This window comes from Garra rufa, chromosome 1 (genome assembly GCF_049309525.1).
Source record: "Garra rufa chromosome 1, GarRuf1.0, whole genome shotgun sequence".
Classification (NCBI taxonomy): Eukaryota; Metazoa; Chordata; class Actinopteri; order Cypriniformes; family Cyprinidae; genus Garra; species Garra rufa.
The window spans coordinates 13,539,177-13,611,265 of NC_133361.1; the positions used below are offsets into that span (position 1 = coordinate 13,539,177).

At 43.1% G+C, this 72,089-nt stretch overlaps 2 protein-coding genes across 11 annotated transcripts; both read right to left on the reverse strand.

The window, feature by feature from the left end:
• Positions 1–15,261: 15,261 nt before the first annotated feature.
• Positions 15,262–16,277, reverse strand: LOC141285602 (E3 ubiquitin-protein ligase TRIM35-like). Its single transcript, XM_073818505.1, has 4 exons — positions 16,173–16,277; positions 16,072–16,094; positions 15,872–15,990; positions 15,262–15,749 (listed from the first exon to the last, which is right to left on the reverse strand). Exons 1-4 carry the CDS (start codon positions 16,275–16,277, stop codon positions 15,262–15,264), a joined length of 735 nt encoding a protein of 244 aa, XP_073674606.1.
• Positions 16,278–21,380: 5,103 nt separating this feature from the next.
• Positions 21,381–27,180, reverse strand: LOC141330926 (E3 ubiquitin-protein ligase TRIM35-like). 10 transcript variants are annotated; one of them, XM_073835798.1, is made up of 8 exons: positions 26,068–27,180; positions 24,273–24,368; positions 23,965–24,195; positions 23,873–23,895; positions 23,673–23,791; positions 23,270–23,546; positions 22,181–22,189; positions 21,381–21,579 (listed from the first exon to the last, which is right to left on the reverse strand). In XM_073835798.1, the coding sequence occupies exons 1-8, from the start codon at positions 26,467–26,469 to the stop codon at positions 21,381–21,383; spliced, it is 1,356 nt and encodes a 451-aa protein (XP_073691899.1). In that variant the 5' UTR covers positions 26,470–27,180. The 10 variants fall into 10 exon arrangements, with proteins under 10 accessions (XP_073691899.1, XP_073691883.1, XP_073691864.1 ...); XM_073835782.1 differs by lacking the exon at positions 22,181–22,189 and adding an exon at positions 22,550–22,559 and having other exon boundaries at positions 23,265–23,546; XM_073835763.1 differs by lacking the exon at positions 22,181–22,189 and adding an exon at positions 23,066–23,078 and having other exon boundaries at positions 23,259–23,546.
• Between the last annotated feature and the right edge of the window lie 44,909 nt (positions 27,181–72,089).

Sequence of the window (72,089 nt, forward strand, 5' to 3'; positions counted from 1 at the left end):
CCATGTGGTTACATATACATGCACATAATAAAAAAAAATGCTTTCTTGTGATATTTTACATCATATTAAGTTCTGTATCCCACTCTGTAATTGTTTTAGCAGGTTGAAACTGGGTCTTTGAATGTGAAAACCTTTATGTGAAACTATGTACTGGAACAAGATCAGCTAAAAAAAAAAAAAATGGTTTACTGACTTTTACCGTACTACATCCCAAATCACCTTCAACACCAAGAAGAATAACAATATTGGTAGCATTTCACAAACACTGAGAAATTTAGTTGAATGCATAATCTCATATTTGAAACACATCAATCGCCTGCATGTTCTCAAAAATGAACACACATTTACATTGTTTCTTCTTGTCCTCTGACATAAAGGGCCCTATCATACAACCTTGCTTTAATTTTGAGCAGATCTGTTTCTAGCAAAAGTGGATTCAGACACGCCCTAAGTGCACCTGCACCAGATGCTTCAGATCATGTTAAAATTAAGGCCAAAGTATTTTAAATAATACACTGTTATACAACACTAATCTTACTAATCTTATATATATAGGCCTATGTGCTAATAACTTGCATTATTGTTATAAGTTCTTGAAGTACACTGGACAAGATCTATTAATTGTAACAGGTTCAAAGTAGAAGAGACAATGATTTAATAAGAAATATGTAATCTTGCTCATCTGGTTCATTATTGTTGTTGTTATTGTTTTATAACTATAAATGTGTTTAATTAAGACCTAACAACAGTTGTATCATAAAATATTTAATAAATGATATATTTGTAACCATCATCTGTTTTGGAAATGTGTGTCTCTACTGTTTCTTTTATCATTGAGTGCTGTTTTGGCAGAACAACATGGAATAGAGACTATATATATATGCCTATGTCATCTCAAAAGAGATAACATTTTAAATGTACAGCACTATATGTAGTTATGTCTGGAAAAGTTGACAAATGTACATCAAAAATATGGAAAAAAAAAAAAAAAAAAAAAAAAAAAAATACCTGGTTCAAGGTCCGGCAGGAACAAGAGGCCTTTCAATATGGAGTGTGCATGTTCTCTCTGTGACAGCATTGGTTTACTGTACTCAGGTTTCCTCCCACAGCTCAAAGACATGCTGGTTAAGTGAACTGAATATTCTAAATTGTCCCCATAACTTGTGTGTATGGATTAACTGGTTTTCCCCATGAATAATGCCATAGATGCTGGAATGGTGTTAAGAAGAAAATAAACAAACAACAATCTTTTGGCTCCCTCTAATTAATAAAATTTAATAATATCACAGCCTTTATCTTCCAGTTGAAATGGCTGAAGATTTTGTCAGTGATGCATAAACAAAAATAAAAAAAATTAAGAAACTAATGCGTTACCATAGGCATTGCAGTAATGATGCGCGTCAGAGGGAATATATAAGTGGGTATACACAAAGCAGACTGATAAAGAAACTATAGTTAGTAGTTAGTATAGTGTACTACACCACTAACTAATAAACTAATAAAAATATTATCAAACCGTTTTACCATATGACACACACACACACACACACACACACACACACACACACACACACACACACACACACACACACACACACACACAAAACCTACAGTAAGAAATGATTATGGTTAGCTTTAAAAGTAGTGGGATTAGCAACCCAAAATATCTATTTAATGCTACATTGTTACTAAATTGGTAATTTCCATGCGTATTTCGGTCTATTGCATTTTATATCTTTTCATACTAGCTATAGTATAGCTATGTTTAGGTTTTAGGGGTAGATTAAATGTTTATAAATTGCTTATCAATAAAATAATTTTAAAAATCATTGATACAAAAAGTGATGTACAAATGAATGATATACACACTTAAATATACAGGTTATTTTATGGCAAGAACCTTGAACATCCATGGAACCTTCAAATGCAAGAAGGTTCTTTATATTTGAAAAAAGAACTGTTCACTGAAAGGTTCTTTGGGGAACCAAAAATTGTTCTTGTATGACATTACCATTGTTTCTTTCTTTTTTTTTGAAAAGATGCATTTTCTTTTTGTAACTGTTTTGTATTTTCTTTGATTAGCAATGAACACTAATTCTGTACCACAATGAATGCTATGTTTTCATACTATTCCCTTTTCTGTGCTTTCCTTCCTTGTACTCTGCCCTACCCTGTCATAATGTCATCTCAGAAAGTAGGCTTGTCTTCCAAAAGGTTTTTCAAAATTACTGCTGACAGGCCAGAAAAAGGGATCAATTTCACATTATAAAGTGATAAGTTTATATGTTTATGTCATTAGTAGTGATGTGAAGTTTGACACCGAAGCTTTGAAGCTTGTATCAAAAAAACGAAACATCTCACAGTGAAGCACTGTACCGGAGCTTGATTCGTTTTGCCATAACCACGTGACCTGTGATGTCCGAAGCTTTGTTTTCGCACACAACCACGTGACTGCTTCATATTCTGATTCAAATACCGCGAATTCCTTGAGCAGGTTTCAAGTGTCATTCGCTTTTTGTTAAGAATGAATTATAATACGAATAAATCGTCACCTTAGAATTATAAGGTTCTATCTGCGTTCCGAGTGGTTTTGAGATATTGAGCTTCAAAGTTTTTGCATTAGCAAAAATGATATGGGGAACACGTCTCTTTCCTACATGAGAATGACAGAGACCCTAAATGTATTCTAAATGTACAATATCAAAATCCTCTCAGATTTTTAAATGGGGATTTTGGGAACAGGTCAAATGCAGATAGAACCTTCTAATTCTAAAAAGTCGTTTTCTGCTTGGAATTATAAGGTTCTATCTTTCAAAACATTAATTAAAGCAACAATTTTCAAGAAATAAATGTAGTTTACTTATAATTTGTTTTAAAACATAAATTACTGTTGTAACAATGTGTCAACATGTATGAGAATTTAATGTTGTAATGCTTTCTTTATCACATTTATTTAATATTTTAGGACAAATATTTTTTTCTTGTTTAAGTTAGGCATAAAAGGCAGTGCTGAATATTTTGTCCACAGCAGATGTTAATTTTATAATTATAGTGGGTAATTAAAGACATTATTGCAGAAACAGTTAAAAAATATCAGCTTCTCTAAACCATCTGACCAGGACTTTATTCCACAAAAAGCCATATTCAACCATATTCGCAAAACTATCGTTTTCAACATCTTTAATAACAACAGTTTGATCGCTATTGACCACATTCAACATCAAAATATGTGAATAACTCAATTTTGACAAAAATGTCAGATAGAACCTTATAATTCTAAGGCGACGAAATATGTACATGTGTAGTTTTGTGCATGTAAATTTTTTAGTTATCCTTGCTCCCCAAGCACTTCTAATTAATAATAATATTAGTCAACTTAACAGTTAATTTACTTTGAACATATATGCCTTCATAATCCATGCTTATGTAACCCCTCACACCCGGGTCCCACCACCGCACCCGCTCCGAACGGCCTCGGACGCACTAACAAGGAGGCTAAAGGCTGCAACCCCTAGCATCAGTTGCTAGTGCGTCTCTTGAGATTGAGGAGTGAGGTTTACCTGCACAGCACCTACTTGCTGGCCTTCGTTACACTTTCTAATTGTTTTTTTTTTTTAATTGAATTTTTTTTTTCAGCCAACAAAGTTGCAATCGGTGCATCTCTAGTAACAACCAAGCGGCAATTAGTTGAGCATGTTTCATCAATTTAGCATTACATAAAATAAAATCTATAGAAATAAACACTTAATGCATTTCACAATAGTAATTTAGAGGTCTTTGTAATGCTGTTTAAGTGCTTTACTTGTAGGTGCAGGACGCCTGGTGAGGTCTGACATCTAATTGACCCTATATTTCCTCTGGTTTTTGCCACATTAACTTTGCAAGAGACATTGGACTATGTAGTGTTGCTTGTCCAACCACAGTATTTTACAAATCTAGTTTCAAAATGCACATTAGAGAGTCTGGTGACCTCTGGTGTAGGTCTTTTACCTGTGCTTTTAAGTTCACTTAATTTGTTAGGACTGAGTTTAAATTTTATTGCAGAAAAAAAAATCTGTTTTAAATCTTTTTCATAAGTGACTGCTGTGAAATTAAGACCATTTCCCCAAGACATTTAAAATGACACCAAACATAAAAGGGGAAAACAATAGATTCACAAGATACATGTGGCGGTATATCGACATTCTTAGTGAACATTATATATTAATGTGATTCAGAGAGGCCATAATAATGTCGTCCACACGAGGTCACCACAGGATAGATCTTAGTTTAAAGACCGTTAAAGTCGATTTGTAGTAAAAGACTGCATATCAATTCATTTTCATAAAGTTTAATAAAGCCCAACAAGTTTATTAATTTTTTAATACCTAATTATGGGATTGACTATATATTTGTCAAGTTGTCAGATATAACTGAATGTATGTCCAATTAAAGAAGTGACTGTTAAACTGCATTGTTTCAGTTACTTTCTGTGTAGTTGGCCCCACAACGCTTAGGTGACAGGACTTTGAAACAACAAACAGTGAAAGCGATAAAAGGCATGACTTACATTGCATCTAGTAGGCAAACTCCATCCAAGTTCAATGATCCGTATTTTAATTTTATTTTTCTTCATTTGAACGGCTGAAAAAAGGTTTCTTTACAAAGATAAAAACGAATTTACTCGAATCTGTGAAAAGATATTGCAGTCAGATATTACATTCGAGAACAGTCACATGAGGCTAAGATATATAAAAACAATATAGACCTTTTTCACAGAAACCGGAAATACGCAATCGTAGGGTATGCATGACTTCCTGTGTAATGTCAACACAGCAGAAAGCCGGGTAATTAAAATGGAGAGCATCTAACTTCCCTCACTTGGTTTGCCAAAGATAACTTTTGCCGACCTGATACGAGTCGTGTAGGAAAACTCCGTCACAAAGAGGAACAAATTGGATAAAGGATATACATTTTTCCACTAAGAGTTTATCCGCGTTCATACACGCTTAACGTGGCTTAACGTACGTAAAAAACGACCAGGAAACCCCAAATTTCTGTCAAACCTTACTTGGAACAAACACTAACTAATATCAAAAGAACGAGCCCTTATTCCACAGATAAAGTGCATAATATCACGTTAAGCGTTTTCTCCCCCATAGAAGCCCATCATAAGGAAACAGCTTGGTTTAACTTACCTTAACAGCGACCAGGGAAGACCAAACTTCTGTTAAATTTCACTTATAATAAACACTTTCTGTTCTCAAAAGAACGAGCTCTCATTCAGCATATAAAGTGATCGCCCCCCATAAGTCCATTATACAAAAAAAATAAATAAAAAAAAGCTTAACGTAGCTTAAAATTTTACTTATAATATACACTTTCTGCTGTCAAAAGAATGAGCTCTTATTGAGCATATAAAGTGAATAATATCACGCTTTTCTCCCTATAGAACTCCATTAAGGAAAAAGCTTAACATGGTTTGTTATAATAATGGACTTCTTTGGGGGGCGATCACTTTATATGCTGAATAAGAGCTCGTTCTTTTGACAGCAGCAAGTATTTATTATAAGTAAAATTTCACATAAGTTTGGTTTTCCCTGGTCGCTGTTGAGGTACGTAAACCACGTTAAGCTGTTTGCTTATAATGGGCTTCTATGGGGGAGAAAACGCTTAACGTGATATTATTCACTTTATCCGTGGAATAAGGGCTCGTTCTTTTGATAGTAGTTAATGTTTGTTCCACGTAAGGTTTGACAGAAACTTGGGGTTTCCTGGTCGTTTTTTACATACATTAAGCCACGTTAAGCGTTTTTCACGTTGTTTAACTGGTTACCGGCATACCGGGGCGGAAATAGGTTTACACAGCAATTACGTTTTTCCGGCGCAAAATACGGAAGTTGTGATCTTGGTGGGAGCATAGACATATAGGGCGAATTCCAAACAGCTATTTTGCGCCCTTCAAGGGCACTTCTAGAAGGGGACGCCATTTGTAGGGACGTTCCAAACGAAAGTGAGCAACTTAATCCCTTCACGAAGGGCCCTTCCAGAAGGCCGTTAGAGAAGGGAACATTCCATGGTCACTTCACGGAAGTGATTTCCGTTAGTGATCACATGATCTTCAGTTAGGAGCTCTTGCAATGCATTTTAAAGCAAAGTTGGGGTTGATTTCGACTTCACATACATACTTAGGTAGAATAGGCTGATTAAATTTGACTTTATTTTAATGTAATACAAAATATTTTTCGTCAGTGATAAAAATGTAATTTAAGACGGTAGTGTAAGCAAGTTTAAGCATGTTTAGTTTAAGAAAAGTGTATTAGTAAATAAAATAAATATTTAAATAAAATAATAATGAAAAGAAGTATTTATTTACAACAACTGATAAGAGTGCTGAATGCTGCACGCACACGCAGCGTTGTCAAGGTAACATTTCGTCAGTCGTTCCCTTTGCAAAGGGAGTTCCAAACGCTTAAAAGAGACAGAAATGCCCTACTCCCTTAAAAGAACTCACTTCAAAGGGCTCTGCCCTTCGGAGGGAGTAGGGCATAGGGATCCGCCCTTCCGTTTGGAATTCCCATCGACCGATACTCCCTACTGGCGCTGATGAGACGTGGGGCCGCCATCTTGGACCGGTCACTCGCTCCACTCAGTGTAATATGTTTGGCAGGTGTAATGAGCTGTCAACGCATTTAATTAATCATACCTCGCGGAATACCGAACTGATTTTCACGTGGGTTTTTTTGCTGTAAAGGTCATAAATATAGCAGTGATACATGACACATGGTTTGGCATATTTTAATATTGATAGTGAGCTTAACAGTAATATAATGAATATCACCATTCCTGTGATAGTATTGGGTCTTTTAAGAGGGTCTAAAGACTTACAACATAGTTTATTCTATTTTCATTTGGCTGTTTATTAATTTGACATTGTTGTTCATTACTGATATTCTCCTTAATGTAGTCTTACCATGCTGTTATTATATTTTGTTGTGATGGGAAAACGTCTCGGGTTACGTATGTAACCTTAGTTCCCTGAGGGAACGAGACGCCGCGTCTAGAACGCTATGGGGAACGCCATTGGCGGGCCGCACTCTGAACTATGTCTAACAACCAATGAAATGACGGGGGTGACGTCACAGGCGCGGTGACGTCACCGACCAGGAAGTATAAAGCACGTGCGTTTGAAGCCGGCGGCAGCTCTAAGGAATGAAGCGAGCGCCGCAGGGTGCGGGAATTATGGTCCGAGACGCGGCGTCTCGTTCCCTCAGGGAACTAAGGTTACATACGTAACCCGAGACGTTCCCTTCCGGGAACTCGAGCCGCGTCTAGAACGCTATGGGGAACGAGACTACCAACGCCCCCATAATTTCCGAACCCTGCGAGTGTCTGCTCAACCAGGGTGGAAAAAGAGAGAACCCTTGTCTAGCATTACGCGGACAAGAAGGTCCCTGTAGTCCTCGGCCCTCGGGCACACGAGGAATGGTAGTCTTCCTCTGTCTGGTCGCCAGCCAGAGCGAGAGGTACTCCACGGCCCTCAGGCACACGCAGAGTCTTAGTCCTTTGTCTGGGAGTTAGCCAGAACAAGAGGGACCGAATGACCACTGTCTAGCACTTGGCGGACAGATGGTGTGGGAAGTCCTCGGTCCGCAGACCCACGAGGACGGTGAGCTCGACCTCAAGGCTCCTCGGCCCTCGGGCACACGAGGAGAGGGTGATCCTTTGTCTGGGGGTTCAGCCAGAACAAGAGGGATCCAAGGCTCGGCCTGGAGCTCCGCCAGGACGCGAGGGAATAAGCCATTGTCTAGCATTACGCGGACAAGAGGGCACTGCAATCCCCGGCCCTCGGGCTCACGGGGAAGACAGTAGGTGCCTCTGCCTGGTAGCCAGCCAGTGCATGAGGCACTCCTCGGCCTTCTGTGAAGGCAGACGAGGAGTCTTAGTCCTTGGTCTGGGGAAAGCCAGAAACCAGAGGGACCGGAGTACACTCGGTCTGATAGCATCCGCGTCAGAACACGAGGAGAATTAAGCCATTGTCTAGCATTCCGCGGACAAGAGGGCTGTACAGTTCTCGGCCCTCGGGCACACGAGAACCGTGACCTCTGCCTGGTTCGCCAGCCAGTGCGAGAGGCACCCCTCGGCCCTCGGGCTCACGAGGGGTCTTAGTCCTTTGTCTGGGGGTTCTGCCAGGACAAGAGGGACCGAAAGGGCTTTTGTCTAGCTTTCACGGACAAAAGGGGTAAAGTTTTGCAGATCTCTTTTGAGTGGCGAAACGACTTCTCTTCTTTCCGCAGAAAGAATGCGCCTTGAGAAGTCTCCTCCTGGCTAGGGAGGTGACTGACCCTCTAGGCCTAGCGCACTAGGCCGAGAGTACAGCCGAGCCTGGAGCGGCTCTGAGGTCGAGCTCGTAGTACCTAACGAATGTTAGGGGCGTGGACCAACCCGCAGCATTACAGATGTCCTGAATTGGGACACCTGCCGTCAGAGCTCTCGAGGCACTCATGCCCCGAGTAGAGTGAGCCTTGAGTCCCATCGGTGAGGGGAGATCAGAGGACTCGTAAGCAGTAGTTATGGCATCAATGATCCATCTACTAATAGTGGGCTTTGAAGCTGGGCTCCCCCTCTTAGGGGGGCCGTAACAGACAAACAGTTGCTCTGTTTTACGCCACGTGGCAGCTCTGTGGACGTAAGCGTCTAAAGCTCTGACTGGGCACATGCAGTTTAGCTTCCTGTGACCTGGCTCCACGTATGGAGGAGGATAGAACGCCTGCAGCGTTACTGGCTGCGGTGCTAGGGAGGGGACCTTCGGGACGTACCCGACCCTGGGATAAAGAAAGGCCTTGGCCATCCCTGGGGCAAACTCTAAGTGAGATGGGGCCACTGAAAAGGGCCTGCAGGTCGCCTACTCTCTTGAGGGAGGTGAGTGCTAACAGGAGCGCCGTCTTAACTGTGAGGGCGCGATCCGTAGACTCCTCTATGGGCTCGAATTGGAGGCTTGCAGAGAGCTTCTAGCACCACAGCGAGGTCCCACGTGGGGACCCTGGGTGTCACTCGAATCCTCAGCCTGAGCGCACCGCGGAGGAACCGTATGACCAAGGGCTCTCTACCTACTGAGAGGCCACCCAAAGGGGCGTGGTAGGCACTTATGGCCGCCACGTATACCCTTAGAGTGGAGTGAGCTAGCCCTGCGGATAGGCGAGACTGTAGGAACTCCAGAACTGTACCAACCGGGCAGTTGACTGGGTCCAGGTGGCGCTCACGGCACCATCTCGCGAATAAGTTCCACTTAAGGCCATACAGTTTCCTCGTAGAGGGAGCTCTGGATTGGAGAAGGGTCTCAACAACCTCGGTTGAGAGACCCGCTCCTATGAGTTGTGCCCCCTCAGGGGCCACACCCATAACCTCCACCTCTCTGGGTGGGGGTGGCATATTGCGCCCCCAGCCTGAGACAGGAGGTCCCTCCTGACGGGAATCTCCCATGGAGAGCCGTCTAGGAGAGATACCAGGTCCGAGAACCATACTCGTGCCGGCCAGTACGGGGCTACTAGTAGCAGCCGCACTTGAAGCCGACGGACCCGTTCCAGAACTCCCGGGAGCAGAGCGATCGGGGGAAAGGCGTACAGACGCAGCCTCGGCCACGTCTGTGCCATGGCATCCAGCCCCAGTGGAGCTGGATGAACTAGAGAGTACCAGAGGGGACAGTGCGATGTCTCTCGAGTCGCAAACAGGTCCACCTGAGCCTGGCCAAACACTCTCCAGATCTGCTTCACCACCTCTGGGTGAAGCATCCATTCCCCGGGCCTCGGCCCCTGCCTCGACAGGACGTCTGCTCCCACATTCAGATGTCCAGGAATATGGACTGCTCTCAGGGAGAGGAATTTCTCTTGAGACCAAAGGAGTATCCGGTACGCCAGCTTGTACAAGGGGCGTGAGCGGAGTCCTCCCTGGTGGTTTATGTAGTAAACCACTGCAGTGCTGTCTGTACGGACCAGCACATGTTTGTTTCTTAAGTCTGGGAGAAACCTCTTTAGGGCCAGGAATACTGCCAGCATCTCGAAGCGGTTTATGTGCCACGAGAGATGGTGGGGACTCCATAGGCCTTGGGCTGAGCGGCCACGCATGACCGCTCCCCAGCCGGTAAGGGAAGCGTCGGTCGCTAGCGTGATGCGGCGACCAGGCGCTCCCAGAACCGGTCCCTGAGAGAGGAACCAGGGTTTCCTCCACATGGCCAAGGCACGTAGGCAACGCCGCGTGACCTTGATCTTGCGGAGTGGGTTTCCCCTCGGGGAGAACCCCCTGGTCCTGAGCCACCACTGTAGTGGCCTCATGTGCAGCAGTCCAAAAGGTATCACGTTGGAAGCGGCTGCCATAAGACCTAACAGTACTTGAAACTGTTTGACAGTGAGTGACTGGCCTAGCTTTACCGCATTTGCTGCAGTCAGTATGGAATCGACTCGTGCAGGGGACATGCGTGCCTGCATGGAGACCGAGTCCCACACTACGCCTAAGTAAGTGGTCTTCTGTAGTGGAGAGAGCACACTCTTCTTGGCGTTGAGTCTCAACCCCAATTCTTTCATGTGAGCGAGAACAGCACCTCGATGCTGAACCGCTAACTGCTCTGAGCTGGCTAGGATGAGCCAGTCGTCTATGTAGTTGAGTATGCGGATGCCCTGGAGTCGCAGCGGAGCCAGAGCAGCATCCACACACTTCGTGAAAGTGCGGGGTGAGAGAGCTAGGCCGAAAGGAAGTACCCTGTATTGGTAAGCTTTGCCCCTGAAAGCGAACCTGAGATACTTCCTGTGCTGAGGAAGGATGGAGACGTGAAAATAAGCGTCTTTTAGATCTATCGTGACAAACCAGTCCTCGGACCTGATTTGAGACACGACCTGCCTGACAGTAAGCATCTTGAATTTCAGCTTCCTGACTGAATGATTTAGCAGCCTGAGATCTAAAATGGGCCGGAGCCCCCCATCCTTCTTCGGAACAATGAAGTACCGGCTGTAGAACCCGGATTCCCTGTCTTGAGGAGGGACCACCTCGATGGCCTCCTTCCTCAGAAGAGTTTCTACCTCTTGTTCCATCACCAGACCCTGCTCGGGGCTTACTAAAGTTGGAAAAACCCCACTGAAAGGTGGCGGCGTGGCGCCGAACTGGATAGCATAACCTTTCTCTACAGTCCGCAGGACCCAATCTGAGACTTTTGGCAGTAGCTTCCACGCTGCCAGAAAGTTCACTAAGGGTACCAGCCTCTCGAGACTGGTGTCTGGATTTGCTCGAGGAGCTAACTCGGAGACCTGTAACAGCGAACTGGCAGGAAGCTCCTGAACTAGCTCTTCGAGAGACCCCCGCGGGGGTTGCGAACTCTCCAGGGCCGCTACGTTTCCGGGCGGAACAGCTAGAGGATGTTCGCGGGAGATAGCCGCGCCCTGTAACACTGGCAGGGTTAGCTGACTCATCTCCTGAGGGCCACGAAAGGGTCTGGAACCCGCACCTGGAGGTACGGTGCAGACCCCCTCGAGAGGGGCTGCCCTCAACGGCCCTGAACCACAACCGTCAGGACCGCTTAGCCGAGGACTTCTTTGACTGGAGGATGACCCTCAGGTCAGGCCTCTTAGTCTTAGAAGCCCCCGGCTTAGAGCGTTGCTTTCCGGGTCCCCTAGGCTGGGCCGGGGGAGCACGGGCGGCAACGCTCTGTTTCTGTGCCTCACGATGGGAGCTCGTACACGGCTGAGGCCGCTTCTTTGATGGAGCAGCAGCCTCAGAGGAGAACACGCGGCGAGGAAGAAACGTTCTGAACGCCGCCGCCTGCTTGCGGGCCTCCTGGTGCCTGGACACAACGGTATCAACCGCGGCACCGAAGAGGCCAGATGGTTGCAGGGGGGCGTCCAGAAGTGTGACCCTGTCCTTTTCTTTTACATCAGACAGGGTCAGCCAGAGATGCCTCTCCGCGGCCACCAGGGCTGCCATAGACCGCCCAATGGAACGGGCGGCCTCCCTGGTGGCGCGGAGAGCGAGATCTGCTGTTTTTTGCATCTCTGTGACACTAACTTCCTCGCCGCTGCTGAACTCCTTCAGCAGGTCAGCCTGGTAGGCTTGCAGGATGCCCATGGTGTGAAGGCAAGACCCTGCTTGACCTGCTGCCGTGTATGCCTTGCCCATCAAGCCAGATGTAACTTTAAGAGGCTTGGTGGGCAAGGACGGAGCCTTCAAGGACGATGCCGAACCGGGGGACAGATAGCCCGCAAGCGTCTGTTCAACCCGTGGCATCGCCCTATAGCCATACTCCTCTGCTCCCCCCACATTTCCATAATTTTCGGTAGGGGAGAAGAGACGGGAAGAGTATGGCTTTTCCCACGATCTCGCTAGTTCTTGGTGGAGATCGGGGAAGAAGGGAAGGCTCCGTTTTGGAGGTGCTGACTTTGTCCGCAGGAAGCGGTCATCTAACCGGCTTCGCTGCGGCTCATGAGGGGGATTTTGTTCTGCGGGCCATGAGATGTGAAGTTTGGCTACCGCACTAGTCAGCACCTCGACGAGCTCCTCATAGTGAGGCGAGCGTGATGGCGGTTGTGGTTCCTCTGTAATGCTTTCAACGTCAACCTCCTCGGAGGAAGACAAGAGGAACTCGGGGATCTCCCGGGGGGAAGAAACCGCAGCGCGGGCTTCCGCATCCAGGAGGAGATCGCTCGATCCGCTGAGTGAGGGCGGAGATAGGGGGTCACCCGTCTCCATACCCTCCAGCAGATCGAGCTGCGAGCCCCACGAGTGCAGCCGCCGCTCCGCCTCGGCGGAAGCGGGGCCAGACCCACGGGGCACGCTAGTGAAAGCCCCCTCCTCAAAGAGGGCTTTCCGGGAACGAAGCACACGCACCGGCATTCGATCACAGTGCGTACAGCCAGCCTTTTCGAGGGCTGACTGTGCGTGCTCCGCTCCCAAGCAAACCACACATAGGCTGTGTGTATCCCCACCAACAATGAAGCGTTGGCAAGGAGGGACACACTGCCTATGCGGGCGCTTAACCGCCATCAAACTCTCTTTTTTAGGTTGTTGAGAAGTCATACTGCTCAAATAAAATTGTGTCAAACTGGACACGAAAAACAGCAGTAAGATTCAGACAGACACAGACACAGAGCGCTCTCGCTGAATGACAAAAGCTGCCGCCGGCTTCAAACGCACGTGCTTTATACTTCCTGGTCGGTGACGTCACCGCGCCTGTGACGTCACCCCCGTCATTTCATTGGTTGTTAGACATAGTTCAGAGTGCGGCCCGCCAATGGCGTTCCCCATAGCGTTCTAGACGCGGCTCGAGTTCCCGGAAGGGAATGAAGCTTTTCGAAGCACTGAGGCTTTCCCCTCAACTGCTTTTCAACACGTTGCACACTAATGACATCTTGTGGTCAAAGGTGGAAAAAGTTGCCTTTGCGTCCCAGATCTCAAAGCAATTTTGGACAGTTTCATCAAATTCATCAATTTGTGCTACGAAAACTGTCAGAAATAAAAAAATAAATGTCATTTTACTTGAATTAATCTGTAAATAAACTTTTTTATAAAATTCTAAAAGTATAAGCATGGTTTATGTAGTTAAGTTGACTAATATTATTATTTATTAGAAGTGCTTGTGACATGTACATATTTATTCGTATTATGATTTATTCTTAACAAAAAGCGAATGACACTTGAAACGCGTTATTTGTATCAGAATATGAAGCAGTCACGTGGTTTTGGCTTAAACTCCGGTACAGTGCTTCACTGTGAGATGTTTCGTTTTTTTTGATACAAGCTTCGAAGTTTTGGTGTTAAACGTCACAAAACTAATATTTTGCTTGAATTGACATTGTTTATTATTGCTGTTTTCCCTCGTTTTCATTATGCTATTGACTGAATTGACGTTGTTCATTTTTGCTATTCTCCTTATTAGCTATAATCTGACATCTCAATCTGTTCCCTGTTAAATTTAAGCATTATATTGTTTTATATTTGTCACTTTGTACAAAAGCGCAACCATAACCATATGAGGTGTAGGCTATGATAGGAATTTTGAAGAGACACTATATTACATTAGAGTCTACTTGGAGTATTTCATTCTCTCTCGCTCACACACACACACACACACACACGCACGCACGCACGCACGCACGCACGCACACACACACACACACACACACACACACACACACACACACACACACACACACACACACACACACACACACACACACACACCTATCCTACACAGTGTTCAGGCATGTTCTCTCACTTCTGCTGCTGCTACGCAATGTAATGAATTCCAGAGTATGCCCGGTCCAAGATGGCGGCCGCATTTCTCGTTTCCAGCAGCCAATGTGGCGTCTATCTCTATTATGTCTATGGGTGGGAGGGTCTGGAACGCTGTGCTCAGCGCCGAGGAAAATGTGAAACAAGCCAATTAGAGCTCAGCCTCAAGTCACAAGAGTTTCACACACAAACAAAAAATGTTTTTTATTTTTTTAATAGGTGCTAATATGACTACCAGTCAAATAGCATGACTAAATAATGCAATTGATTCTTGATTAGTTTGCAATATATATTAAAGCCTCACTAAGTAACTTTTTTACCTTAAAATAATGTTTCCGAACTCATGTTAGTGGTTCATCAACTTATAACAGGGTGAAACGGCACTTTCGTATTCGCTTTGCGACCCTCTATCAGCCATAACAGCACTATGTAAGTTTTTGAATCATTGTTATTTCTAAAGCCGGTCCTGGATAGCCTCCAAACAAATTACGTGCATGTGACGCGACGGTAGGCTAAATTATTTACGACAGAGGTAATGGACAATTCCGCTTCTAACCTGTAGAGGGAGCATTGAGGGAAAAGTGACTTAGTGTTGCTTTAAACTTATTTTTAACATGTTGTAGTAGTCCTCTTCCTTGGCTAAATCGATGGTGTTGCGCCCCCTTTTGACCAGCCGACATGACAGACAAAGCAGTGTCCTTTGCTCTTTCCTCCAGATTAGTCAGTATAATTCCAGAAAGTTTAATTTTATGTTATGTTTTAGCAGGAAAAGAATCCTTGCAAAATGATCACTACTAAAATTCAACTACAATGAACAATTATTAATTTACAAATAAACAAAAAGTATGTGTGTGTAATGTCTTTAGTGCTGGATATCAGTCATGTCATGTGATAAACTGTGGCCCAATCACAGTCCTACTGATATTCAAATCACTCTTACTCATGTGATGTAAGGTAAATATTAAAACATGATGAAAGCAGGAAGATCCAGACCTATAGCTGTAACCATTACTGACTATTGAACGGTAAGATCCTCAGAAGAGAAACACTATTAAAGAAAGGAAAGACAGTGTCAGTGAAGGTGGTTGTGAATGTGTGTAGATGTGTGTTAGTTACAGGATCAGAGAATGACACCGTTCCTCTGTCATAGTCCAGATCAACTTTCACACGCTTAAGATCCTGTTTAACACGAAAACCAGCCCATTGAGACCATCCGTATGTTACGCTCCAGACATCAGTGCTAAAGAAATCAGGTCCCTTTCTCTGGTTTGATGCTGTAGTTACTCCAAGAGTCCAGTTTTGACTTCCTTTAACCTCCACATCCCAGCTGTGTGTTCCTGAGTTAAAACCCTCTGAACCCAGAACACAGTTAAAAATGTCAAATCTCTCTGGATTATCAGGAAGCAGATCATTGTTTTCACTGTTTCTCACACTGGTCAGATCACCAGACAGGGCGAGACATGGATGAGCTGTGTTTGGATCCAGAATGACAGGAGCTGATGAGACACAATCAACGATCAAGAGTGAACCAAACACAGATTATGCATTATTGAATATCTAAATCTGTAAATATTCCCACTGTTAAATAACTGAAAACACAGATCTTCTCATAGCTCACTATTTTGGACAATGTAATGCATCTTCTTCCAGACTCTGAAGGACAGGTTGCCCAAGTAACGTGGCACATGAATCAAAGCTCCAGAAGGCGTCTGTGGATCCGGCTGTGAGATCTGGACTCTGGAAGAACATTCAGGAGTCAGAACTGCAGTGGCTTTGAATCAGAAGCAGAGAGACCAGAGACACCAGCAGATCACTCACCTTTCCTTTGAGACTGGAAACTTCTGCAGAACAAACACACCATTGATCATCAACTGCTCAATCAAATAATCAATAAATCAATCAATGATCTGAAATCAGACCTTCAGAAAGCAAACGTCATTGTCTTTCATCATCTCCTCCGTGTCTTTGATTGTGTGTGAAAGAGCTGATATGTGTCTGTTGATCTCCTCCAGCTTCTCCTTCATCGTCTGCTTCTTCTGCTCCTCTTCCTTCCTCAGTGCATGATTGTAGCTTCTTCTTCATCTCTGAGAAACTGATGAAGCATCTCAAACTGCTGTTTAATCTGATGCTCTGTGTGCTCAGCTTGAGACTGAAATCAAGACACATTCACTTAGACAAAAAAAAAAAAAAAAAAAAAACTTCCCACAGTTAGATGCATAATGTCAGCTGGTTTCTGAGCTTATGAATATTCATCAGATTGTCTGTGTTTTGTCCACTGCTGCACTCAATCGGTTATACATGAACACTTGTGTATTTTCCAGTAAAAAAAAGGAACATGCGACTCTCTCAGACAACCCAGTACAGCATTAAATTTAAAATAAAACTTGAGAATACATTTAAACAAATCAGTCCTCACCTTGATGTGTCGAACTGTTTTTTCAAACTGTCTTTTAAAATTTTCTTTGTGTTTAAGTTTCTTTTGTAAGGACTTCAGTGCTGTATTAAGCTCCACCTACAATTTAAAGTGAAAATCTATAAGACACCACAGATTTAAGCTAAATTTTTTTGTATGTAATACATAGTACGAGTAAAATGAATAAATTTATCTTAATCACTCCTCCGGGGATCGCCACCTTACCGTGGTGGAGGAGTTTGAGTGTCTGCATGATCCTAGGAGCTATGTTGTCAGGGGCTATAATGCCCCTGGTAGGGTCTCCCAAGGCAAACAGGTCCTAGGTGACAGGCCAGACAAAGAGCGGTCCAAAAACCCCCATATGGCTGAAAATCATCATAGGTCCGTGACGTCGCCCGGTATGGCGCAGCCGGGGCCCCACCCTGGAGCCAGGTCTGGGGTTGGGGCTCGTATGCGAGCGCCTGGTGGCCGGGCCTTACCCCACGGGGCCCGGCCGGGCTTAGCCCGAAAAAGCAACGTGGGGCCGCCCTCCCGTGGGCCCACCACCTGCGGGAGGGGCCATAGGGGACCGGTGCATTGTGGGATGGGTGGCAGTCGAAGGCGGGGGCCTCGGCGACCCAATCCTCGTACGCAGAATCTGGCTATAGGAACATGGAATGTTACCTCACTGGGGGGGAAGGAGCCTGAGCTGGTGCGGGAGGTTGAGAAATACCGATTAGAGATAGTCGGGCTCGCCTCCACGCACATCTCAGGCTCTGGAACCCAACTCCTCGAAAGGGGATGGACTCTTCACTACTCTGGAGTCGCCTGCGGTGAGAGGAGGCGGGCTGGTGTGGGCTTGCTTATAGCCCCCCAGCTTAGCCGCCAGGTGTTGGAGTTTACCCCAGTAGACGAGAGGGTCGTTTCCCTGCGCCTTCGGGTGGGGCACAGGTCTCTCACTGTCGTTTGTGCCTATGGGCCGAATGGCAGTGTAGAGTACCCGGCCTTTCTGGAGTCACTGGGAGGGGTGCTGGAAAGCTCTCCGACCGGGGACTCCGTTGTTCTGCTGGGGGACTTCAACGCCCACGTGGGCAATTCTAGTGATACCTGGAGGGGCGTGATTGGGAGGAACGGTCCCCCTGACCTGAACCCGAGTGGTGTTCAGTTGTTGGACTTCTGTGCTAGTCACAGTTTGTCCATAACGAACACCATGTTTGAGCATAAGGGTGTCCATCAGTACACGTGGTACCAGGACACCCTGGGGCGGAGGTCGATGATTGACTTTGTGGTTGTCTCATCTGACCTCCGGCCATATGTCTTGGACACTCGAGTGAAGAGAGGGGCGGAGCTGTCAACTGATCACCACCTGGTGGTGAGTTGGATCCGTTGGCCGGGGAGGAAGCTGGACAGACTCGGCAGGCCCAAACGTACTGTGAGGGTCTGTTGGGAAAGCTTGGCAGAGCCCCCTGTCAGAGAGGTCTTCAACTCCCATCTCCGGCAGAGCTTTAACCAGATTCCGAGGGAGGCTGGAGACATTGAGTCTGAGTGGACTATGTTCTCCGCCTCCATTGTCAATGCGGCTGTTCGGAGCTGTGGCCGTAGGGTCTCTGGTGCCTCTCGTGGTGGCAACCCCCGAACCCGGTGGTGGACATCGGAAGTAAGGGATGCCGTCAGGCTGAAGAAGGAGTCCTATCGAGCCTGGTTGGCTCGTGGGACTCCTGAAGCAGCTGAGGGGTACCGGTGGGCCAAGCGGACGGCAGCCCGGATGGTTGTGGAGGCAAAAACTCGGGTCTGGGAGGAGTTCGGTGAGGCCATGGAGAAGGACTATCGGTCGGCCTCGAAGAGATTCTGGCAAACCATCCGGCGCCTCAGGAGGGGGAAGCAGTGCCCTGCCAACACTGTGTACAGTGGGGGTGGGAATCTGCTGACTTCAACTGGGGATATTGTCGGGCGGTGGAAGGAATACTTCGAGGATCTCCTCAATCCCACCAACACGTCTTCCATTGAGGAAGCAGAGGCCGGGGGTTCAGAGGCGGACTCGACCATTTCCCAGGCTGAAGTCGCCGAGGTAGTTGAGAAGCTGCCCGGTGGCAAGGCCCCGGGGGTGGATGAGATCCGCCCTGAATACCTAAAGTCTCTGGATGTTGTAGGGCTGTCTTGGTTGACACGCCTTTGCAACATCGCTTGGAGGCTGGGGACAGTGCCTCTGGACTGGCAGACCGGGGTGGTGGTCCCTCTTTTTAAGAAGGGGGACCGGAGAGTGTGTTCCAACTATAGGGGGATCACACTTCTCAGCCTCCCCGGGAAGGTCTACGCCAGGGTACTGGAGAGGAGAATTCGTCCGATTGTCGAACCTCGGATCCAAGAGGAACAATGCGGTTTTCGTCCTGGTCGTGGAACAATGGACCAGCTCTATACCCTGTTCAGGGTGCTGGAGGGTTCATGGGAGTTTGCTCAACCAGTCCACATGTGTTTTGTGGATCTGGAGAAGGCATTCGACCGTGTCCCTCGCGGTGTCCTGTGGGGGGTGCTCTGGGAGTATGGGGTCCGGGGTCCTTTGCTAAGGGCTGTCCGGTCCCTGTATGACCGGAGCAGGAGTTTGGTTCGTATTGCTGGCAGTAAGTCGGACCTGTTCCCGGTGCGTGTTGGACTCCGGCAGGGCTGCCCTTTGTCACCGGTCCTGTTCATTATTTTTATGGACAGGATTTCTAGGCGCAGCCAGGGGCTGGAGGGGGTCTGGTTTGGGGACCACAGGATCTCATCTTTGCTTTTTGCGGATGATGTTGTCCTGTTGGCTTCCTCAAGCCAGGACCTACTGCAGGCACTGGGGCGGTTTGCAGCCCAGTGTGAAGCGGCTGGGATGAGAATCAGCACCTCTAAGTCCGAGGCCATGGTTCTCAGTCGGAAAAGGGTGGCTTGTCCTCTTCAGGTTGGTGGGGAGTCTCTGCCCCAGGTGGAGGAGTTTAAGTATCTGGGGGTCTTGTTCACGAGTGAGGGAAGGATGGAGCGGGAGATTGACAGACGGATCGGTGCAGCTTCTGCAGTAATGCGGTCGATGTACCGGTCTGTCGTGGTGAAGAAAGAGCTGAGCTGTAAGGCGAAGCTCTCGATTTACCGGTCGATCTACGTTCCTACTCTCACCTATGGTCATGAGCTTTGGATCATGACCGAAAGGATAAGATCCCGGATACAGGCGGTCGAAATGAGTTTCCTCCGTAGGGTGGCTGGACGCTCCCTTAGAGATAGGGTGAGGAGCTCAGTCACTCGGGGGGAGCTCGGAGTAGACCCGCTGCTCCTTCACATCGAGAGAGGCCAGCTGAGGTGGCTCGGGCATCTGTTCCGGATGCCTCCTGGACGCCTCCCTGGGGAGGTGTTCCGGGCATGTCCCACCGGGAGGAGGCCCCGGGGAAGACCCAGGACACGCTGGAGGGACTATGTCTCTCGGCTGGCCTGGGAACGCCTCGGCGTTCCACCGGAAGAGCTGGAGGAAGTGTCTGGGGAGAGGGAAGTCTGGGTGTCTCTGCTTAGACTGCTGCCCCCGCGACCCGGTTCCGGATAAGCGGAGGAAAATGGATGGAATAATCACAACCCTAATTCTTTGTTACAGTACCTTACATGATGAAACAGCTTCACTGATGGGTCTGAATTTGTGATTTTCATGTTGTTGTGAATCTCTGCATACTAAACACACCGGCTGTTTGTCCTCCAGACAGAAGAGTTTGAGTTTCTCTCTGTGTAACCTGCAGGTCTCCTCAGATACTGATAAACGCCTCTCATTTCTCTCCTTCAGTAACGAATCACACAAATTTTTTAACACTAAATTGCATGGAGGCTTTTCTTTTGAGCATTTTCTCCCGCAGACAGGACACTCCCGAGTTTTCTTGGTTCTCCAAATGTGGTGAATACACTTTTTACAGAAACTGTGACTACAAGATAAAACAACAGGTGTCTTGAAGATATCAGAGCACAAGAAACAAATATAATCACATTCAGCTGAAGCCATTTTCACGTTTGAACTCCAACAATCTTAACTTTAATTTCACTTTCAGAATGATACTTTCAAAAAAAAAAAAAAAAAAAAAAACATTGGAAACACAAAAATCTGCCGTCTTCTTGAAAGTTCCTCCTTTCATTCCTCCTTGACTGTTGAATCCGGTTTTATTTTTGTATAGAAATGGAAAAACTGTGTCCGTATGAGAGAAATGAAGTGAAATAATGAGTCTGCCTCTTCTGAATATAGTTTTTAAAGGGTGAATCACTTTCTGTACCTGTTTTGGTATGTTAAACAGCTGGTCAGACAGGAACATCAGGGAATACATTTACAATGAGCACATTACAGAACAAACTAATCAAAAAAAGATAAATAGACTCTTTGCGTTTGTTGTTCTTTATTTGTTGGTGAGTGTGTTTGAAACTCACAGGGTCTGTCATGATCAATTCTTTGTCAAAATGATTTCTTCACATGTTGAATTCACAGTGATAAACACAATTCTGCTTATCGTGCTCATTATCACAGTTTGGAGACGTGAGCAGCACGTACAGAGATGTCGAACCAGTTTTTGTCTCGCTATCTGTTCTGCATCGTCCTGCATGTCAACAGAAATAAATGCATGACATTCTGCAGTGAGCGCATGCCTACATTAATCACCTGAAACCTAGAATCAGCACTTCAGTTTAGCACTTGAATAAAACTTTTAATTTCTGACTGAAAAAGATGAAAACAGGAGGACGATTACTAGCTATTGTATGGTAAGATCCTCAGAGATGGAAAACAACAGAAGAATGGAAAGACAGTGTCAGTGAAGGTGGTTGTGAATGTGTGTAGATGTGTGTTAATTACAGGATCAGAGAATGACACCCTTCCTCTGTCATAGTCCAGATACACTCTCACACGCTCAAGATCCTGTTCAACATTAAAACCAAATGGTTTAGACCTTTTGCAAGTGTGACGGAGCGGTACAATTTGAAAACTAACCTTTTACCAGTAAAGAAGTCCGACTACGCCACCCTAGGAATTAATTCTAGGGAACAATACTCAAAACCCAACAATGAAGTAAATTAAGCACACAGGTTCGTTTCCCTCATATAAGTGAACAGAAGACGTGGGTGCAGTATAAAAATACAAACTTTTATTAATACACGAATGTTTTGAAATAGACAATAAAACGTCAGCGGAACAGCAGGAGATTCCACTTTAAATGAAAGGAAATTACAAAAATAATGAATGTGGGTAATAACACCAAATCAGCTGTAAATATGAAATAAATACCAGCAGGGCTGAGGCTCCCAACGGCAGGAAACAAAATGGAGTCTGGTTTTACAAGAGCACACTTCCACGCACACACACACCAAGGTGCACTCAGATCACACTACCACACACTCGAAGTGGTACACAGCACGCAATAAAGAAGAACCACCACCATAAGGAGGAAGATCCGTTCACCCGTGGGACCCCAGCTCCTGCAATAAACCAAAAATAAATGAATAAACTATAACAATCACAATTAAATATTTAACTCAACATACAATAGAAACAAATGATAACTGTTAAAGCAACTCCAGACAAAAATGAGTAGAAATACTACTACAAACTGAAAGAAAACGTTTAGAAGAATCAAATAAATTGAAATGAAATTACAAAGCAACTTGGAGGCAGATGTAACTAGTATACAAATCAAGTTGCATTAATAAAGGAAAAATAACATACAAACAAAACAGCATAAACAATATATTCGTGTATATATATATATATATATATATATATATATATATAATAAAACAAAAACAATTACAACAGTATAAACAAAAGAAAAACGTAAGTCACAAAAGGAAGAGGAGTTATTCTCTCAAACTGAGATCGTCGTATTCTCCATGCTGACACACAGTCGCACACACAAAGAGGGCACTAAGCACCGTAAAAAAAAACCCAGACGAACAGTCCCCTTTCATTAACGGTGATGGCGGCGTCTGCACAACAGTACGCACAGGAGGACCGTAGGATTGTAAGAACGTTTGCAGCGCGAAGCAACAGTACATACAATATAAAAAACTAGATGAAACGAGAGAACGAGAGGGAGAATCCTATAAAAAAAAAACAACGAGAAACGTTACTAATCATAATACTTTTCCTACACGAATTATAATTAGATTTAAAACACTTACCGTCAAGGTATCACACCAAACAGAAAATGTACAGGCACAGGTCTATTAATCAGCCCACCGATAGCACAATGGGGTACAGGAAATCATACCTAGTCAGCATGCAGCAGTGTTAACAGCACATCAACGCTAACACAATGAGATTATACAGATGCATATACACATACCTGAGGGGTGAACAGTCACTAAATCCACTAGAGCAGCGCCAAAAACACACCAACGGCCGGACAAAACGACACTATAAATCTACAAAAGAAACGCTTTAAAAGACCAACTAGTTTTAAAAGTACAGCCTGTTACAGCAGAACGCGCTTACCTGTGACCACCGTAAACACGGGCACAAAGGGGAAAATCGGACGTGACGCACCCCGGGCAGCAACCAATCAGACTTTATATTGAGGATACTGATCGCTGATAGGCAAATCCGGCTGTCAGTCACCTAATTTCATTACACAAGGATCATACTTCACACACAAGACATGGCTGTTACAGAAATCACGTCCCTTCCTCTGGTTTGATTCTGTAGTGACTCCAAGACTCCAGTATCGACTCTCTTTAACCTCCACATCCCAGCAGTGTGTTCCTGAGTTAAAACCCTCTGAACCCAGAACACAGAGATACTTGTCAAATCTCTCTGGATTATCAGGAGGTGGTTGCTTGTTCTCACTGTATCGCATACTGGTCAGATCATCAGACAGGACGAGGCGTGGATGAGCTGTGTTTGGGTCCAGAATCACAGGAGCTGATGAGACACAATCAACAACTGCTTTTATTCTGATGTTCATTTAATGATCAGACATCTTTAAATCTCTACATTTCCCCCTATTCACAGTGTATGCGTAAGTGCACAGATTTTCTCCAGACTCACTGTTTTGGACAACGTCCCCCATCTTCTTCCAGACTCTGAATTGCAGGTTGCCCAAGTACCGTGGCACATGATTCAAAGCTCCAGAAGGCGTCTGTGGATCCGGTTGTGAGATCTGGACTCTGGAAGAACATTCAGGAGTCAGAACTGCAGTGGCTTTGGATCAGAAGCAGAGAGACCAGAGACACCAGCAGATCACTCACCTTTCCTTTGAGACTGGAAACTCCTGCAGAACAAACACACCATTGATCATCAACAACTCAATCAATCATCAATCAATGATCTGAAATCAGACCTTTAGAAAGCAGACGTCATTGTCTTTCATCATCCCCTCTGTGTCTTTGATTGTGTGTGAAAGAGCTGAGATGTGTCTGTTGATCTCCCCCAGCTTCTCCTTCATCATCTGCTTCTTCTGCTCCTCTTCCTCCCTCAGTGCAGTGATTGTAGCTTCTTCTTCATCTCTGAGAAACTGATGAAGCTTCTCAAACTGCTGTTTAATCTGATGCTCTGTGTGCTCAGCTTGAGACTGAAATCACATATAGTGATAATTAAATAGTGATCATACAGCTGTAATGAAAATGATTCTATATTCTGTTATCTCACCTTGATGTGTTGAACTGTTTTCTCAAACTTTTCTTTAAAGTTTTCATTGTCTACGAGTTTCTCTCGTAAAGACTTCAGTTTTGTATTGAGCTCCTCCTGAAATTGAACAAAATATATATGAAATACCAACTGCTATGTGAAAAAAAAAAGTTAATTTATTTCAGTAATTCAACACAAATTGTGAAACTCGTGTATTTAATAAATTCATTGTACACAGACTGAAGTAGTTTAAGTCTTTGGTTCTTTTAATTGTGATTTGGCTCACATTTAACAAAAACTCACCAATTCTCTATCTCAACAAATTAGAATATGGTGACATGCCAAACAGCTAATCAACTCAAAAGTCCTGCAAAGTTTCCTGAGCCTTCAAAATGTTCTCGCAGTTTGGTTCACTAGGCTACACAATCATGGGGAAGACTGCTGATCTGACGGTTGTCCAGAAGACAATCATTGACACCCTTCAAAAGGAGGGTAAGCCACAAACATTCATTGCCAAAAAAGCTGGCTGTTCACAGAGTGCTGTATCCAAGCATGATAACAGAATGTTAAGTGGAATTAAAAAGTGTGGAAGAAAAAGATGCACAACCAACCTTGAGAGAACCGCAGCCTTGAGAGGCTTGTACTAGCTGCTATGTGAATACAGTGATAGGATTGTGTAGTGCTGTAGTAAATTGATTCATAAATCAAAGTGCGGGTAAAACAAAATACAGTTTTTATATAACAATGTTATCCAATGCATGAGAATGTATTTGTCCCCATAGTTACTATTTTCCCAAACCTATGAAATTACATTCATAATGGTGTTGTGCTGGAATAGACTCCTGATCACTCCTGAACTAATCCTAAATACTGCCAGTCCTGTTCAATTAAATCACCACTTCAATAGAACACTTCCAGAAGCATAAAGTTTGTTAAAAGCTTTGGGACTCAAAAAAAATCACAGTGACAGTTATTATCTCCGTCGCAAAGCATCCTAGAATTGTCTCATCCAAGAAGTCACAAAAGAGCTGCTCTGAGAGATCTGCATTTTTTTGCTCTTAACCAGTGAATACTAAAGAAGAATGCCAGGCCTTCAGTCCGTAAGTTGAAGCTCAAGCAGCAAAACAATGATTCAAATAAGTACATCCACCTTGAATGGCTAAAATAGAATTAAAGTTTTGGTGTGGCCTGACTTGAACCCAGTTTGCAGAACTTTAAACAGGCTGTTCATGCTGGTAAACCATCCAGTGTTGCTGAAATAAAGCAGTTCTTCAAAAAAAGGTGGGCTAAAATCCCAACAGAGCTTTAAAGTTTGATCTCCAGTTATTACGCTGTAAAAAGTTTTCACCAGGTTTCAACTTAAAAACTTTAAGCAGCTGCCTTAAAATTTTAGGGTAAATCAACTTAGGTAATTTCCGCTCACAAGTTAAATCAACTAATTTTTATTGTAATAACTTAAATTTCTTGTAGTTTTAAGCTGATTTAACTTAAAAATTTAAGGCAACTGCTGAACTTTTTCTTAAAGGTTTTTAAGTTGAATCTGGTGAAAACTTTTCACAGTGCAGACATGACTATAGGACAGAGCTTTAGGCTGTTTTTTGTTTTTAAAGGGACCAATTAGATTTCCTCACATGGGTGATAAGTATGTTTTTTTTTTTTTTTTTTTTTTGCTTAAAAATATTTTACTTAGGTTGACTTTTAATGACATACAGTGTTTATTTAAAAAATATTAACATTTTGTAGGAGATATACACAAAGGCGGAAGAAATCAGGAAAATATTGTTCTTTACATTTCAATTAAGAGACACTGTCTTACCTTATATGATGAAACAACTTCACTGATGGGTCTGAATGTGTGATTGACGTGTTTCTGTGAATCTCTGCACACTAAACACACCGGCTGTTTGTCCTCCAGACAGAAGAGTTTGAGTTTCTCACTGTGTAAACTGCAGATCTCTTCAGAAACTAATGAACAGCTTTCATTTCTCTCCTTCAGGAATGACTCACACAAGTTTTTTAACACCAGATTACATGGAGGATCACGATTTGAGGATCTTCTCCTGCAGATAGGACACTCCTGAGTTGCCTTGGTTCTCCAGAACTGTTGAAGACACTCTTTACAGACACTGTGACTACATGATAAAAGAACAGGATCCTTGAAGATTTCACAGCATACAGGGCAAGAAAGTTCTTCTGCAGATACATTTAGTGAAGCCATTTTAACTGTTTGAGCTCCAGCAGTCTAAACTTTGCTTTCACTTTCTGAATGATGGTTTAAAATATATATATATAAAGAATCTACTGCCTGTTCAGAAAAAAAAAAATCCTTCTTGAAAGTGTTCCTCTTCTTTCTCCATTGAACGCTGATTTAATAGTTTTTTTTTTTTTTTTTTTTTTTTTTTCTAGACAGAGAGTAAGTATGACAGAAATGAAAAATAACAAGTCTCTTCCTGGTAAATGTGAGGGTGGAGTTTCTGATAACCTTTGGATGTGTTTAAACAAGTCATAAAATATTGTGATTAAATTTTAACAAGATGAACTTGCTTTGAAACTCTCTCAACTATAATGCTATAAAACTTTGATATCTAACACAAAAGAACAATGAAAGTACAATAATGTAAGACTAATTCAAATTAGTCTAAACAACTTATTTGTGAGTGTTTTATTTATTGAACTTTATTTGTTAGTGCATTTCCTGCATATCTGGGATAGTTACCGTGTTGAGAACCCCCCCAAAAATCTTTCCACCCTGACTCTTGTGTGCCCAAAGTAAACCAAAGGGTGCATAGGTGTTACTTTGGGCTGCAAAATCATGGCATTCCCCAGGCCCACTAATTGTGCTAGAATTATTGTCCAACCACTATGTCTTTATGTATGAATTTAATTTATTGCCATACTTTAATATGAGAATTACATAATTAGAAAACTTTTAGTTTTAGAAACATTTAGCATTGACAGGATTTTATATGTGCCTAATACAGGTGCATCTCAATAAATTAGAATGTTGAGGAAAAGTTAATTTATTAATTAATTTAAACTTGATTCGTTTTGTCCATAACCACGTGACCTGTGACGTCCGAAGCTTCGTTTTTGCACACAACCACGTGACTGCTTCATATACTGATTCAAATAACGCGAACCCCTTGCGCAGGTATCAAGTGTCATTCACTTTTTGTTAAGAATAAATCATAATACGAATAAATATTTACATGTGTAGTTTTGTGCATATTCATTTTGTTGTTATACTTGCTTCACAAGCACTTCTAATTAATACTAATTTTAGTCAAAATTATTCTTAATTTACTTTGAACATATATGCCTACATGAACCATGCTTATACTTGTATCATTTTATTAAAACGTTTATTTACAGATCAATTCGAGTAAAATTACTGTTTTTCTGACATAGCACAAATAGATCTGTTTAATGAAACTGTCCAAAATTGCTTTAAGATCTGGGACGCGAAAGCAACTTTTCCCACCTTTGTCCACAAGATGTCATTAGTGTGCAACATGTTGAAAAGCTTTGAGTAACGAACCTTTTTACGATACAGTTGAGGGGAAAGCCTCGGTGCTTCGAAAAGCTTCATTTTTACATCACTACCAATCAGCTAATCAACTCAAAACACCTACAAAGGTTTCCTGAGCCTTCAAAATGGTCTCTCAGTTTGGTTGACTAGGCTACACAATCATGGGGAAGACTGCTGATCTGACAGTTGTCCACAAGACAATCATTGACACCCTTCACAAGGAGGGTAAGCCACAATTCATTGCCAAAGAAGCTGGCTGTTCACAGAGTGCTGCATCCAAGCATGTTAACAAAGTTGAGTGAAAGAAAATGATGCACAACCAACCGAGAGAACTGCAGCCTTAAGAGGCTTGTCAAGCAAAATCAATTCAAGAATTTGGGTGAATTTGGGTGAACTAAGGAGCAGAAGAAATGGACTGTTGCCCAGTGGTTCAAAGTTCTATTTTCAGATGAGAGCAAGTTTTGTATTTCAGTTGGAAACCAAGGTACTAAAGTCTGGAGGAAGGCTGGATAAGCTCATTGCCCAAGTTACTTGAAGTCCAGTGTTTGGGGTGTAATGTCATCTGCTGGTGTTGGTCCACTGTGCTCTTTGAAAACCAAAGTCACTGCACCTGTTTTACCAAGGAATTTTAGAGAACTTCATGCTTCAATCTGCTGACCAGCTTTTTAAAAATGCTGATTTTCATTTTCATTTGGCACCTGCCCACACTGCCAAAAGCACCAAATGTTGGTTAAATGACCATGGTGTTGGTGTGCTTGACTGGCCAGCAAACTCACCAGACCTGAACCTCTTTGTCAAGAGGGGAAATGAGAAACAAGAGACCAAAAAATGCAGATGAGCTGAAGGCCACTGTCAAAGAAACCTGGGCTTTCATGCCACCTCAGCAGTGCCACAGACTGATCCCCTACATGCCATGCCAAATTGAGGCAGTAATTAAAGCAAAAGGAGTCCCTACCAAGTATTGAGTACATATTCAGTAAATGAACATACTTTCCAGAAGGCCAACAATTCACTAAAATGTTTTTTATTGGTCTTATGAAGTATTCTAACTTGTTAAAATAGTTAATTGGTGGGTTTTTGTTAAATGTGAGCCAAATCATCACAATTAAAATAACCAAAGACTTAAACTACTTTTGTCTGTGTGCACTGAATTTATTTAATACAATTTAGTTGAATTACTGAAATAAATGAACTTTTCCATGACATCCTAATTTATTGAGATGCACCTATAAAACAACAGAGCAGGACACTTGGGTTTATGAATGCTATAACTTTTACCAACAACCAGATTGCACTGTTTCAACACTGCTGATGTTTCAAATCTTTTTCTTAAACAAGCAAAGAAAAGTATCAAAGCATTAAGAGGCTTATTTTTCATGGATTAATGACTGGAAAATCATGACTGGAAAAAAGAAAAGCAGCTCAATCCAGACCTGCAGGTGTAATATTTACTGATTATTGAATGGTAAGATCCTCAGAGAGGAAAAACTAAAACAAAAGAAGAAAGGAAAAACAGCATCAGTGAAGGTGGTTGTGAATGTGCGTAGATGTGTGTTAGTTACAGGATCATAGAATGACACCTTTCCTCTGTCATAGTCCAGATACACTCTCACACGACAAAGATCCTTTTTAACAGGAAAACCATACCGATTTTTCATTCTGTATTGCACATTCCAGACATCACTTTCAAAGAAACCACATCCCCTCCTTTGGTTTGATGCTGTAGTTACTCCAACACTCCAGTATCGACTCTCTTTAACCTCCACATCCCAGCAGTGTGTTCCTGAGTTAAAACCCTCTGAACCCAGAACACAGGAATAGCTGTCAAATCTCTCTGGATTATCAGGAAGCAATTCACTGACAAAAATGTATCTCATACTGGTCAGATCATCAGACAGAAGGAGAAATCGATCTGCAGTGTTTGGATCCAGAATTACAGGAGCTGATGAGACACAATCAACAGGTGATCAAACACATCAGACATTTTTAAATCTGCAAATCTTCATCCATTTCCAGTGTATGTGTAAAGGCCGGGACACACCAAGCCGACGATCGGCCGTCTGGCCTCATTGGGAAGTTAGTGGGCGTCGGTGAAGCGTGTCGGTTCGGTGTGTTCCGCACGTCGGCTCTGGTCGGCTTTCGTCGGTCAAAGTTTGCCTGATTCAACATGTTGAATCGGCGTCGGGCTTGTCGGGGCCGTCTGGGAAAGAGAGCGCTCTGATTGGCTGTTCAGACATCGAATCAGAGTGTGTGGAGGACTTGAACGTGAAGTGACGTAACAAGCAAAGGAAGGAGTCAAGAGGGAACCGGCTCGCTGTCATCATTTCGCAATTCGCACAATTCGAAACCAACTATGGCTGTGTGGAACGAAGCTATTGAAGACGAGCTGATCAATGACAAAATCTGTTTTTATTAAATCATATTCTGTATATAAAATGAATGAATACGCAAAATATATCTGACATAAATAGCCCAAATAACAGATTTTCAAAACGAAAGGAAAAGACTGAGTGACATATGCTGCTGAGTTTGTACAACGGCGCCGGTGCGCTCACCACACACCAGCTACAGGTGGAGAGGAGAGAGTGATGGAGCCAATTCAATGAAAGGGGATTATTAGGAGGCCATGATTGATTAAGGCCAGTGAAGGGAGTTTGGCCAGGACATCGGGGTTACACCCCTACTCTTTAGTGCCATGGGATTTTTTGTGACCACAGAGAGTCAGGACCTCGGTTTAACGTCTCATCCGAAGGACGGTGCTTTTTACAGTATAGTGTCCCCGTCACTATACTGGGGCATTAGGACCCACACAGACCACAGGGTGAACACCCCCTGCTGGCCTCACTAACACCTCTTCCAACAACAACCTAGTTTTCCCAGGAGGTCTCCCATCCAGGTACTGACCAGGCTCAGCCCTGCTTAGTTTCAGTGAGCAACCGGTCTTGGGCTGTGGTTTGCTTAGTTTCTCTTTTACCCTAATTCGTTTTGGCTTGTTTAGCAACTTATATTCTTCATTCTTGTTTTGTTCTGAAAACCATTTAAAATAGCCTATAGGCTATTTATTGTGTTTAATGATTGTACATTATAACACTTTGCTTTATATTTATGTATTAATGTGGTTTGTGCTTATCCATGTTTAACCTAAACTACAACTTAACATTAATAACTAATAACTAATTAACTAACAAACACTGCCATCATATTAGCTGTGTAAAACTTGCTGTTAGTAACGGTTAACGTTAAATGAACGCTATCTCATGCATTACATTTTGATGACCATTACATAAGTCCAGAAAGATCACGTATCGTTCCTGAAAAAGCAGATATGCTTATTTTTTTTGAAAAAATAATTGTTAAATCTTCATAGCAAGCTGATGGTTGCAGATTTGCAAAATGCACAGTTTAGCTGCATTTTACACTGTATTGTATTTGTCCCTGGCAGACAGTTCTATTTTTGAGTTCATATATATCCTTTTAAAAGGAGAATTTTAATTTCTATTAGAAAATGTTGGACATTCTTGTAGAATTTCCACAAAATAATTTATGTTGTATTTTGTTAATTTTACAGAAGAATATTTATTTTATTATTTAATAAATTTTCTCATTGGTGATGCTAATCAACAATTTGTTGTCCCTTTTCTTTTAAATGAGAATCGATAAGGGAATCGATAAAGAATCGAATCATTAAGCAGAATCGAAAAAGGAATTGGAATCGTAAAAATCTTATCAATTCCCATCCCTATGTAGGAGCCTTATTGTTATTGAATGTAGATGCAGTAAGGAGGTGGATGGTGGTTCCAAAAATAAATAAATGTGGAAAATTAAGGAAAAAAATGTTTATGTTTATAAAAATATAAAATAAAATTATATCAGATCACTGAACTTAAAACAAGTGAATGTATTTTTTTAATGCACATTATAGTGTCTTATCTGCTCAGCCTTGAATGATACACTGATTGTTTGATTGTTTTTCCCTTGGGGGGTGTTCACTTGTTTGGGGAGGGGGAATGCTGCTCAGAAAATACAGAGACTCTGATCGTAAAGCAGCAGATCCGTGTCTTGCGTTTTCTTAATTATTTACATCTTCCCTCATCAGGTATGAAATCCATATAAATGTAATAAGATATATGTAAATAAATGTAATGCATTTGTAATTTGTTAAAGTTAGTAGAGATGCAAATACTATCCTTTAAAGAGTGAAAATGTTGTTGTTTTTGGTTGATTAACAGTTTGTATCGAGTTCAGCCTCTGCACCACGTGTGCTAATCACACATGTCATGATAATGATGGAGACAACGTGTTCTCGTAGTTTGTGGCTACGATCTAATGCAATTGAGTGAAATACAAATATAAAATATATTTGTGGTCTGACATAAACAGTATATCAGTGACAATTGTGTGTTCTAAAAATGTAAGAGTTAATTAAACAGTTTCATTTACCTTCCTGTATTTTTTTTTTAATTAAGTCATGTTTACATTATGTGAGTATATCAAAATGGGTGTAAAAAGTGTTAATTGTTATAAATATTATTGTTAACCCCTGGTGAAAAAAAACAGCATGCTAGTTAGGTATTTTTGTTGCTGGGATGCTGGTAAGGTGTTTTGATGCTTGTTAAAGCTGGTTTTTGCTGGACGTTAGCTGGTCAAGGACATCCAGTCAGATATATTTACATTTTCTTAGAATCTCTGCATCAGGATATGAAACTGCACAAATGCATATTCTTAAATAAACCACTGTTTGGTTCCCCTTAGGCTCTTTACTCATGCTTGGTTGTTGTTTTCAGCTGTAATTTATCAGTGTACAAATCAATGGCAATTAAATGCATGTTTGACAATTTTTTTTAATTTACATTAATTACGAACATGTATATAGAAGTTCTAAGTAGTTCTCTGGGAGATATTAAATAATAATAGTGAACTACCATTTTCAACTGAGCACTTTATTACTCATAATTTCTTGTTAATTAATATTAGTTACTATAATGTTAGTTGTGCATTACTCATTTGTTCCTTTGTAGTTATTTATTAACAATGGAACCGTATTCTAATTATTACCGTAAGTTCTTCTTGCCACTTGTTTAATGTGTAAGAATTCAAAATAGGTCTGATGGAAGGATTTGATTAGAATATTAGATTAAATATAGATTGCTGGTTTCTTTTACTCTGCTTTGGTAATGTTTTTGACCACTGCTTACGCTTATGCGCCACATTACTCACTGCAAGACTTTGGTAAGGAGCATGTAAAGCATGTAAGCATGTTAAATTAATTTTATGAACAAAGTCAATGATCGTGTACAGGAACGATCAGAAGGGAGACTGTGATGTTTTTTTTTTAATCATAACTATTGCTTTTCCTTGAAGGGCTATAACATTTGTATGCTTCTGAGAACAAAATGTACCAACACTTTAGTGTGTTGAAATAAGAGATGCATATGGACAAGACTTATTTTTATTTTTATATGTCTAAATATAAAAATAAGCATAATAAACCCATGCTGAAGTCAGCAAAAAACAAATTTGTTTTGCCAATAACAGAGGGAGGTTTGCTGAACTTCCCATAAGAACCAGGTTAGTTAAAAGGGATCATCAGATGCAAAACTCACTTTTACATGTTGTTTGAACATTAATGTGTGTTGGCAGTTTGTGTACATTACCACGCTACAACGATAAAAATCCACCCAGCATCATTTTTTTAATCTTTAAAACTTATATCTCCTTTTTAAAATCAGGTCATTCTCAGCTTCTTGTCGATGTGATGACACACTGACAGAGGCCACTCCCACAATAGTTGGTTGACATGAGTGTCTTACCTTAGACCCGCCCTCACTGAACTTAAACAGTCCTACTCTGATCGCCATTGTGTCGACTAAAGACTAGAATGTCTCTGATTGAGCGATTGAATTGTTATGTAGTTGGATGTAATAATGAACATAGCAGTCGTCATTTACTCCTGACATCTGAGCTGCTAAAGAGGCAGAGAATAGGCTACCGTTACTTTCGTTTTTGAAAGGAAAGCACCAATACCAATCTACATATGTGTCTGTGTTCGTGTGAATCACTCCTGATGCAGCTTCACCCACAGCAAAAGTGAGTTCAAGGTTTTTTTCATGCATCTTTGCAAATGGCATTTGTTTATAATGTATTGGTCAGCAAGTTTCACAGCTAAACGCAGCTAACGTAAACATTACGGCTCTTCATCCCACGGCAGAGAGGTGCAGGGCGAGCAGAGCTTATTAGCCTTTAAAGGATAATGCAACAGAATAGCTCGCTCTAAAAAGAACTGATTTTGACAAGGTTTTTACACTGAGACATTTTAACCAAAGTATGTTATAGACTTCTCATTAAGTCCCTAAAGAATCATCAACTTGTGGAAAATGGGTGTCCGTGACCCCTTTAAGGTTAGTCAAAGATTAAAGATATTAATCCAGAGTGATAGTGTTCAAAATGGACAAGACGTCATCTGACATTGGAATTTTGACAATTGAAAGTGTTGCCAGAAGACACCTACTAGTAAATTTATGTCAGATGCGTAGGGTAATTTCTACCACACTGTTCACAATGAAAGCCCATTTCCACCACATGATGCTGTGGCAAGTCACAATAGACCTTTTATCACACGTCCTATATCCGGTGAAGTGAAGCAGTGTATCGATACTTCCGGCCCCTTCACAACACAATAAAAACTAATGGAAGAATACTGTCTTTTGCCAGTGATACTGCAGTATACCAGGCTGCTTTTATTCTAAACAATACAATGCCTCAGTTTATACGATTTCTTGATACAACACAGATTATATGATTTTCCCAACTAACCTTCTGCAGTCATGTTAGTCCTGTCATTAACAATTTTTTTTTTTTTTTTTTTTCTCATACTGATCATATTTTATTTCTGTTTACATTTTTTCATGAATTTGACTGAGAAACTGTTATGAATCCAGTCTATGACTTTCCGTCAACTCCCCACCAGATGTCGCACTGTCATTACATTTGACTCTTACTCTACACAAGCTGTTCAGGGGGCAAAATTGAAAAAAACAAACAAAAAAAAACTTGTACTCAGACAAAGGAAACTACATTTATGTATCTTATATGCACCAAGCTACTGAGCTATGCTTTGATACAAACTCCCAACTTTTCTCTTTTTTTTTTAAATGTTTTTTTTTTTTTTTTTTTTTTTTTACTTGGACTGAGTAATATAATTTGAATTTTATCTTTAACAGCTTTCTATAGGTTTTTAACATTTCAAAACACATTTTCATGTTAGTAGACAGATTACACTTTCCAGGGGCGTCGGACAGTGGGTAATAGTGGAACAGAGTAATTAGGGGCCCTTGGCTGGGGATGAGGGGGGGCTCATCGTGAATCCACCCCCGAACTTAATATTGTGATTGCCGTAATATTGCGATCATGAACACCACTCCCCCCCACTTAATGTGATTTTTAGTTTTTACGGGGCCCCCTTAGCTGAGTCAGTGCACAGGGTCCAGATCCAGAATTCCCAGCGACGGCCCTGATCATGGAGGTGACAGAACGGACGGAGTTGACACATCTAACGGTGGTGACCAAAACCTGAATTTGTAGTCATTTTAACTATCAACTACATTGAATCAATTATTTACTGTATTAAAACAACCACAACAAACAGTATGTATGTTATTGTTTATAAAGCATCTATTCAAGAGTCATATTTAAGTATTTTGATATTTTATTGAAACTAAAAATCTAAATCTGACGGTGTTGACAAATTTGCCATTTCTTTCATGTAGTAGCCATTTTGTTTTGTTTTCTCTTGATGTTAAATGCTAATGGAACCAGCTTCAGGAGAATAAAATGCTCTAAATATTTCAAATATTTTTTTTTTCAGAAATTGGAAGATGGCGTTGACATATCATTGTGACAAGGGAAATACTAACATTTGGATTTAAAATATTCTAAAACTATAAAACTTAGCAGAGCCTGTCTGATACTCATGTTTTCTGCAGAGGAGGTTTGTGGCAAGGTGCTCATTTACAAAGACAGCTACCCATAATATTCCCTGATTTTATTACATTTTAATTAATGTCTGACAGTGTTGACAAAAAGTGAGGACACAACTTTGAAACCTTATGAAACATGCATGTGTCACTGAAAAACAACCTTGCTTTGATATGAGATATTATTAACTGTTTCTATTTACCTTTTGTTATGAAGCAGACGGGACAACAAGGTAAGAATGATACAAGTGATATTTATTAATATTAGCAGCAGTGCCGGAGGTGAACGGAGATCCTGTGATGGTGAGTACGTGATAGTAGGAAGGTTTCAGAGCCGGTTTGGAACTTGATGGGAATAACAGATCCTTTTCTTTGTAGGTGGCGAGACGGGAGGATTCCAAGAACGATCGAAGGAGGTATACTTGAGAGTCCGTGAATCCACCAACCTCCGCTGACGTGGAAGTCAGCTAACGGCCACACACCACTGACGACTGGAACTGAGAAGACACAGAAGACTGGAACTGGAACGAGACAGAGTTCAGGTAAGTACAATCAGGTAGATATTTTGATAGCGACACTCCAAAGAGAGAGACACTACAGTCCGCTTTCGTGGGAACGAGCCCGGACCATGAGTGGTGTGTGGAGAGTGGCTTTTATGTGCTGGTGGATGATTGCAGACAGGTGCGCGGGTGATTGGGTCCAGGTGACGGTGATTAGTGAAGATGAGTGCGTGAGGAACGGCTGATACGTGACATATGGCCCCCCTCCCGGAACGGCGCGTCCTCGCGCCGAAATGGATACACCAGCGGAGGGAGGGTGGGGGTTCAGGAGGCGGGTGAGGAGCAGGTGACGAACTGGAGATGGACATATGGACTGGAACGTGAGGCCAGGGTGGAGTGGAAGGAGGAAGAAGCCAGAGTGTAGTATTAAGTAGGAGGAGCCGGATGATGGTCCAGAGCCCAGCCAGGATGACACCCCAGGGCGGCGTCGAGGGAGGGAGGAGCCATGGTGGAGAACTGGTCCACGACACCCTGGGGACGAGCGACGGAGACGAAGCCTCTGGGGAAGATGAGCCAGGAGCAGCCGAGCAGACGGAGAGCCAGGGTGACACCGCAGGTCTGGAGGGCCAAGGTGACGCAGCAGGCTCAGGGGACCGAGGCAGAGCTGGGGCTCCGGAAGACCGCAGTGACACCGGAGCGACAGAGGACATAGGCGGAGCTGGAGGGAAGGAGGAGCCTGACGGAGCCGGAGGGACGGAATGACGAGGTGAAGCCGGAGGAGTGGAGTCCTTAGGCGACGGATGGTCAACGACTGACCAAGGCGGAGCCGGAGAGACGAGGGAGCCCGGTGGAGCTGGTGGGATGACGGGCCACGGTGGAGATGAGGGAGCCAGGAGCCAAGGCGGAGCCGAAGGGTCGGAGGACCGAGGTGGAGTCCAGGACTCGGAGGATGGAGGCAGGGACTGGGGAATGATCCGCCTTGGCGCAGCTGGAGCCTGGATGTCCCACGATGGCACCACACTCCTAGGTGGTGCTGCCTGAGGGTGAGCTGTGGGACAGACGGGCAGCAGCGGAGACAGGGCTGGAGGACTGGCTGGCTTGCGTGGAGGCGGGAGAGGGAGGCTGGGTGGGAACTTTGGAGACCTTGGAGCATTTGACGGAACCAGCGGAGATTCTGGAGAACTGGACGAGACCGGAGAAGACTCTGGATGACTGGACGGAACCATCGGAGACTCTGGAAGACTGGATGAGACTGGCGGAGATTCTGGACGGCTGGGCGGAACCAGCGGGGACTCAGAACGGCTGGGCGGAACCAGCGGGAACTCAGGACGGCTGGGCGGAACCAGCGGGGAATCAGGACGGTAGGAAATTATTTCTCCAAACCAATCAATCAAATCTGCTTCAAATATCTCCAGTAATTCCTCAAAGTATCCTCCACAGCGCAGTTTCAGCTCACCCTCAGGGTTAGGAGTGTGGGCGGGGCTTTCCTCCAAGCCCTCGATCTCCACGAGTATCCCCACGGTGACGCTAGCCGGCTCACACACCTGGTCAGTCGCGACGTCCTCTGTCGCTTTAAATGCGATGGATTTTGGCGCTGCGGCTGCGGCGGGCTCTGGCTGGCGCTCCGTGCTGAAGGTTGACAGCTGCTGACTGGGCTCTGGATCGTGGTTGCACATGCTGCTGACTGTTTTCTGGTCCGGGCTTCTGTTATGAAGCAGACGGGACAACAAGGTAAGAATGATACAAGTGATATTTATTAATATTAGCAGCAGTGCCGGAGGTGAACGGAGATCCTGTGATGGTGAGTACGTGATAGTAGGAAGGTTTCAGAGCCGGTTTGGAACTTGATGGGAATAACAGATCCTTTTCTTTGTAGGTGGCGAGACGGGAGGATTCCAAGAACGATCGAAGGAGGTATACTTGAGAGTCCGTGAATCCACCAACCTCCGCTGACGTGGAAGTCAGCTAACGGCCACACACCACTGACGACTGGAACTGAGAAGACACAGAAGACTGGAACTGGAACGAGACAGAGTTCAGGTAAGTACAATCAGGTAGATATTTTGATAGCGACACTCCAAAGAGAGAGACACTACAGTCCGCTTTCGTGGGAACGAGCCCGGACCATGAGTGGTGTGTGGAGAGTGGCTTTTATGTGCTGGTGGATGATTGCAGACAGGTGCGCGGGTGATTGGGTCCAGGTGACGGTGATTAGTGAAGATGAGTGCGTGAGGAACGGCTGATACGTGACACCTTTTCATCATAAAATTTTTTTTATCCATTTTATAGCATATGAATGATTGAAACCTTCTCTGTGGACACACTGTTTTAGATATATAGTGAGAAGACAATATTGTATTTTATATAAATTGTGTGTAAAAAAAAAAAAGTGTCCAACACACACATAACTTCAGTATTATAGCTTTCAGGATTATAGAAAGTATGGTTTCTTTAAAGAAGTTTCTAGTTATCATAATAGCTCTCTACTCTTCCTTTGACATGTGTTTGTGATGATTCTGTATTGTAATTGTTTTAAAAGTAGCAAAGAAATTGAGTTGGTCAACTTTAACACACTTTTATGAGGAAAAATGAAACAAGAAAATACAAATATATCGCCATATCAAAATCCGGTTCTGTCTTTTGAGGTGTCCAGAGAGTGGTAAATTTTAAATGTAAAAACAGCCTTATAGCATTGGTTCCTGTGCAAATGTTCAAAGTACACCCTTAAAAATTGTTAGGTTTTAGTCTTGTCTGTTCTGTTCTCCTAGTGTTTTTCCCCCTCTGTTTCCTATTCAAATGGTTTAGTCCTCGTCTCCCCCTTTTGGTTCATGTTCTTTTGGTTCAGTCATGCCCATATTTGTTTTTCCCCCTTGTCATCCTGTTATCTCGTTTGTAACCACGCCCTGTTTGTTGTGTATTTAAGTCTGTGTCAGTTCACACCCTAGTGTCCGTCGATAACGTTACATGTTCTTTGTACAAGCTCCTGGTTTTTGTTTATACGTTACTCTTGTCTTGTTTTGCTCCATGTTTTCAGTTTATTTTCTAATAAATATTAGTGTTTCATTTACTCTGGTTCATGCTCCTTCATCTCCACTCCTCATCCTGCAATACTGTGACAAAAATAAAGGTGCTTCACGATGTCATAGAAGAACCTTTTTTGTTTAAATGGTTCCATAAAGAAGCTTTAACATTTGAAGAACCATTCTGTTTCACAAAAGATTCTTTGTGGCGAAAGCTGGTCCTTCAGATTATGAAAAGGTAAGAAAGAGATGGTTCTTTAAAGAACCTTTGACTGAATGGTTCTTTGTGGAACCAAAAACGGCTATACAGGTCCTTCTCGAAAAATTAGCATATTGTGATAAAGTTCATTATTTTCTGTAATGTACTGATAAACATTAGACTTTCATATATTTTAGATTCATTACACACAACTGAAGTAGTTCAAGCCTTTTTATTGTTTTAATATTGATGATTTTGGCATACAGCTCATGAAAACCCAAAATTCCTTTCTCAAAAAATTTACATATTTCATCCGACCAATAAAAGAAAGTGTTTTTAATACAAAAAAAGTCAACCTTCAAATAATTATGTTCAGTTATGCACTTTTGCAGAAATTACTGCTTCAATGCGGCGTGGCATGGAGGCAATCAGCCTGTGGCACTGCTGAGGTGTTATAGAGGCCCAGGATGCTTCGATAGCAGCCTTAAGCTCATCCAGAGTGCTGTATCAAGGCACCTGGGAAGGAAAAAGTGTGGCAGAAAACGCTGCACAACGAAAAGAGGTGACCGGACCCTGAGGAAGATTGTGGAGAAGGACCGATTCCAGACCTTGGGGGACCTGCGGAAGCAGTGGACTGAGTCTGGAGTAGAAACATCCAGAGCCACCGTGTACAGGTGTGTGCAGGAAATGGGCTACAGGTGCCGCATTCCCCAGGTCAAGCCACTTTTTAACCAGAAACAGCGTCAGAAGCGCCTGACCTGGGCTACAGAGAAGCCACACTGGACTGTTGCTCAGTGGTCCAAAGTACATTTTTCGGATGAAAGCAAATTTTGCATGTCATTCGGAAATCAAGGTGCCAGAGTCTGGAGGAAGACTGGGGAGAGGGAAATGCCAAAATGCCTGAAGTCCAAGGGCAGGGTCAATGCAGCGTGCTATCAGGAGATTTTGGAGCACTTCATGCTTCCACCTGCTGAAAAGCTTTATGGAGATGAAGATTTCATTTTCTGCACGACCTGGCACCTGCTCACAGTACCAAAACCACTGGTAAATGGTTTACTGACCATGGTATTACTGTGCTCAATTGGCCTGCCAACTCTCCTGACCTGAACCCCATAGAGAATCTGTGGGATATTGTGAAGAGAAAGTTGAGAGACACATCGAAGCATCCTGGGCCTCCATAACACCTCAGCAGTGCCACAGGCTGATTGCCTCCATGCCACGCCGCATTGAAGCAGTCATTTCTGCAAAAGGATTCCCGACCAAGTATTGAGTGCATAACTGAACATAATTATTTGAAGGTTGACTTTTTTTTTGTATTAAAAACACTTTTCTTTTATTGAAATATGCTAATTTTTTGAGATTGGGTTTTCATGAGCTGTATGCCAAAATCATCAATATTAAAACAATAAAAAGGCTTGAACTACTTCAGTTGTATGTAATGAATCTAAAATATATGAAAGTCTAATGTTTATCAGTACATTACAGAAAATAATGAACTTTATCACAATATGCTAATTTTTTGAGAAGGACCTGTATACATTTTTTTTTTAAATGGTCAATATTTATTTTTTCATTTGTTGTCCGAAGATGAACAAAGGTTTATGGGCTTGAAATTATATGAGGGTGAGTAATTGATGACAGAATTTTAATTTTGGATTGAACTAATAACCTTTTTAAATAACATTGTACATGTTTTTGTTTTTGGTCTGCTGCCACGTCCTCTCTTTCATTTGTACTCATCAGAAAGCCAAACCGCTATTAAACCAACTGATTTTGTTTTTTGCTGCAATAGTGCTTTTGAGCTGTGGTCAGTATACAGCGTCAGCCTTTGCTGTTTCAAATGTGTATCATGATTTGTTTAACTTCTCAACTGACTTGAATCATCACATATTTGCATCGGTTTTCAACAGAGTCCAAACTTGGTCCTGAAAATTTCTGGTGTGCCTAGTAAGATGTGTTTAGTCAGTACCGGCGCTCCCTATACGCAGAGTACGCAGCCTGCGTAGGGCACCAACTCCCAGGGGGGCATCATCCCAGCTGCTTAAAAATAGTTTTTAGATTATAATAATAAATTAATATTAATGATATAAGCACACATGATGGTGCGTAGCATCTGCGCTGTGACCCGCCCTCACCTCTGCCTATTTGGCCAAAAATTATGATTGAAAAAGGGTTTCCAGAGCAAGAATCTTGACAACATTTATGTTTGTTCTAATCATTTTTGGTCAGGTAGGTGAAATATTATTCTAATATCTTAATTAATACTGTTTTTATAACATTTCTATACAGTTTTCTAATTCTATGAGAATAGGGAAGTACAGCAATAACAACAATGCAAAACAATATCTTTGAAATCTCTTTTAGAATGTTTTATTTCAGCTGCTGAACGATAAGAACCCTTACAGCCAATCAGAATCCACCCTACTTTCAAAAAATTAACAGTTTACATTACAATTTTAATAGAAATGCCTGAAAAGGGCACCAAAGTTTGTATTTTTTGCTGTAGAGCTACAATTGTAATTTATAAATGGTACAATTTATTTATGTATTTACTTTTATTTGAATAAAGTTCTATTTTGGCCCCTATAGTAGGTGTTTTTTGTTTTATTATTTTATTTTTACTTCCGTAATATTTGGGTGAGGGGGCACAAAAGTAAATTTCTGCTTAGGGCACCCATTTGGCCAGCAGCTGCCCTGTGTTTAGTTAAGGATGGAGTTAAACTCTGCAGGACAGAGACCTTTAGAGCATGATTGGACACCCTTGCTTTAAACCATCAATTTTTGGTTATTCAGAATATTGAATGTGTTTCTGAATCAAAGTATTTGTGTATATTAAAGTTTTTCAGTGTATATAACCTACTGTTAGTAATTTTTACTTTACCTATTTTCTGATTTTAAAGGCTCATAGTGAAGGTATTGCTCTCAAGAAGAGCATGCAAGCTGGCCTCCTTATCTGAAGACTACGATGGTACACTGCTGGACACCTTTCTCCTTTTAAATTATCAAGAAAAAAAGGACTGTAATGGACATGTTTTTTTTTTTTTTTCAACCTTGTCTCAGTGGTTGTTTCCCATTAGATATGAGTATATTTTTTACAGCTTTGTTTTACAGTTTCTTAGCAGATTTTGGTACTTTTGTGCCCTTGTTGTATACTGACATTCACACATTAGCATGCAGGCACCCTGTAAAAAGTTTTCACCAGATTCAACTTAAAAACCTTCAGCAGCTGCCTTAAACTTATAAGTTAAATCAGCTTAAAACTACAAATTATTTTAACTTATTACAATTAAAATTAGTTGATTTAACTTTTGAGTTGAAATGACTTAAGTTGATTTAACTTAACATTTTAAGGCAGCTGCTAAGCTTAAGTTTTTAAGTTGAAACTGGTGAAAACGTTTTATAGTGCAGGTTGTGTACTTTTAATAAGTGATTGAACAGTACTGACTGGCATTTTCAAGGCTTTGGATATTTTTTAAATATCCTTTTTATCTTTATAAAGTTTCATTGTTACACAGATATTTTGACAGTTCTTTTTTTTTTCTTCTTCTTTGCTCCCCATGGCTCAGTCTGGGGCACCTTGTGTGTCTGTTACACATCCAAACATTCAGGGGTATGTAAACTTTTGATCAGGACCATTTGAGTGATTCCTGTTATAATTATGGTTTTCAAAAAGAGCCCATGTGATAATAAATGGCCTCAGTGATTACGACCAACGCGTCGTTCAACTCATAAGCGCTGCCAATTCTGTTTCAGAGGAGAAACATCAAACGGCATGCGAAACGAAAGCGAAACTGACGCGCTACGTTTGAGCTGCTTAGCGCTGGCCCTTTATCAGCTTGGATCAGTGGCGGACTGGGACTAAAAAACAGCCCTGGACTTTGTGTGGCTCAGCCCACAACAACATACAGTATGTGTGTGAAAACTAATCAGCAACAGACGGGTCTCAAAATACTTAAATCTTAACCCATGATGTTTTACCTTCCAAATTATAGCATTATCTCTGATGTTGACTAAAGATGTGTTAAAAGCATAGTATAGAATACTCACAGAAATAAACAGCACTCTTTTAATGTCTCTCTGCTGAAAAATATGCAGGTAAAAAAAACGGGGTTTATGTATTACATCATCTATTCCATGCAATCTTAAAACTAAATTTATTACTTACTTATCTTTTAATTTGTGCAAAAAAAAAAAAAAAAAAAAAATACGGCACTGCAAAAACTGTTCATCTAACCGAGTCAAAAAATCTTGTTTCCAGCTAAAAAGTATTTTTGACCTTTTTTTGAGACTTATATAGGCTACTAAGCAAGAGCAGAAGATGTTATATTATTAATCTTATTTTGAGTATATTTGTCTTATTTAGAGAATTCTTAGCAAATGCGATTTGTCTTATTACATTGGCAGATTATTTCACTTAATTTAACCCTCTATGGCATGAATTTTTATTTTAGGATGAAAAAAAATATTTGACCCTATTTTTTGGGAGCTTGGGTGTCCCTGATAATACATCAATCATAAAATGTGCGCCCCCCCAGCCCCCCCACCAGATTTTTTTTTGTTGCCTCAGGGCAACAACATGCAGTTAGGGTACTAAAACACCAAGGTTTTCTGAATTTCTGAAAAAGTTTTATTTCAACAACAACAATGTCAACAAGTTTTATTTAAACAAACACCATTCATAAATGGTTTATTGCTCAGTATGTAACATCAAAAAGCAGTTGTTGGTGGATGTGAAGCATAGATGGACATTGCATTTTTGGCACTTGGCTTTAGGTGTACCCTTGCATCCTGGTGCCCTGCATCTCCCTTTTTTTTGCATCCATGACCATCCAATGGGCTGTGTTATCCAGATGCACATCAGGGACTGGAAGTTGTGGGTCCTCTTCTTCTCTTCTCTTCAAACTCCCCAGCAATTGTGGAACTAAGACGACCTCTCCTACGCTCCAGACTCTTCCCACTTTTGCACAAGCTTTCTGCGATATACTCTATGACTTGAAGCCTCATCTGTTCTTCTTTTCTCATCCCAGTGCTGCTGCAGTCTCTCTTGTAGAGCAGCCCACCATTCACGATGGTCATGTCCATAAAGTTGAACATCTATGAATCAGCAGATCGACTCCACTCATGTTCTTATTGTATTCCCTCATCACAGCAGGACAAGGAACTTTGATGATTTTCTTTTGCTTGCCATACCACCTATCAACCTCAGTCACTTGGGTGTGCTCCAAAATAATTACTGAGAAGACTGACTGAACGATTATCAAACCACTTCACAGCATGCAAGGTGGTGTCTCTAGAAAAACATCTTGAAATATTCATAGGGGGACATGATATCATCGGATGTTGGAAGGCTGGACAGCCATTCTTGATATTCAGTAAGATTGGCATTGTGGGGTGTTCTCCAGCGGGGTAAGCGAGGAACATCTTCCAGAGAATTATCATCTCCATGATCATTTTCATCTTCCTCCTCAGACTCATTCTCATTAGACATGCCAACTGTTTTAAAAGGAACCAAGAAGCATAAGCATTACAATTGGTCATCTCTTAGTCACCTCTATTTACCCACCTATGTTTGCACATGCACACACACACACACACACACACACACACACACACACACACACACACACACACACACACACACACACACAACATATGCACAAGCACATTCACACATGTGTATTACATACAGTAAGTTGCTCTACTGACTAAATCCTGTTCTTCTAACCCTCCCTCAAACCTGATTCTGGTGTCCACTCTTCCTCACTGTCACTCTCCTCAAGCTCACTGTCCTCACCGTCAGAAGGAAGGAGCCTAACTACTCGATCTTGGACTTTACCTCCATAAAATGTTTGTACATCCATTTCCTGTGAGTAATATTATACACTAGTGCAAAACAAATAAATTTGGTGATAACTATGCATCCCTGCACATTTTGATCCATAAGCATGTTATTGTTTAAACAAAAGTGGCCTAACTGCATAATGTTGCCCTGAGGCAACGAAAGAAAAACTAACATTTTAGTATATAATGTGGCCGGGCGGAGAACAGCAACAACAACACAAGAGTTGAGTGAGCCCCGGAGGGTGCGTTTATTGACAGAAGTGCAGGTAAAATGAACAATACGGTGAGTGAAGTGGTGAGGACGTCTTCCTTGAGGTGCAGGGTGGCTTCTTCTGAGTGCTGGTGTCTCCTGGTGACGGTGGCCGGTGCAGGGGGTTGGTGCAAGGACGTGCTTTAACCCCAAACGTGCAACCCGGAAGTGGGGGACCAAGCGGTCACGGCGACTCTGCAGGAGAAAGGATACAGCGGTCAGGTAAGTCTCACAATGCATGTGGAGATGTATCTCACTCTCTGGTTGTGGCAGACTGCTTATAAAGCTGGTTGAGCCGTGACCGATTGGTCCGTGGTGAGTGGATCCAGCTGGTCCTCGTGTGTTGCCAGGGCGACGCTGATTGCTCCTCGGGACGCCCGTCACACCCCCCCCCCCAAGCGACGTCCTGGTCCTGGAGGTAAAAAGATAGAGGGGAGACAGGGGGCGGGTGGGGAGTGACCCCTGACAGACCTGTGTATGCTGCCCAGGACCGAGAGAGCCCGTCGGCGTTGTTGTTGCTGGAACCGGCCCGGTGGCGCACATCGAAGTGGAAGTCCTGGAGCGACAGGAACCACCTTGTGACCCGGGCGTTTGTATCCTTGGCCCGGGCCATCCACTGCAGCGGGGCATGGTCTGTGAAAAGAGTAAATTTGCGGCCTAGCAGATAATACCTGAGCTCCAGGACTGCCCACTTGATGGCGAGCGCTTCTTTCTCCACGGCAGCGTAGTTTCTCTCGGCCCGGGTCAGCTTCCGGCTGATGTAGACTATCGGATGCTCCTCTCCCTCCTGGACTTGGGAGAGCACGGCCCCCAATCCCGTGTCTGAAGCATCCGTTTGGAGCAGGAAGGGGCAGTTGAAGTCCGGAGCGCGCAGGACTGGCTCCGTAGTTAAGGCCTGTTTGATCCGTTGGAAGGCGCGCTCCGCTTCCGGGGTCCATCGCACCAGCTCAGGCTGCCCCTTCCTGGTCAGGTCTGTCAGAGGGGCGGCTATAGAGGAGAAGCTGGGGATGAAGCAACGGTAGTAGCCAGCCAACCCCAGGAAGGCCCGTACCTGGGTTTTGTTGCGTGGCGTCGGTGCCTCCAGGATCGCCTTTACCTTGTCCTCTTGGGGCTTCACAAGGCCTCTCCCGACTCTGTAACCCAGGTACCTGGCTTCTTCTAAGGCAAGGTGGCATTTGCGGGGGTTGGCTGTTAGTCCAGCCCGACGGAGCTCGGACAGCACCCTCCGGAGTCGATCCAGGTGGTCTTCCCACGCCTCCGAGTGGATGACCACGTCGTCCAGGTAGGCCGCAGCGTAGCTCTGGTGGGGCCGGAGGATCACATCCATAAGGCGCTGAAACGTCGCTGGAGCGCCATGTAGACCGAAGGGAAGGGTCCGGTACTGCCAGTGCCCCGACGGAGTGGAGAAGGCGGTTTTGGGCCTGGCATCCGCGGAGATGGGGACCTGCCAATATCCCTTGGTCAGGTCCAGGGTGGTGATGTACCGGGCCCTTCCCAGGCGCTCCAGGAGCTCATCCACCCGGGGCATGGGGTAACTGTCGAACTCCGAGACTTCGTTGAGACGTCGATAGTCGTTGCAGAATCTGAGGGTGCCGTCCGGCTTCGGGACCAGGACTATCGGGCTGGACCAGGGGCTCCGAGAGGGCTCAATGATCCCCAGCTTGAGCATCTTCTGGACTTCCTCCTCTATAGCCTGCCGGCGGGCCTCGGGGACTCGATAGGGCCGTTGCCGGACGATGACGCCAGGAGGAGTGCGGATGTCGTGGGAGAGGACGTTAGTCTGGCCGGGGCTGTCGGAGAATACGTCCAGGAACTGACCGACCAGGTGCCGCAGCTCCGTCTTTTGGGTGGCCGACAGATGGGGGTTGATGTCTACAACCGCGGGTTCTGTGACGGCAAGGGCGACGGCTTGGTCCCTATCTCCAATCCACTTCTTGAGTAAGTTGATGTGATACAGTTGCAGGGGTCGTCTTCGGCCGGGTTGTCTCACCCGATAGTTAACAGGGCCTACCCTCTCCTCCACGGTGAACGGCCCCTGCCACTGGGCGAGGAATTTGCAGGCGGCGTTCGGGACCAAGACCATCACCCTGTCTCCAGGCTGGAACTCCCGCGGTTGGGCCGGCCGATTATAATGGCGTTGCTGGGCTTGTTGGGACTTCATCATGTGCTCCCGGACTAATGGCATGACTCTGTCGATCTTGCTCCTCATGTCCTGCACGTGCTCCACCACAGTGCGGTAGACGGCCGGCTGCTGCTCCCAGGCTTCTCGGGCTACGTCGAGGAGACCACGAGGCTGGCGGCCGAAGAGGAGTTCAAAGGGCGTGAAGCCGGTGGAGGCTTGGGGTACCTCTCGAATGCCGAAGAGAACGTATGGTAGGAGCAGATCCCAGTCCTTCTTGTCTTCGGCCGCCACTTTCCGGAGCATCTGTTTGAGGGTCTTATTGAATCTCTCGACGAGCCCGTCGGTCTGAGGGTGGTAGACAGATGTTTTAATTTGCTTTACCTTCAGCAGCCGGCACAGGTCAGCCATTAGCCGGGACATAAACGGGGTTCCCTGGTCGGTCAGAATCTCCGACGGAATACCCACCCGGCTGGAGAGCAGGAACAGCTCACGGGCAATGGCTTTGGCGGTGGCTTGGCGAAGGGGGACTGCCTCTGGATACCGGGTGGCGTAGTCAACGATGACAAGAATGTGTTCGTGTCCCCGGCCAGACCTCGGCAACGGCCCTACGATGTCCATCCCGATCCGCTCGAAAGGCACCCCGATGATGGGTAGAGGGATCAGAGGACTGGGGGGAGGCTTCCGAGGAGACGTGCGTTGGCATTCAGGGCAGGCTTGGCAAAAGCTCTTTACTTGGGCTTCCAGCCCTGGCCAGTGGAATCTGTCCCGGATTCGTTGGGTAGTGTTCTGGGCCCCCAGGTGGCCGGCCATAGGGTGAGCGTGGGCGAGCTCCAGGACCATCTCCGTTTTTTGCTTCGGCACTACCAAGAGCCGTTTCACCTCCCCCCGTCGCTCCGCGACGCAGTACAACAGGCCATTCCGAACGATGAAATGTGGGAGGGGGTGAGGGGCCGGCAGAATTTCTTGATCCTCGAGCACCCGGACTTGCCGCCAGCAGTGCTTGAGCCTGTCGTCCTCTTTTTGGGCTTTCCCAAAGTCTCCTCCTCCAGTAACCTGTTGAAACACATCGTGAAATAGATTAGCGTGTTGGCCGGCAGACTCACCCTCTCTCCCACTGTCCGTCGTGAGTAGGCTGGAGCGACATCCGGACCCCCGCGACAGCGGTGGCCGCGGTTTGCGGCGGCAGCGGGCAGGCTGTGTGGTGGAGGCCAAGGCGGCGTCAAGCCCCGGCCAGTCTCTGCCCAGTAGTAAGGGGACAGGTAGGTCCTTCAGTACTCCAACTTCCAAGGTCCAGGCTTGACCATCCTTGTGAAAGGTAAGAAGGTTAGTTTGTACCTGTCGCGTGTCTCCGTGGACGCAGGTGATGGGCATCAGCGCCTTGGAGGCTGGCCGGGGCCCAAGGGTGGTGGGCCGCACCAGGGAAACTGCGCTGCCGGAGTCCAACAGGGCGCGGAAGTGACGTCCTCGGATCCTGACAGTGGCCGTAGGCGCTTCAGGGGGTGTTTTCTGGTGAACCACACAGCCTGCCATCCAAGCCTTGGTGGGGGTCGACGGCTCTGTGGGCATGGGCTCGTCGCGGGGGCTGGTCGGCCTGTGTATTGGTCGTGGGGTGCCTTCCGGCGGGCGTCGCTCCTGGGGCACCCTCCGGGGGAATGGCTGCGCTCGCTCCCCGACGTCCCGGTGGTAGGTTGCGTCCGCAAGCTCCACTGCGTCGATCACTTCGGCGATGGTCTTCGGCCCCCGCATACCCGCGGCCTGCCTCATCGAGCGGGGTAAAGCTCTCAGCAGCCTGTCTACCACTACCCGTTCGGTCACTTGAGCTGGGGAGGGTGAATCTTCCAGTAGCCAATGCTCAGCTAACCGCATCAGATCGGCGGCCTGGGCGCGGACTGGCAACCGTGTTTTAAACTCCCATTCATGGAAGCGCTGGGCGGCAACGGTTGCAGAAAGGCCGAGACGGCCTAATATTTCCTTTTTTAACTCATTATAATTATTTTGGGAAGACGCTGGTAAGGAAAAATATGCTCGTTGCGCCTCACCGGAAAGCAGCGGTGCCAGTGTCGCAGCCCACGTACCTCTCGCCCACCCTTCGGTGCGAGCGAGTGATTCGAACATCTTAAGGTAGGCCTCAATATCATCATTTGCGGTCAGCTTGGGTAGCAAACGGGCAGCGGTGACTCGAGGGTCCGGTAGAGGGATGTTCTGGGCGGCCGGTAAGCGAAGTTCGGCCAAATACCCTTGAATGTGGCTGTGTTGCTCGGTAAGCAGCTCGAAGCACTGCTGCTGGCGGACGCTAACCTCCGTAAGCTGTTTTACAAGTTCCTCCATCGTTGCGGGGAGGAGCGAGCCTAAAAAGAAAGAAAAAAGACAGCCGGAGGTGAGAGGGGCAACAAAATGGCGGTGTAAACAACGTCTTGTTTGTTGGTGTTCTCAGCCGGCGCTAGGAACGTTCATGCCCGCATTCTCCACCACCTTGTGGCCGGGCGGAGAACAGCAACAACAACACAAGAGTTGAGTGAGCCCCGGAGGGTGCGTTTATTGACAGAAGTGCTGGTAAAATGAACAATACGGTGAGTGAAGTGGTGAGGACGTCTTCCTTGAGGTGCAGGGTGGCTTCTTCTGAGTGCTGGTGTCTCCTGGTGACGGTGGCCGGTGCAGGGGGTTGGTGCAAGGACGTGCTTTAACCCCAAACGTGCAACCCGGAAGTGGGGGACCAAGCGGTCACGGCGACTCTGCAGGAGAAAGGATACAGCGGTCAGGTAAGTCTCACAATGCATGTGGAGATGTATCTCACTCTCTGGTTGTGGCAGACTGCTTATAAAGCTGGTTGAGCCGTGACCGATTGGTCCGTGGTGAGTGGATCCAGCTGGTCCTCGTGTGTTGCCAGGGCGACGCTGATTGCTCCTCGGGACGCCCGTCACAATAAATAAAGACAAAAACTGTTTTTACTTAATCAAATATGATTCTTCACATATTCATGCACATCACATATATTTTTAAAACAAACATATTTAAATTTAAACATGTTAAGAGGTGAAGTTTATCTTACCTTCTGCTAGCAGTGTACTCAAGCCACCTATGGTCACAAAAAGGACTGTTCTACCCCAGGAAAAAAGCTCAAACCCACACCCACCTCAAATTTCATTGGTCACAAACTTGTTATCAGACTTTTAATGTGATATTTTATTTAAAAAAATTAAAGGGGTGTTGTGTGTGCCAAAAAAAGTGGTTTGTTGCCTGAAGGCAACACTATGCCATAGAGGGTTAAGAAGCTTTTGACTAACCTAACCCTTAAAATACTTGATTTTAGTCGAAAACGTCTTAAATTAAGTGCAATAATCTGCCAATGAAACAAGAAAAATCACACTTGGTAAGAATTCGAAAAAAATAAGGCATATATCTAACACCTTCTACTCTTGCTTAATATATAAGTAACAAGGTTAAAAATACTTTCTGGCTGGAAACAAGATTTTTTTGACTTGATTAGATGGAGTTTTTGTAGTGTGCACAAAAACGGTTTAATTACTTATTAAATATTTCTTCTGCCTTCATGTTAATGCTGCGGCATGTTTATATCGTGTGGTTTTTTTTCCCCTCACCTTCTCAGCCCCACCCTTTTCTTTCCTTTTTTCGTATTACCAACACCTGCAGTATCCAAGTTCTTTCTCCCATCTGCACTTGTTGTAAACGGTTGAGTGACAAGCATTGACGAGTGAGCTTGCGCATCTATGGGCTTGTAGGCGCGTTGTTGCCACCTATCGGTCTTGACATGGAACAACAGTAAATTATAAGCAAGAAAAAAAAAACTGTGACGGCTGCACAGAGGCCGACGGCCGTCATGCTGCAGCGGCCGTTCTGGCATTCTCCAGAACGACCAGACGGCCAGTCCGCCACTGGCTTGGACCGCAATGCAAACAAACTTGCACGAGCCCAGAATAGCTTACTCGGGAGCCAATGTTGATTTTGAGAAGCTGTTACTGCAGCGATCTAAGAAGCGTTTGAATTCGCAGCACAGTGAATAAGGTTTCTGTAAGATCTAGTGAGAATCTTTCAAATTCTGCCCAGAATGCTCTGTTATAATGAGCGCTGATGTAGGCTACGTCAGAAAAACTAAATTAATAATGCCAAATATATAAAAAATATTACTGTCAAATGTATGTCACATAATAAAAATACTCTAGTTCACTGTATATATCACTGTATGTTGTTTTATTAAGGGATAAGTGTAAAGAATACCATAAAATAGTTCTATCAATTCAAACAGGGGTAGTGTATCTACAGCTGTATTTACAAATACACACAGGTATTGGATAAGCACTAGTATCACTGAGCATCGACACCCTGAGCTATAGGTATCGGAACATCTCTACTTTTGAGTACACTGTATTTTCATTTTTTTTTTTCAATTCCAGGAGGAGCTCAATACAGCACTGAAGTCCTAAGAGAAACTTGAAAAGAAGGAAAGAACAATTGGGAAAAAAACAGTTCAACATATCGGGGTGAGGAAACAGAATGGAGATTCATTTTCATTACAGCTATTGGATCACTGCATATAATTATGATTTGTCATATTTAATTTGATGGATTTCAGTTTATTATTTTTGTAAATGACAAGCAGCATTATGTTTATGGATTTTTTGTATCTTAGTATCTCAGAGCTTATCTCAGATATTAATGATGTGAAGTGTTGAAATTTGATGACTGAGACGATTGAAGTGCATGCTTGATTTCAGTCTCAAACTGAGCACATAGAGCGTCAGATTAAACAGCAGTTTGAGAAACTTCATCAGTTTCTCAGAGATGAAGAAGAAGCTACAATCACTGCACTGAGGGAGGAAGAGGAGCAGAAGAAGCAGGTGATGAAGGAGAAGCTGGAGGAGATCAACAGACACATCTCAGCTCTTTCACACACAATCAAAGACACAGAGAAGATGATGAAAGACAATGACGTCTGCTTTCTAAAGGTCTGATTTCAGATCATTGATTGATTGATTGATTGATTGAGTTGTTGATGATAAATTGTGTGTTTGTTCTGCAGAAGTTTCCAGTCTCAAAGGAAAGGTGAGTGATCTGCAGGTGTCTCTGGTCTCTCTGCTTCTGATCCAAAGCCACTGCAGTTCTGACTCCTGAATGTTCTTCCAGAGTCCAGATCTCACAGCCGGATCCACAGACGCCTTCTGGAGCTTTGATTCATGTGCCACGTTACTTGGGAAACCTGCCGTTCAGAGTCTGGAAGAAGATGAAGGACATTGTCCAAAACAGTGAGTCTAGAGAATAGCTGTGCTCTTACACGATACAGTTTAACATGACACAAAAGAGCTAGATTATTTCAGATGATAGTAAGGGAAGATTATTATTACTTCAGGCATATAATGAACTATTTTTGAGAATGTTATTAGTGTTTTTCATTTACTTAAATCCAGTACTGACTCAACAATGTAAAAGTGAAAATAAACTTGAGGCTTCATTTGAGATTTTTCTGACACACTGAACCTTAAATTCCCTTTCAAATGCGAAATCGCACTGCATCTGAGATAGAGACACTATAGAGTAATGTGGCTGGTGTCTAAAGCACATGTGAAAACGTCACATTTTTCATATTCCAGTGACAGCCTGTGACATCATTAGTAGTATAAAAGCGTCTTGTCTTCAGAAGATGTGCATTTGTATGTTTGTGTGACAAACACTATTGGTGGAGCACATCCTTTCATATTTCTGAGGTTGATGAACATAAGATACTTCAAATTATTAATCAACTGAATAACTCAAGGGCTAAAGATATATTTGGAATAAATACTGCATTTGTAAAAACATATAGTGCTTGTTTGCTAAAGCCCTTGGTAAATCTGATAAATTTATCAATTAGAGAAATATTGGTAGCTGAACAACTTATCAATTATTTAGAAAAACATGATTTACTTTATTCTAAACAGTTTGGTTTTAGGCCTAAGTATTCAACAGAAATGGCAAACTGCTATCTCACAGAATTTATAAAGGAATCTTTAGATAAAGGTAATGTAGTAGGTGCAGTGTTTTTAGATCTCAAAAAGGCATTTGATACTGTGAATCATGAAATTCTCCTACACAAATTAAATTTATTTAACTTCTCCCAGCAGGCAATGACTTGGTTTAGATCATATTAAGAATCCCGAGATCAGTGTGTTAAAATTAATAATTCAAGATCAGCTTTACGAAATAATAAGATGGGTCTCCCTCAAGGGTCAATTTTGGGCCCGTTGTTGTTTTCCTTATATGTTAATGATTTTCCAAACTGTTGTAAGCAAACAAAATGTCAGTTATATGCAGATGACACAGTCATTTATGTATCTGCAAAGACAAAGTTTAGCTGCAGAAATATTAACAAATGAAATTATTGGTGTGTCACAGTGGTTACAGAATAGTTGTTTGACCCTGAATTGTACAAAAACTGTCTTAATGTGTTTTTCAATTAGAAGGAAATGAGTGGTTTTATAATTAAGATCAATCAAAAGGAAATTGAAACAGTTAATAATTTTACATATTTAGGTGTTATTTTAGATTCTCATTTGAAATTTGATATGCATGTTAAGAAGCTGTGTAGAACAATCAGAACAAATCTGAATTGTTTTTACATGATTAGACCATATATCCTTGAAAGCAGCCAAGTTATACATGCATGCAATGATTTTTTCACACTTATCTTACTGTGTGACTGTCTGGAGTCAGGTTTCTCAACTGACTATTAAAACCTGTTAGATCCTTATATAAACAAACACTAAAAGTATTGGATAAGAAACCAACCAGATGGCATCATTGTAACATTTTACAAAAATATAGTTTGCTTAGTTTTGAAAATTTTATAACTTCATCTCTTATTAAAATGTTTTTTAAATGTTTAAATAATCTTGCGCCAAAAGTTTAAATGCAAATTAATATCAAAACAGAGTAGTAAGGGGATCACTACAAGAGGTGCAACTACACAGAACTGTATAGCACCACAGAGAAAAACTAAATTTGCACAATCTACATTTTCAGTTCAAGGTACGTACATTGCTATGGAAAATGCAAACACAGTTGAATATTTTTCAAACAAAACTGAAAAAGTGGTTCAAACAAAGGCAGATATGTGAACACTGATGGTTGTACATAGTCTCAGCTGTTTATTCTATTTTATTTAATTTGGTTTTGTATTATATATATACTTTGTTGTTTTTGTTTTGTTTTTTAATAAAAAAAAAAAAAAGCCTAACCAGGGACTGGGGCTGCAAATTAGCCTTTGGCTAGTAGCCTATATGTAGAGCATCGGCTGCATGAAATTGTAGCAATGTTATACTGCATTGTCTCTGTTAAATAAACTAATATATAAATTTGAGGAGGCTGGATGTACTTATGATGCATTTGTTTGACTGACTGAAAGTGAATATTAATAATCTTTGATTCGTCGCTGATTATCACCCAAGGGACAGAAATCAACATTTGCATGAGCATGTTTGGCTTTCAAAGGAGTTAAGGGTTCTTGTAATGATTCTCGTCTGATTTTGAGAGATTCTAGCACTTCTTGGAATTCAATTTTGAGAACGTCTTTCTTAAGATGATTTTTTTTTTTAATCATTCCTGCCATTTTGAAAGGGTGTCTATAATTATATGAACATCAATGAAATGAAAGCAGCTGTTGATTGTGTCTCATCAGCTCCTGTGATTCTGGATCCAAACACGGCTCACCCACACCTCGTCCTCTCTGATGATCTGACCAGTGTGAGAAACACAGAGAACATTCAACCACTTCCTGATAATCCAGAGAGATTTAACGAGAGCTTCTGTGTTTTGGGTTCTGAGGGTTTTAACTCAGGAACACACTGCTTGGATGTGGAGGTTAAAGAGAGACAATACTGGAGTCTTGGAGTAACTACAGCATCAAACAATAGGAAGGGACCTGATTTCTTTAAAACTGATGTCTAGAGTGTATGGTATGATTAGTATGGACTGTCCAGTTGGACGTTAAACAGAAGCTTGAGCGTGTGAGAGTGAATCTGGACTATGACAGAGGAAGGGTGTCATTCTCTGATCCTGTAACTAACACACATCTACACACGTTCACAACCACCTTCACTCACACTGTCTTGCCATTGTTTTAGTCTTGTCTTGTTTGTTTTATTGTTTTAGCCCTCTGAGGATTCTACCATTCAAAAGTCGCATTTTCGAAAACTATGAATCATTCCACTCCTAGGTCTTGATCTTCCTGCTTTCATCATGTTTCCCATATTTAATCCACATCACATGAGTAATGTGCTGTTGATCTGAATATCAGTATGGCTGGTCACATAACTGACATCCAGCAGTTAAGTAAACAATTTGTTGTTATTTTTCTAGAGCACTTTTACACAATTAGACCAATAAAGTAGCCTAGAATCTAGACGCGCCCCTAGCGGCAGCAAATTACATTTGCTTCCAAGGTCAGTCTCGTTACTCTCAGTTCACTTGAGATTTCGAAAAATCCAAGATGGACTGGGCCAATCACAAGTCGGTGGGTGGGCTTAAGGTGATGACGACTGACCTGCGACCATAAATTCCGTCAGACATTCTCTGGTTCCGTGAATTACGCGTGAGAGATAGAGCGATGGCTGCTGCTGAATCGGCTTTGGCCGCCACTCTGAAAGACTTGAAGTTAAGCTTTTCTCTGAGGAAAGAACAAGAAACTGCACTGAGGTCGTTCTTACAAAAGAAGGATGTATTTGGAGTTTTGCCAACCGGATACGGCAAAAGTTTGATCTATCAGCTTCTTCATTGCTCTGATTAGATGTAGCACCATCCTATTGCGTGGAGAGGGAGTTTGAAAGACAACCGTTTATCCCACCCCTCCGGTTGAGCCCTGTCTATGGAGAGTGCCCAGATACTACATTTATGTGGGTCTGGCTTGTCAGGCTACCAATAAAGACCAATTAGGACTAGAGCTGTAATCAGGCCTTAAAAGTTAGGCCCGACAAGGCCCGAGCCCGACCAAAACTTTTTAAAAGCCCGAACCAGTTTACAGCCCGACATTATTGAAATGTTTGCACGCACACAGCACTTTTGCCAAAAATGAGTCATTTATACATTTTTAAACAATTTATTAATGACTCGGCTATAGGCCACTAGGAAGTTATAGCAAAGAAATGAAATAAGTCCTCTAACATAGTAACATCTCAATAACGACATTTCAAATAGGCCTAGGCATAACCTACAATATAAATAGACCTACAGGCCTATTAAAAAAAAAAAAAAAAAATTACAGTACTGAAATAGATGATAAACACAAAACAGGATGAAGCTCTCGGATGGATGGTGACGCAGGGACAAGATGGCCAGAGTGATGAATCCAATGAAAGGTGAATAATCCAGTGCAATAATGTCCAATAACCAATCCAGACACAAACCGACAAACATGAACAACGATCAGGAACTCCAAACAAACGAAGACTGCAGACCACACCAAACAACATCGAAACAACCAACTGACAAACAGGAGAGATTTCAGTGAGAATATATAGAGTGTGTAAATAGGTAGCAGCTGGAGAGGTTAATGAGAACAGGTGACGGGGATACAGAATAATGAGGGCTAAACCAAATCAGACAGATCATGGAGGGAGACAATGGGAGAAACCAAATCAGAACAATGACAGACCAGAAACACAAGGAGACATGTAACACACAGACATACACAAGCATGACATGAAGAACACAGTGGATTTTATTAAACGTGACACAATAGGAATATAAATAGGCCAACGCGCCAATAAAAATGAGTCTTTCTTAACCAAATATATTAAGATACATTCTAAATTAAGTTATTAGGTGTCAATAACGAAATTAAGACAAAGGCTCCGCCGTATTTGCTTTAACAGTATGTCGCATCTCTTGCATTTCACATAACCCACTGGCTCGTTGTTCTCGTTATGCACATGCTCAAAACTTTTCCACACCTCAGACTTTTTCTTTTCAGGAGCAACCAAAACATAATTGCCAGAGGCCAGCCTCCGTTTCACCTCCTCAGCGTCCATTTTCGAATCTTTCTCGTGCTAATCGAAACGCATCACCTGACCACTCATTTACTGGCAAAGCCCGAGCCCGGCCCGAGCCCGTGTAGAATGCTAAAAATTAAGACCGAACCCGTCGCAAAGATTTACAGCTCTAAAGGACCAAATTGTTTTCAGGCTAAGTACCATTTACTATGACCCTGCTTTTCAGTAGACTGTGCTCAAGCTCAAATCTTCACTGGTTCATTGCTGTTTTTCTAATAAATAAAAAAAGCACAGGAGTCATTATTATTTTCATTTCTGCAGTTAAAGCCTTGTTTTGTATAGCAGGAAAAGTTGCTGAATTTTTAATAGATCTGTAGCATGCCTTGTCAATAAAGCCTGTGTGGTTTGATCAACTCCCTGTTATCTTAAAAGTCCAAGGCAATCTTTGCTGGAAAGTGTCTTTTACTCCGGACTAAGAAACTTCTCCAGCACTCTTAAATCATTTAATAACAGCGAGCTTGTCTGAACATGAATAACACATATTTTTAAAGCTTGTCAACGAATGTGAGATTGCGCAATGATTTAACTGATAAATAGATGCAAAAGTAACTTGCTTATAATATATCACAGCCCCAGTGAGCAGTAGAGAGTTCAATACAGCTTTACTGACATCTAGTGATGAAATTGTGCAACTGGCTCAAAACATGAATAGCTACATTACAAGATGGCAGTTGAGGCCATAGAGCAATTAGGGATGCACCGATCCGTATCGGCCGATCATGCTTGCGCGTTTTGTCAGTAAAGCCGGTTCTGTAATCAGCGGTAAAATCAGGTGCGTGATTTCACGTTGAGCCGTATATACTACACATAGCCGTTGTTCACTGACGAGCTGCGCACATTCACACTGATAATGAACATTGATTTGCGCAGCTCGTCGGTAAACAACGGCTGTGTGTAGTATATACGGCTCAACGTGAAATCACGCACCTGATGGCATTTACCGCTGATTACAGAACCGGCTTTACTGACAAAACGCGCAAGCATGATCGGCCGATTCGTATGGGTGCATCCCTAGCAATGATGAACCCAAATTTTGTTGTATTTCAAAAGGGGTTGTATTTGTTTAATTTACTTGAACTGTTTACCGCATCAGGTGCCGACAGATGCTTGTGATGTTTAATAAACTTGAGTGTTCCCTGCTGAAAAAAAAAAAAAAAAACAGCTAAAGCCAGCATAGGCTGGTTGGCTGGTCTTGGCTGGTTTAAGCTGCAAGTAGCTGGTTTTAGCTGGTGGTTTTCCAGCTTGGCCAGCTAAGACCAGCCTGACCAGGCTGGAAAAGTGGCCAAAACGAACCTAGGCTGAATTTAGCTGTTTTTTGTTGTTGTTGTTTTGTTTTTGTTTTTGTTTTTTCACTTGGGTTGCTTTACTGAGCATATTTGCATTTCAAAACGGTTTGTCATAAGTATAAGCAAGTCTCGATTAAAGGGGTCATCGGATACCCATTTTCCACAAGATCATATGATTCTTTAGGGTACTTTTTTTTTTTTAATGCTCAATAGCAGTGTAAAAAGAAGACGTTTTACCATGTCAAAATCAGCTCTGCAAAAACAACAAATTTTATGACATGGCCAGGGGCGGACAGCCCATCGGGAGAACCGGGACAATTCCCGGTGGCCTGGCAGCCAATTTGGCCCGCTGCCAATTTTTATTTATATTTTATTTTCATATATATTGTTGTTGTTGTTTCTGTTGCCTGCCGAATATACTAAAGTGATTATTTCCAAATTCGCCATTCAATAATAATACTCTAATAAATCGTAATCTGGTTTGTCTTGACTGACAATGCAATTCGCCACGCGCACGCCAAAAAAAAAAAAAAAAAAAAAAAAAAACACACACGATTACAACTTTTTTTTTCTTCTTTTTTTTTTACCATAGGCCTAATTAAACCATGGTTAATATTCCTAAGGACAAACTATGACCAATGACAATGCAAACAAAACAGGACAATTCTAAGGGACCACGCCCTTTAGGGGCCCCCAGAGATCTGCTTTGGTGTGGTAGGGGGAGCCCAACCTCATATTTTGTCAGAGGGCACAAAATTGCGAGCGGCGCCCCTGCATCCAACAACAGAACACCTCAATCACTCAATTGGAGACATTATTGTCTTCCCCTGCACCAGAGTCACACAATGGCGATTGGAGTCGGACTGTTTCAGCTCGGTGAGGGCGGGGCTAAGATAAGGCGCTCATGTCTATCAACTATCGTGGGAGTGGCCTCTGTCTGTGTTGAGAATGACCTGATTTTAAAAAGAGGATATTACTTTTACAGATTAAAGAAATACCACTGGGTGGATTTTTATCATTGTAGGGTGGTTGTGTTAAAAATCTTTGTTTGTGTTCTACTGAAGAAACAAAGTCACCTACATCTTGTAGAAAAATATCAAATTTCAATTTTGGGTGAACTATCCCTTTAATGTTCAAACAACATGTAAACGTTAGTTTGGCATCCGATGACCCATTTGAACTTTAAAATGAGCGTGTGTGAACGTCAAACAGACAAAACAGATAGTAGATGTAGTTGAATGGTAATGTTTTTCCCCTGTGGGCCGCTGTACTCTACATTGCGGACCACTCATATAAATATGGGCCTATCTGTCATTCTATAATTGTGGGTACATCTCATGTCCGTGAAGTATATTTAAAAAATATTTTCATCAATATAAAGCCGCGATGCTTAATTTTCTAGTACACAATTATTTTTTCCCTATATGTTAAAAAAGAATGTTCTGATGCATAAAAATGATTGATTCCACATCAGACGGGTGGGGGTTAAAAAGGATAGAAATTTATTCAAAGTTTTCAAAAGTTATATATATATATATCTTCGAGCATGACATAAAAAAATGCCACATTTAAAAGAATAGCAGCAATAACATGAATCACATTATTAATGACTGTTGATTCCATTATTGTAATTTTGATTAAAAGAAATAAACATATTAATTCCCAATTCCAAGTTGTCAATAATTAAATAATTTGTCAATCTGATCCAATACAGCTGAATCAAATATAGTCTAATTAGTCAAATTAGAATTAAAATCAGTCAAATTAAAGATGTAAGTCAAAGCTAGTCAGTTATGAGAGAAGTAAGTCTAATAGAAATATTAGACTGTCTAGGTGCACCCAGTATCAGAGTAAAAGATAGAGAGCGGAGAAAAAAAGAGGAAGTAAGAAGTGTGAAGTTTCCGATCTGCAAGGGGTGCAGGGTTAGCACTTCTTATACCAAACCAGACAGTACAGGAAGTCTATATGTCGCTTATATGTCTAATTTTGATTAAGAACACATTACTCATGTCTCAGCTTGTGAACAAAGGAGTTATTAATTTGCATGTTTGCCTACCAACCCAAACTTTAAAAAGGCACATTTACTAAGAAGTACTTCTTGTTATAAGAACATCGGTCTGTGTTGGAGTTGGTGATAGATATGATAAAATGTGCGAAAATAACATAGCTACATAGCAACAGCATACAGTCTCATGTCATGTATCAAAAGGTCAGTCAGGGTAAAACTGTTAGGGCATTGGATACATATTCTCAAAAACATCAATAATTATATAAATATAATAATTCAGAGACATATTCATAATACAGTTAATAATGCATAATCTTAGATATGAATACGCAAATTCTTGTTAATTTCATAAACTCAATACATCATGTTCATATCACATACAACCCTGGTATGTTTGTGGTGTGGTTGTCTCTTCCTGCAAAACTTCCTGCAAACTTCCTGTAACTTATGTAAGCTGCAGTTTAGAATTAGAAGTGCTAAAGATTTTGCACTCATACGATCACAATGGAGCCACCGATTGTGTTGGACGAGTCGACTTAATGATCCTTTGTTGGACCTGAGTACACACCCGGATGTTTTTGACAAAATGCTGTCACTATATTCTGGAGGACAAATGTAGTGGAACCCAATGGACAATAGAGGGCACTCTAGTTCAATATAAAGGAGAGTGAGAGGGTCGTAAGAGGAGAATGAAAATAAAAGGATTGTTCGGTAGCTGAGCTATGTGTGTGTGTCCTGATGTTCCCCAGACATATATATATAAGAATATAACCATCTGTTACATGGTGTCAGAAGCTGGTTGACGACCTGAAAAGAAAAGAAAAAACGGCACGAAGAAACAACGGAGCGGTGCGTCTAGAATCAAGAGTGAGTGAACACGATATAGATATGGATCAGATATTTTCGTTGACGCCTCCGGGAGGTTTCAATTTCGAAGAGCCTAGTTCATGGCCACAGTGGATGCGCCGCTTTGAACGATTACGAGTTGCATCGGGACTTGCAGATAAAGACTCTGCATACCAGGTAAATTCGCTTCTTTACATAATGGGGGAGAAAAGCGACGATATTCTAAATACGTTACCCTTGAGCGAGGAAGCGAAAAAGAGTTATGAAGACGTCAAGAAGGCTTTGAGTGAGCACTTTATTGGCAGACATAACGTCATCTACGAGAGAGCGAAATTCAATAGCAGATTTCAACAGCCTGGTGAATCAGCAGAGAGTTTTATCACGGAGGTGTATAGGCTGGCGGAACACTGCAAGTACGGCGATTTACATGAGGAAATGATCAGAGACCGTATTGTAGTGGGCATAAGAGATGCAAAACTCTCAGAAAAATTGCAACTAGACCCAAATTTGACGTTGGATAAAACGGTAACTCAAGTCAGACAAAACGAGGAAGTAAAACGTCAACAACCAATAATAAGACGAGAAAAATCTGAAATGAAAGAAGTGAATGTCGATGCAGTCACGACAAAGAGAATGTCTAAGGCAAAAGTAACATTGCAGAAAGCAGAGGGGACAACTCAGCGAATACACAGTACTTTTAATGCAGCTCAGAGAACAAAACAGATGGAAATTTGTAAGAGATGCGGGAAAAGTCCTCAACATCCATGGAAGATATGTCCAGCCAGAGATTCAGAATGCAGAAAATGCAGAAAGAAAGGACATTTTGCTGCAGTATGCCGGTCATCTCAAAGACTAGAAGCAATAGTTGACAGCTCGTACGAGTCAGCTTTCTTGGGAGCGATCCAGACCCAAAACCAAGAAAGAATGTGGCAACAGAAAATCATGGTGAATAAAGAACCAATCACATTTAAAATTGATACTGGTGCAGCTGTTACGGCGATTCCAGCATCTATGTATTCAGCTGAAAAACAGGGGAAACTCACAGAATCTAAAAAGATGATCTTGGGGCCTAACAGTACTCCTTTGAATGTCATGGGTACATTCAAAGCTTGCCTGAAAAAGGACAAAAGACGTATCCAGCAAGATGTATACGTTGTAACAGATTTAGTGATGCCACTGTTAGGACTGCCTGCGATCCAAAAGTTACAGTTACTGCAACAGGTAGCTGTTGTACATGAACCTGGAGAACAGTATAAGGCAATGTTCCCCAAAGTTTTCCCAGGACTCGGAAAATTGGAGGGCAGCTACAAGATCAAACTAACAGAAGCTGCTGTACCGTATGCACTGTCAGCCCCACGACGAGTACCGCTGCCTCTTGTGGAGAAAGTAAGACTGGAACTCCGCAGAATGGAAGAAATGGGAGTTATTCGACAAATCAAAGAGCCTACTGCTTGGTGTGCAGGAATAGTAGTAGTGCCAAAACCCAACGGCAGTCTCAGGATTTGCGTCGACCTCACAAGATTGAATGAGAATGTGTGTAGAGAAAGACACATACTACCTGCTGTGGATGATACTTTGGCCCAGCTTGAGGGTGCAGCTATTTTTTCGAAATTAGACGCCACATCTGGGTTTTGGCAAATACCCCTGCACAAAGACTCCGAGCCATTAACAACGTTCATTACACCCTTTGGCAGATACTGCTTCCGGCGTCTCCCATTTGGGATATCTTCGGCCCCGGAGCATTTTCAGCTCAGAATATCGCAGATCATTGCAGGAACAACTGGAGTTCTTTGCCATGCAGACGATATCCTAGTGTTTGGAAAAGACAAGAAAGAACATGATGAGAGACTGTGCGAGGTGCTGAAAAAGTTCGAAAAAGCAGGATTGACCCTGAATGACAAGTGCGTGTTCGCTGTCAAAAGAGTGAAGTTCCTAGGCCACACAATAAGCGCTCAAGGGATCGAAGCGGACCAGGACAAGATTCAGGCTATTCTCAACATGCCTGAGCCACAGAACGTAGAAGGGGTGAGACGCTTCATGGGAATGGTTAACTATGTTGGGAAGTTTTCACCCCATCTGCCGACTCTTACAAAGCCACTGAGAGATCTGTTAAGGAATGATAGCATCTGGGCATGGGATGCGCAGCAGAAAGAAGCATTCGCAAAAGTAAAGGAAGAACTCAGCTCACCAGCTATACTGGCACAATATAGTCCGAGCAGTGAAACTGTAGTTTCAGCTGACGCATCGTCCTATGGCCTTGGCGGGGTGCTCATGCAAAAACAGAAAAACGGTGAGTGGAGGCCAATCGTATACATCTCAAGAAGTCTTACAGCTACAGAGACACGTTATGCCCAAATCGAAAAAGAAGCTCTTGCGGTGACATGGGCATGTGAGCGGCTCAGTGCATACTTACTCGGATTGGAATTTACAGTGCACACAGACCACAAACCCTTAATATCACTGTTGGGAAAAAGATCAATTGATGACTTACCTCCAAGGATTCTTCGGTTCAGACTAAGGCTACTCAGATTCAAGTACAACATCATGCACGTCCCAGGAAAACAACTGGTCACTGCAGATGCATTGTCGCGAGCACCATCTGGACCTGAAAGTTCAACGGAAAATTAAACATTGGAGGAAGAGTGCAGAGTTTTTGTGGATCTCATTGTTCAGCAAATCCCAGCGACAAGTGCAAAACTGAAGCAGATTCAGGAAATGCAAAATGTAGATTCAACCTGCCAACAGTTGAAACAGTATACACAAAAAGGCTGGCCAGAACATCAGAAAGCAGTGTCGGAACATCTCATGCCATACTGGCCTCATAGAGCAGATATCCATGTAGCCAATGGGATTCTACTAAAAGGAGAACGGATTTTGATTCCAAAACCCATGAAAAGGGAGATGCTCGACAGACTTCATCAAGGTCATCAAGGCACGACAAAGTGCATTGCAAGAGCACAGCAATCGATGTGGTGGCCTGGTGTGATAAGAGACATAAGAGAGTTAGTGGAGCGATGTGACATCTGCTGTCTGCATTCACAGCAGAAAACAGAACAATTGATGCCAACACCACTACCAGCGAGACCTTGGCAACGGGTTGCTGCAGATATCTTTCAATGGGAAGGAGGTCATTATCTAGTTGTGGTTGACTACTTTTCAAGATACATTGAGGTTGCAAACTTGCCTAAACTGGTAACGGCAACAACAGTGGAAAGGTTGAAGGTCATCTTTGCCAGATTCGGAATCCCTGAAACACTGCTCACAGACAATGGCCCTCAATTTGCTTCCTGTGAGTTTGCAGAGTTTGCTCGAGACTACGACTTTGAACATGTCACAAGCAGTCCACGATATCCTCAGAGCAATGGAGAGGCAGAGCGAGCGGTCCAGACTGTGAAACAAATGCTGAGAAAGAACCAAGACCCTCAGAGAGCTCTTCTAGCATATAGATCAACTCCACTGAGCCAAGGATTCTCGCCTGCGGAACTCTTGATGGGGAGAAGGATAAGATCAACAATTCCCGCTACGCCAAAGTCTCTTGCACCAAAATGGCCTGATTTGAAGCTGTTCAGAAGGAAAGACAGGATTTTGAAAGAAAAACAAAAAGTAACATTCAGATCAAGACACAGAGCAAAAGATCTACCAGTCATTGTTCCTGGAAAGAAAGTGTGGATCAGGACATCGAAGATCACAGGAACGGTTCAAGGAGAAGCGTCAACACCCAGATCGTATCAGGTAGAAACAGAGTTGGGAACACTGAGAAGGAACAGAGCTCACCTTACAGTTCTTCCAGAACCAACTCCGCAGGAAGTTAATGGAACAGTGACAAGGTCGGGAAGGATTTCCCGTCCTCCAGAAAGACTGGACTTATAAGTTGAATATTAGTACAGGAAGACCTGCTGTCAAGAAAAGGGCAGAATAATCCCTTCAGCAGAGTCAGGAATGTTCAGGCAGTCTACCCTGGCTTCCAGCTTAGGAATGTTTAGTGTTATACATGTTGAGATGTTTGTTCCCTGAGAAAGTAAGATATGTAACATTGCTTAGTTGTATAGAATATTGATGTGGGTTTGTAACTAAAAGAGGGGGATGTAGTGGAACCCAATGGACAATAGAGGGCACTCTAGTTCAATATAAAGGAGAGTGAGAGGGTCGTAAGAGGAGAATGAAAATAAAAGGATTGTTCGGTAGCTGAGCTATGTGTGTGTGTCCTGATGTTCCCCAGACATATATATATATAAGAATATAACCATCTGTTACAACAAATACCCCAAATATTAGTACTACAACATGCTGTTTGCTTGATCAAGACCTTCATTCAGATTGAAACTTGTAGCCTTGAAATATGATTTAAAGGAACAAAGAAATCAAAGACGGTGATGAATTAAAATCATGTTTGAAAATAAAGATCAAAAGAGAAATGTTGAAAGAGTTTAATAAAACCAATAGATCAATAATGTCATCCTGAGAATTATGGATAATACATATACATATATAAATCAATAGATGCAGAAATTGTTAAAATGAGGATAAAATTAGGAATATGCACTACTGGATCACTCAAGATTATGACAATTTGAGCCAAATAGGATAGGTTTTGATTTATGTAGGCTATTCAGATGGGTTAGGAAACATAGAGTTGAGAAATGGGTGCTCTGAAAGTGATTAATAAATAGTAAGACATTAACTGCACATGTTTTAATATCGTACTCTGTATCTGAAGACGTCTAGAGTTTGCATCCTCTTTGGGACACAGTATGAAAACGAAAGAAGAACTTGCTTTATTAAAATAAGAAACTGCTGTTGTCAGTGCTTCAGCTTCCTTCTTGAAAGAGGAAGTTGACATTTCTGAGGGGTCAACATGAAGACAGACTTATTAAATACAGGAAAAGTTGAACTTTTACTTGAAACTTTTCCTTAAGACAAATGGAACATCTTTCCATTCAAACTGGTTGCATATTGAAGGTAGACAAACAACAGAGGTCAAAGACAGCAACACCAGGGGTCGTTTGCATCAACTACTTAGACTAGTCTTACAAAGTTAGCCATCTAATTTGTGTTCTTCAAAACTGGTCATAACTTTTTAAAGCCAGTTACAAAAAGGTAGACTGACCCAATCTGAACCAAAATCAAGACTGATTACCTCTTTGCTAACTGCTAATTAGTCATACTAGATCTTAAAACACAGTCTTAACATAGTGGCAGTGTTTATGCAATGGGCTTAGGCCTCCACTGGTGTGCCACCACTGTCTGAAAATCGAATTTAACAGCACAAATTCAACCAATTCATAATCTAGGCAAGGCAAGGCCTTTAAGAACATTTAAAATTATTTAAAATTAGATTTTAAAGCACAGTGTTCGTTCAATAAATGCACAACTAAACAGATGAGTTTTGAGTCTGCATATAAATGTGGCTAATGTATTAGCACATCTGATCTCTTCTGGAAGCTGTTTCCAACTGGGGGTGGCATAATAGCTAAAAGCGGATTCCCCTTGTTTTTTGTGAACCCTTGATATTACTAACTGACTCGATCCTAGTGATCTGAGTTGTCTGTTGGGTTTGTATTCAGTGAGCATATCTGCAATGTATTCAGGTCCTAGGCCATTGAGTGCTTTATAAACGAGTAAAAGTACTTTAAAATCTATCCTTAACATAACTGGAAGCCAGTGTAAGGACCTGAGGACTGGTTTGATATGCTCAGATTTTCTTGTTCTAGTCAGAATCCTGGCAGCAGTGTTCTGTATGAGCTGCAGCTGTCTAATGGTCTTCTTGGGAAGGCTGGTGAGGAGACCATTACAATAGTCCACCCTGCTGGTGATAAAGGCATGAACAAGTTTCTCCAAGTCTTGACGGGAAACAAAACATCTAATTCTTGCAGTGTTTTTGAGATGATATGCTGATTTAGTTACTGCTTTTATATGGCTACTGAAGGTAGGTGTGAATCACACCAAGATTCCTGACTTGATTTTTTTGTTTTTTGACCCCTAGCGTCAAGGTACGCATTTACCTTAAGAACTTCATCTTTGTTTCCAAATGCAATGACTTCAGTTTTCTGAAGAAAGTTTTGGCACATCCAACTGTTAATTTCATCAATGCATTGGCAGAGAGAGTCAATGGGGCTGTAGTCATTTGGCGATAAGGCTAGATAAATGTGGGTATTATCTGCATAGCTGTGATATGCAATTTGGTTCTTTCTCATTATTTGATTTAGTGGGAGCATATACAGGCTGAACAACAGTGGTGCAAGAATTGAGCCTTGCGGGACTCCGACTCCTTCCTTCCTTCCTTTCTTTTTCTGGGGCCATAGAACTCACAACCTTCGGGTTACAAGTCCGACTCTCTAACCATTAGGCCACGGCTGACCCCCAAGATTGAAGTTGTCAATGAAGTGGACTCCTTTTAGACTGCAGGTTCTTTGTAGCCAGGTATTCAGTCCAAGCAACCGTGAAAACATGTTAATTCCCCCTGGTGCGAGTGGTCCACTGATAACCAAACAGAACTTCATGAATGCTCAATTTCCGAATATCGTTCTTTCCCACATGGATGATCATTCGATTTGCAGTCTTGTGTTTCATTAGAATGTTTCGAAGTTCCTTGTTTACATCAGAGACGGTTGCTTGAGGACAGCAGCATGTAGATGTAGTTCTGCTACTGATATTTCTGATAATGGAGTCACCCATTATCAGAGTCCTGGGCTCGGCTGCGCTTTGAGCTGAATGTCGCTGTCTGCTCAACCTTGCGCGCCTGTTTGTAGTGAGGTTATAGCAGCTGACTGATACGATCCATGTTCTGTCACATTTGGGGATTCCTCACCCACATTCATTAATGCTTCAAATCTGTTTTCAAGATGTATAGGGGGTGGTAAAATACCAGTTTTAGCAAGTCTTGTCATAGCCGTATCTGGGGTAGAGGATGGTACCGCAGCAATACAAGATACTCTTGAAAGTCTAATGTCTCGAGTGCCTTTGGGTCTCACTCCCTGTTTGTGCCATCGATTTGTGTGTCGATCAGTTTTGGCTTGTTCCTCTACACTTCTAAACTGTTGATATTGACTAGATTCACAGGACTCACTGGCTGGGTCCACGATGATGATCTTCCGTGTGTTCCGCCTGTTTTGGAAATCCAGCAAGTAGCTTTGTTTCGAAAACCACAATCCTTTGTAGAAGTCTGTTCATACAGCAAGTAGATTCCAGAAGAGCTTTCTTTCTTGTCAGCTGTGTTTTCCTGTCTCGGGAATGTAAGCTGCTGGCAGTGGGAGGCAGAGAGTCTCCTTATTCGTACTATTATTCCAGTTCCGAAGTTTTAGTTTCACGAGTTCCCTCTTACTGATAATAAACTGAGCGAAAGGTTGTGCGTGAAAGGGGGGCTAGGGAGCTGGCACTGCGGTGTGGGGAAGGGGACTAGAGGCTTCTGCGGAAGTGGGCTCTGCGGTACGGGGTACAAAATAGTGGGGGTGGATAGGGAATGGACTGGGATGATTGTTTTAGCTTAATACTGTTTGATGGGATTCTTTGATGTGGGAGCAGTCTGATCGGGTGTAGCTCTTGAAAGCTTCTGACGACCAGCGACGAGTGTTTGGATTTGCTGCTGGGAGAGGCCTTTTTTTGGGCTGCTGTTGTTGCTGCGCCGATTCGAAAGGAATGGCTGGAGAAGTTGTCGGCTGGGATGCCGGATAAGAGTAAGACAGACTTAAGGTGTTTCTGAAACCAGAAACGGGTGACAGGACGATTGGAGTAGTCTGTAAAGAGGGGGTCGGATGGGTTTTTTTTATTTAGATTTCATGATCTGGAGAAAAGCTAGGAGGGTTTGGAAAGGTTGGATGGGCGACTGGAGGTTGAAGATGTAAATGAAGTGGCCTCTCTTGGATTGGTCTGTTTGCTTTGTTTAATGAAATGGGAAATAGCTTCACTGCCTAGTACTGCTAGGTCAGAAATGGTTGGGTGGATGGCTGGGTTGAAGCTAGATGTGAAGGCGAGCTCAGAGCATCTGAGGAAGCCGAAAAGCCAGTATAAACATGGCGTCTAGCGTGCGGGCGGTGTGGATGGATTGGTAACCTTATCGGAGGGTGGAAATGCACTTTGATAGTATTTTCAGTGTTATAGGTTGGCGGGTGTCTGGGCAGGTGGAGTGGGTTTTTGTATACCTTTAATGAGTAGGGCTGTCTGGGAATTGGAAATTTGGGTGGAAGGTGAGCCGTATAGAAGTTTGTGGAAGAATTGAATGCCGCTAAGGTATCCTTTAATGGAGCTGACTTGGAGGTTTTTGATGGCGTTAAGATAGGAGATGAAGGAGGTGATAGCTAGCAAGGAGAAGTCGGGAAACGATAGCTTGTAAGCCGCGTGAAATGTTTTGAAACATCTCCACGCTGTTAGGTAAGACTGGAGGATTCTGGGGGAAACGTCTTGGAGAATGGAATTGAGGGAAGCTTCGAGGAGGGGTCTCAGGGGGTGGTTTATGGGAATATCAGCTCTGAATAGGGAGGTACTGGGGTCGGGAGTGGGTCCGCCTCCGGCGCCAAGGATCTGAATTTCTGGAAGGAAAAAGGAGAAGAGAGTTAACTATTGATTTCTAGACCCAGGAATGGGTTTTGCGGTCATAATGAATTGGTCGCAAGCCGAAATCCAATCGGGCGTCTTAACAAAAGGCATTAGAGTGGGGGAATGGGAGCAGCATTTGTTGATGCGGTGCACGGTAGCTTCGTTGTCGCAATAGACAAGGATGCTAGTGACGGGCCATTCTTTACCCTATAGAAAAGATGCAATGACTGAAGGGTATAGCTCAAAATAACGCTGAGGATGATAGCTGATGCGGAAATCTGGCAGCTGGGGGGTGGGGGGGTTATGTGGATGCGAACCAGCGGCCTTGGAAAACACCTCCGAAACCGATGGAAGAGGAGGAAGAAATCAGGTTTTTATATAAGGATTATCCGTTCCATTGTTTAAGGAAGGATATCCACAGACTGAGTTAGTTGCGGCATGGGTCGGTTAGGGATATTTGGTTCTCTAGGGCATGGGCGGAGGATGTGAGAAAGGGTAGATGGAAGATGAAGGGGGCGGCCTTGAGGGATGATGTGCATTGCGAAATTTAAATGGCCTAAAAGCTTGCGCTTGGAACGGTTAGGATTAGTTAAGAGTGAGGAAGTCCCCAGAATCGTTCTGTCGATTTTCTCTTTGGGTCTGCTGAAAGGCTTTTGGGTAGTCAAAAATGTGCGGCTGGGGAGGAGTCGGGGGGCAAGATGATCAGAAAGTCGTTTAGGATATGAACCGGAAACTGTATGTCATGATTGTTGGAGGGGATCCAGCAAATTGCCTCTGACAACACGTTGAAAAATTAAGGGCTGAAGTGAGGCAGTGAAGTAATATCATTCTGCCAGCAGACACTGAATAGGTGACAAAAATCTGTGTGGATGGGCATGACTTTGGGGTAGAGGCGATGTCCACTTTGGTCAGCCAGGTTTTTTTTTTTCTTTTCTTTTTTTATTAGGAAACTCACTGATTCAGGTTAGGCAAAGGCAGATTGGGGATTGGGGCAGATAAGGCTTCAAAAGGAATAATATTGTATAATTAGAACATGTGTTTTGGAAATAACACGTAGTTTTTGTGAAATCAACGAAATGAATGAAATGACTCGAAAAATTATTCGTTCATTTGCTGAACGAGCCACAAAGATCCGAGTCGGTAAAAATGATTCGAAATCATGCTAGACGTAATCCCTGCAATGGACGAAAGAGAGGGGAGGGGAGGAATGGCGGGCGCTGGGGCTTGCGCAATAAGTGGAGGGATGTTCGCGTTGGTTTTTTGATGGCGGCGCTGCCGGCCATGGGAAGGAAAGGGGAGTGTGCTGCGGCATGGCTGTGAATGGGACTTTTGCAGACTGCGGCGGTAAACTCACGCTACCGCGGCGGCTTGAAGAAGCTGCTGGGTTGTGATCGAAGCCGTGAGCGGCGGGCTGGCGTTCACTTTGGTAGATCGGCGCGGGATGTTTGCGCTGGGGCTGGCGAGTGCTTGCCGCAGACCTGCCACTGTCCATTTCGCTGTTGCTGGAGCAGATGAGAAGGCTGAGGCGTGGGAAGACGCCGGGGAAGGTGCCGGTGATGGCGTGGCGAGAAGGCCTGCGGCCCCGTGGTGCAGCCGCGGGCTCGGTTGTAGGATCCTGCGGGGCGGTGGTGGCTTGAATTGCGGCTAGGGTTGCTACGGGATCTCGTGCCGCTTAAAAAGCGCTATACTCTGGAT

Bases quoted from the DNA above. Each gene is read 5' to 3' on its own strand.
- LOC141285602 (XM_073818505.1), bottom strand. From the start codon at position 16,277: ATGAAGGAGAAGCTGGAGGAGATCAACAGACACATATCAGCTCTTTCA. The intron at 16,095-16,172 runs GTCTGATTTCAG...TTTGTTCTGCAG, and splicing joins ATGACGTTTGCTTTCTGAAG to AAGTTTCCAGTCTCAAAGGA. The intron at 15,750-15,871 runs GTGAGCTATGAG...GTGTCTCATCAG, and splicing joins GCATTACATTGTCCAAAATA to CTCCTGTCATTCTGGATCCA.
- LOC141330926 (XM_073835731.1), bottom strand. From the start codon at position 26,469: ATGGCTTCACTAAATGTATCTGCAGAAGAACTTTCTTGCCCTGTATGC. The intron at 24,196-24,272 runs GTGAGATAACAG...ATGTGATTTCAG, and splicing joins AAACAGTTCAACACATCAAG to TCTCAAGCTGAGCACACAGA. The intron at 23,896-23,964 runs GTCTGATTTCAG...TTTGTTCTGCAG, and splicing joins ATGACGTCTGCTTTCTAAAG to GAGTTTCCAGTCTCAAAGGA.